Below are 69,612 nucleotides of genomic sequence, written 5' to 3' on the forward strand. Positions count from 1 at the left end.
AAATTTGATGACCTAACTTTCCCACTTATATTTTGTCTTTCAGTAAAACTATACCTTAATTTGGATGTTTATAGAACTTGTGGTAGTGGAAATCATGGGTGTACTTCCACCAATACCAATGGCAATTGGACTTTGATTGGCAATAATTGTCTATTTAAAATGCGCTGCACTCAATAATACATGCTCCTTTATTTTTACTATTAGAAGGTACTATTTTCCTTCAAAATAACAGTTAAATTAACACGATAAATTTATGGTAATCATCACAGCTCAAAGGTCAGATACGACAAACTCATAAGAGATGGCTCTCACCTCACCCATCCAAACTGATAATATCTAGATAACAAATTTGACTAGTCGATCGCAATAGACTAGCAAACATTAAGGATTCATAGTACTTTATAACAAATTTAAAACTTGAGCACAATAAGCAGCATCTAACCATCGATGGTGGGAAACATCGTACTCGATGCAACTCGAAACTGTAAGAAAGATTTTCGATTCATGCTCTTAACTCTCAAGCTATGTTTGGTTAATTCTCAGAATCTCAACAAATACAGACACTGCTACCAGTTGCCTAGGGCCAGCTTGAGAATGATTACCAAGAGACTTTACACATTGCCAAAACCGGGAATCTTGTCATTCTTGGAAGACCAGCAGAATCAATCCCCACTTGCACAGCCCTTACAACCACAATGGACACATTCAATAACCTTCTCCTCTCTCAGATGCTGTGGCACCCGGCACACACAAGTGGTAGCAAAATTGTGATCCCGTGGTTGGATGCACCTCAAGCAGCAGAGACGTTCATAACCCGGCTGCAATTTAAACAGAATATTGAAGTTCATAAGGGAAATTAATGTAGAAACTTGCGAGGAACCAATCATATCAATTGTAGTAATTCCATAGATAAATAGACAGGAAAATATTCATGCTTTCATGGCATATTCCTCGGTTTTCCAAAGAAGTTGTATACAGTGACGTTTCACGTTAAACCATTTCCCCAATTATGACACACTAATCTGAATGAATCACGTATTTTTGCCTTGTACACTAAACACTAACATCAGGATTTACAATATACTTTTGAACATCTTGCTTGTCTTTTTTTCCCAAAATCAAGTTCATGCTTATACTCTTCTACTATGTGAATTACATGTTTATGAACTAAGCTTGAGAATTAGAGAATTAGAGACAAGCCTTTTTCCATTTCGCAATTAGAGCCTGATCAGCATAGCCTTGATCCAAACAGAACTCGTACAATTCCTTGGATATTTCCTTCCTCCGGTGGTAAAGGTCAAATAAGTAGCGACTCTTCTGGTGTGCTATTTTAAAAATAGGCCATAACGTTTCACATTTTCTCTTACCGTCATGTGGATCATTCTCAGCTGATCAAAGAATAATGACTGTTAGTTTCACCGAGTTCAGTGAACTATGTGAGAATGAATAAAATAAAATAAAAGTTGTGCCAACTATGCACTAGATGGGAAGACATTAACCTTCTCTCATCTTTGCTTGCAGTTCACGAAGAGTAGGCTCAATTAATTCCCAGCCCTCTGGGTATTTAACACGGTTTGTTTTCACCTTTGGCATTCTTCTACCTGCCAAAGTGCAGGACCGCGATTAATACCTAAATTGATACAAACTGTCCGACCTTCCCCCATTAATTCCTTAAATACATTAATCATTTTAACATGAATTCACAAGGAATAAAGTAAAATATATCCAACAAGAACGCAATACTATTATATACACAAGTATGAGCATATGTTTGAATGTCCAACACAAACTCAAACCCAATAATGGGTAATGCTTCATCTCCACAAAAAATAGGTCGAGTATTTTGTATATTATTATACATTTTTTTTAAAATCATACTCAATGATAAATGTACTCAAGTAGCATTACTAGTTTACTACATCTACGTGTAGCAATCACAACAAGAGGGTGTCCAAAATACAACGTAGTACAGCAAACTAAATTTCTATGACATGAAGCAGATAAAGCCCTTGTCCAGTGCCCACCACCAAATTACCTTAACTATCCTCAGAGCATTTCATAATCAAAGTTGGTAGATGTAAAATTAATTGAATGTAAGACTTTGCCATCTCATGTATATTTTCCAAGCATATTGTTAGGAAGACAAACACCCGAGGCCTTGATACTTCAACCCAAAAGTCAAAAGAATATCAATCGCTCACTCTTGTTTTTTTTTTTTATTATTAAGTATCAACCACTCACTCTTGTTACTACCACATGATGTACCTGATCATTCAAAACTCGTAGTTACGCTCACACGACAATCTCACCGCCATCAAATACTATCTAATATTTATCACCTTTGTGGACGGAGATGGGCAAAGTAGGAGCATATACAGTGAAGTAGATCTGTCCCTAATCCAGCGACACCCAGAATAGGATTTTTCATATAATTCTTAACTGCTTTGCTTCGGCACAGAAGCGAAACATACAACAACTCAAAAGCCATATTAAAGGCATGTCCTTCATACTTCATAGTCACAACGTAAAAGAATTAACACGCGCGTGCGCGCACATACACAAACACACGAGAAATTCCCCATTAAGAATTAAAAGCCATCAACCAAAACTAAGAAAAATTTCCTGAAATTGCACGATATCTTAAAATACACCTAATTTTCTGACTCCCAGTGCCTGAATCATGAATCCCACACCAACCATACCCCTAAAACCCCGCTTTCAATGGTATTCAGAAGAAATTAAAGAGACCATAATGAGCTCAAAACTTCAGAGTTCCAGCAGTACTATTCTTACAATGGAAAACAAAGTGAACACCCAAAAGCCAAAACTCAACATACCTCCGAGTCTTTAATCAGTAAGAAATTTTGAGATGCGAGGTTCAGAAGCTTAACTCTGCTGCAAAACTGCAAGAATTAGCAGGACCTAGGGTGCGAAACTTTAAAGAACGATAATATATAGACATATAAATAAACATATACCAGGAGAGAGACGAATTCCCGGCGAGAGTGCGAAAAAGGCCCCCACAGGGATATGAATGTTTGTGTTTTTCACTTGCTGCAACAAAACCTTGATAAAGCTCTAGCAGACGACGCCCTCGTATATGCCATATGGTACAGTAGAGAGGTGGGCAGCTGGACCTGATCGGCTTAGATCCGTGCCAACATTAGGAACAAATATTCAGCTTCGGCCCATGAATAGAATATCAAGAATAAAAATAAAGAAAAACAGATCGGGCCCATCAGGAATCATATCTCTCACCCGTTAAAAGGATTGGACTCCGACTCTTTTAACTCTGAAATTCTGAATAAGTCGAAGTTGGAACAAGATTTAATATATACAATTACTGTTTAAATATTTGGAATAAACATTAATTTTATATAATATTAGAATAAGTATCTTAAATTTGAATCCTTCCTCTATACCCTATCGATCAACAAATGTTCATACTACTCTTTTAGTATGTGAGCTATGATCTAAAATAATAGGCAAGTGTAAATTTAGATTTGATTTTAACAAGTGTAATTTTTTTTTTTTAAACTTTTTTTACATGTATTTAAAAAAAAAAAAACTCTTAAAAAAATATTTACTTAATTACTAAGTAAAAAATAAAAAATTCATCTATCGGGAGAAATACTCGGAACCCATTCTCAAGATCCCAAGCATTTCTCATAAAATAAACCGAAAAATTAAGTTAAGATCGAGGCCACCTAAAAAGCTCTGGAGTGTAGCCTCTAATGGCAAGGACAAAAACTAGCCATCTCTTTCGAAGAAGGTGGACACTCCATGCGAAGCTTGAACGTGATGGTTCCATAATTCCGTTGTCTTAATCCTAATAATGTTGACTATTTTACACACCTCATAGTTTTGCTTCAAAGGACCGGCATTTTCCCCCCTCCTATATATATCATGGAATTAAACAGTGAGATCTGTAAAAGGTTCAAACGCCAACATGTGGAGACCTTTTCTGTTAATATTTTGGCCGTTTTTCTCTTCGTCTTCATCATAATCAATCATGTCAATGTTATCTCTATATTTATGTGGTACTTAATAACTATTGGAAAGTTCTTAAAGGCTAGAGCGCCATAATTAGGTCATATTCATGAAAAAAAAATAAAAATTTTTTTTTATTCAAATAACAAGAGTTTTTTAGAAAGTGGTGTCTTCCCAATTTCCTCCCATCCCAACTTGTGAAGCAGAACATTTTTTACCCTTTATTTACTCTTCCAAAACCCATTAATCATGCATGGAAAGCACGTGGATAGCACCCCTTGTGCAATGTGTTTTGTCCCCGTTCCTTGGCATCAACCACCATGCCATGCGAAGAAATCTACAGCAGTGTCTGTACGCACGTGCAGCGGCAGGTCTTATACCTATTTAAAAATAACAGCGTGAGTGTCGTTTATCCAAATATCAGATGTGAATAATTATCCGGTTGATCCCAGTTGCAGGAAAGAGAAATAAATTAACATGTTAAAAAACGGAACATTTTGTGTCGTTTTTTCCCCTCGAAAGGGATGGTTGTCGTTTGTCTTCTTCCGTTGTCACACGTCCACGTCACAAAACAATCAAATTACCATTAAAAAAAACCCAAAAAATGGTTGCTTTTTTTTGAAGTTTATAAACATTATAGTAAAGTGAGGGCCAGGTGGCCCTATATACTCAACATTAGACATGGACTTCACAATATCCCATCAGTCACATCTGCATTGGATTCTCTAACAACCAAGTCGGATCTACTTATTTAGATATACTTAACGTGAGAATCGATGAAATTAGCCAATGAATTAAGGCGGACAAGAGGAAGCAACAAGCATGGATTAAAACTGCTGCAGTACGTAGACCTCAGGCTAGCTGCTGTCCTCCATGAAAACGCTTTCAAATAATTAATTATTGGCTGTTTAGCCTGTCATGGAACCCTCAAAGTATATTTGATTATCAGTACTAATGTGGGATCCATATTTAGAACAATCCATTATTATTTCCTGCTACATTTTCAGAAAGAAATATAAATGGTTACCCCAAAGTTAGGTCAATCTGTGACCCTTTTCAATGGTTCATCCTCTCTATTTAAAGCAATATTTATTGGTTTTAATTATATTTAATTTTTATAATTAGTAAATTTATATATATATTTTTATCTTTTTTAATAACAAATAAATAAATTATTTATATTAACTTTCACATTTAATAGATTCATCCAACATTGTCTACTAAAAAATTGAAAAAAAAAAGGGCGCATTTTGTCTGGTAGGCAAAAGATAAATATTGAGTTGGGCAGAATTAATGGGGATGTCATCATGTCAGTGATGACAGGAGACCAGTGATGAATAGAAGTAGTTGGCATAATGTGATATTTGATGTAGTCAAGTACGTCCTTTCTTGCTCGTTTGGGGTGCTTTCACAGGTGGTGTTCTGAAGTCCCAACCATATATTCATCACAATTAATCGAGAATATTATATATATATATATATATTTACAGTAATAAAGCCATTTCTTTTTTGATATAATAGTTAGATTATCCATTTATACGATTCACTGTTTAGTTAATTGATTTAGCTGATTTGTACAATAAGTTGATATGAAATAAAAATAAAAATTAAATAAAATATTATTTTAATTTTAATTTTTAATATTTTATTTGTTTTGAGATTTGAAATTTTTTATTATATTTTATTTAAAAATTTAAAAAAATTATAATAATTAAATAAATTGAGATGATTTTATTATTCAAATCAAGCTGTCACCATTCACCAACATAGACATAACCGACATTTACAACATTCTGTTAATTAAATTAAGGGTCATAGAAAAGAAGACAATATAAACATATCCCGTTAGGATTGTCAATGCAAATAATGTTCATTCGTAATATTGTATTTATTGTATTATATCACAAGAATGTCGGTCCATTTTAGATCTACTTATTCATTGCTTATAATCCCAAATTATAAATGAAATTGCATAAACATATCTCATTCTCTAGTATGTTAGATTTACTAATTCGTGATATTTATAATTATTTTACAATAATTTTTTTTTATAATTTAACATATTTTATTAAAATATATCAATTTGTGAGTATATTTTTATACAATTTATTTATACCTACAAAATTTTTCATTATAAACTATACATGAATTTGTGAATTAAAATATAAATAATTAAGAATAACACAGGATAATAAGATCTAAATAAAATATATTTTGAAATTATTGAAAAGTTAAGGCCTTATTTAATTACATAAATTATCTCAACTTATCTAATTATTATAATTTTTCTAAACTTTCACACTAAATATAATAAATAATTTAATTTTTAATTTTAAAATAAAAATATTATTAAAAAATATATTTTGATAATATTTTATTTAATTTTAAAATTTTATATTATCTCCACTCATTTCATTATCCAAATTAGACTTAAAAAAGAACGATAGTTTTTGAAAAATAATATTTGTAAAATAGTTCTTTAATTTTTTTTAAAAAATAATGAATTTATTAAGCAAAAAAAATTAATGAAATTTAATAAGTATATTTTATTTTATTTTATTTTATTTAAAAAATTGTCTTCCCTCTTCCTCGATACGCCCCCAACAGCTTTACGGGTGGGCCTCATCTTCAAAATAATCAGAGCCGGTCTGAAAGAGAAACAGTAACATTGTACTTAGCTCCTCTCTCTCTCTCTCTCTCTCTCTCTCTCTCTCTCATTGCGCCTACCGCTTCAACCCCACTAGTCACTTCTACCTTTAGGGTTTTTAATTCCTTACTGGGATCCTGATTCCTTCCTCAATCCTCAGGTTTCATGAATAAAGTTCTACCGCAATGTATAAGCTCGACCGGAGTTGATTCTGGTACTGTTACTCTTCCGATCTCACTCTTCTTGCAATGCTTTGATTCATTTCATTACATATATGCATATATGTGTGTGCATTTGTGGAGGCAAGTACTTAACAAATACATATACACCTCTCTGTGTTAGGACTTGTTTGAGGTTCCTTTGTCGAGATTTTGGTTTCTGCAGATATTTTCAGAGTGTTTGTCTTTTCCTGGGCATGGATTAGCTTTGAATTTTCATTATCTGTCTAACCCATTTCTCCTTGACTTGGTTGAACTTAATATCGATTAGTTTGCTGAGCGTTTCTGCTTTGATTTGACTCGTTAGGTTAGTGAATCCCGGATGTGATTCATTTTAATCAAGCCTAACTGGCAAAAGCTAAAAGTTTAGCTGGTTTTTTGCTTCACGCTATTTCTGATCTGTTTATTCGAGCGACTAATTGAATACATCATCGGAAAATTTTGTACGCTTCTTAAGTGCAAACACTCTACTGGCTTCTTCTTTTTCGTTGTTTTGCTTTTCTTTTCATTTTGTTGGCATTTATTTATGATTTGTTATTTTCGGAGCAGACTGCACGCCATATAAATCTTTGATTCGTGATTAGATCACTGGACCGACCAGAGATTATTACTAAAATAATCCTACTTCGTAAAAACCAAGATTGTATTTTCATTTAACATTTTGGTTGAAGACAAGTTATAGACGCTGCCTGTTTAAATTCAAGCGTCTCGGATCTGGTACTAGAACGAGGGTTCTGTAAATTTGTTGGCCGCTTTTACATGCCATCTCAACATTTGTTTTGTTGTGTAGCAGTGAAGGTTCTAAAAATGTGAGCAAACGGGTAATTCGTTTATTGATGGTGTATTGGAATTTCATGGTTGAATTCGCAATTAAACTACTTGAAAATGCTCGTGAAAGAGATGCTAATGTATGCCATCGGTAAATTAACCTTCTGTTATGGACATCAACCAATCATACCTCTGTTTTTTTGTTTTACCATGTAGACTTTTTGTTAACGAAGTTATCCAAAATTCGGTTGTCATTTCAGGGTTTGGATGCTACTGTTGGAGCCAGTGAAAGAAGTGGACAGAATGGACCTGCTTTCTTTTGTGAAAAAAGGATTTACATGCAATGTGATTTTAGGCAGCTGGCAATTTGTGTCTAAAATGCTTCAGGGACGAATATAATAAACTTAGAGAACTAAAATTACACGTTATTTGGCACCACATCCAAACAGCTTGAGCAGAGTAACCCAGTAATGGGTTCATTTTCTGGTACTTGTGAAATTGTTGAAGCAGGGGAAGAGCTGAATTTCAGTCAACATTCTAGGGAATCTTATGACAAAGATCAGAAGCTTCATAAGCTAAAACTCGGATATAAAAATTCTCTTGAAGATGATATTAATCATCTTTTTGAGGCAATTAATCTTAAAGCTTCAACTAAGAGTGTAGTTCTTTCACAACACGAGGGATCGAGTCCGTTAAGGAAAAGTCTCTTGAAACGACCAATTACGGTTGGCACGCCCCGTTCACCAGGAATGGGGAATTCAGAACCTGTGACTTTGAAGCAGGCATTAAGGGAGCTATGCCTTTATAAGGCATCAGAAACTGCTGCTATGAAACGGCTGTCAAAGTCAACCAGTTCTCCTGGAGTCTCGGAAGCAGGAAGGATAAAAACACTGTATGATGCTGTTGTAGTGGAAGCTAGTGGATCTGGTCAGTCCTTAGATGATAGTAAAGGGAGCGGGGTTGAAATATCAATCATGCCTAAAGAAACGAAATCCAGTTCTTCTGGGAAGATGCCTGAGAATCTTCAAACGCTGACAATGAATTCATCAAGCCAAGGTTCTCAGAATTCTCCTCGTTTTGCTGGTATTACGACACAGAATAGTACTGGGAACATAGCAGTGCATAGTGGGATTATTTCTTCATTATGTAAATATGTGGGTCATACACAAAAGATAGAGCTTGCAAAGAAAGAGAAGCATACATCTGCACCTTCCCCACCTTCTCCTAGTGCCAGTGGCCACCTATCAGAGCCGCCTGAAAAATATCCTGCCCCGTCCAATATAACAAATAAAGCATTGGCACCAGATCTTGTACAGAAAGACAGGTTGAAAGTAGCACCTTCTTCTAGTTCACTTGTTGGCAATAGGGTAAGCAAGTTATCCAGGAATAACTCCCGCTCAGTCAAATCAGTTGTTAGAAACAAGAGTTCTGTTAAGAAGAAAATAAAGCAGAATCCAGGTTCTGCTCCCTGCACTTCTAGTTCATATAACAGTGTTAATAATGACTCGAATCCTAGTAAAATTCCAGTGGTTTGTGACAGGTGCCAGTGCACTTTGAAGACTGGAATTAAAGAGTTCATACCAGATTCTCTTATTTCTCTCTCAACCAAATCTAATGATGAAGCAAACCCCAGTAATGGGAATTCTATAGCAAGTAAGCCATGCATCGCTTCAAACAGCTGTAATAAAAGCAGGGCTGTTGTTATGAAAGTAAAGAAAAACACAAAATCAAAAGAGAAGGGAGAATTTTCCCAAAGTTCAAAAAGTAGTCAAGGTGAGTATAGTAGTAGTACAAGTATTAGTGATGAGAGCAATGCGAGTGGGTCTAGTTGTGGCAACAGACCTCACATGTCAAAGGATGTGAGATGGGAAGCCATTCGTCACATACAAATGCAGCATGGAGTCCTGGGTTTGAGGCACCTAAATCTTTTAAAAAAGCTTGGTTGTGGAGACATTGGAACAGTATATCTTGCTGAGCTGATTGGTACGAGTTGCCTATTTGCTATAAAGGTCATGGACAATGAGTTTTTGGCTAGAAGGAAGAAGATGCCAAGGGCTCAAACTGAGAGAGAAATATTGAGGATGCTGGATCATCCGTTCCTTCCAACACTTTATGCCCAATTCACATCAGATAATCTATCATGCTTGGTTATGGAGTATTGTCCAGGTGGAGATCTTCACGTCCTTCGGCAGAAACAGCTTGGCAGGAGCTTTCTTGAACCAGCTGCAAGGTAAAATACTTGAATGATGGGTCCACTTAAACCTTTGTTTGCTTCTATTTTATTTCCTCCTGACATCACACACAATCAAGCTCTGAATTTAAAATGAGATATATCCAAGAAACAATAATTAAGGTAACATATTCTAACTCATTATGCATAGGCTAGTTGATATGTGTATTTACTGCATTATGAGCCCTTTTCAGTTTACAATTTGGTAACTTTTGGAATATATGTGTAATGCCCCAATGGAAGGCCCAAATCACATGGTGTATACTCTAAAAGGGTTAGTCAATAATACAATTGGAGTCCCATTGAAACTATTATAAAGAGTGAGAACTTCTCATTCCTAATAAATGTGGGATCCCATACACCATCTACCGTTATACATCATATGGGGCATCACAATTTCCCCCCCTTAAATTCCTGACGTTCTTGTTTGGCTAGTCTATCTAAGGTGGCATGACTCAAGTCCTACATTTTTGGTTGGGATAGGCTTTGTTACCATTTATAACGTTCTAATGAAAGGCCCAAGTCACATGACCTATACTCCATAATGACTAGTCAATAATTCAATTGGAGTTCAATTGAAACTATTATAAAAAGTAAGAACTTCTCCTTGCCAAGCAATGTGGGATCCCATATACCACCTACCCTTACACATCATATGAGATATCACAATATGATATGTGAATTAGTCATTGAGTACATTATTTTGTGCTAGGTGGATTCTCTTACATGCTTAAAGTTATTCATATCCTTATTTTTCAGTTAATTTGAAGTTAATGAAGCAACAATGATACTCATTTGGTGATCAATATTCACCTGTCTATTATCACTCAGTCATTCCATGCACATTTGTTGACTCAGCATGGTAAAAATATTTAAACGGTTGCTGCTTCCTGTGCGCAGCTTTATTTTAGTGTTTCTCTAGCCAATCCAACATGTATGCATCTCTCTCTCTCTCTCTCTCTCTCTCTCTCTCTCCACCTTCGGCTGATAATATGTGCCTCTGCCATATTGCATCTTGCTGACTTGCTTCTTCGCTGCCACGTTGAAATTAAGTAACACCATTGCTAGTGCTCTGAGATACTAAGATGCTCAATGCCACCAAGAGCACCTGCATCTACATTAACTCAGCACCTTCTGACCCATCTATGAAACCACTTAATTCTGCATTCTCCACCTTTAGCCATACTTGGCAGGATCTAATGGCCACTAATTCAGTAAGAATGTTTTGCTTATCAATGTCCACTGTTCACCAAATTATGTCTTTACCTATGATATGACTGCTTTCATGAATTGCTTCGACATCTGCTTCATCTAAAAATAGAAAGAAGCCCTAAATTCTAGTGACACATTAATTTGTGTTAGATGCTAACTTCTGTCCCGCATCCTTATCATGAATGCTTGGCATGCAAAGTAGCTCTGAAGAGTTCCAATAGCTGATGCAAATCATTTGGGCTCCTGCATGTCAGGTTTGGGTCCTCTGAGGCTATATTTTTTAAGTATATTTGCATCTGTTTTGTTCATTAGCATTGATGCTAGGATTTTATCTTAGCAAAATTAGGCCAATTGGAGACTTTCTAACAACTTTTCTTCTTAATCTATTTGCGTTGGCCATCCACACCCTTGAAAACTAATTTGAACTTCCTCTGTAATTTCAGGTTTTATGTTGCTGAAGTTCTGCTTGCTTTGGAGTACTTGCACATGCTTGGCATTGTGTACCGTGATTTGAAACCAGAGAACATTCTTGTTAGGGAAGATGGCCACATTATGCTCACGGACTTTGACCTCTCACTCAGATGTACTGTGAGCCCTACTCTCCTGAAATCATCTTCAGCAAATGCAGATCCTGTAAGGATGTCCGGTCCATGTACAGGTTCTAGTTGTGTCGAGCCTTTATGCATCGAACCACCCTGTCAAGTCCCATGCTTCAGTCCTAGTTTTTTACCTGCTGCTGCAAAAGAAAGGAAGTTAAAAGTTGATCTTGCTGCCCGGATCAGATCATTGCCACAGCTTGTGGCTGAGCCTACCGATGCACGATCCAATTCCTTTGTTGGCACCCACGAATACTTGGCCCCTGAAATCATCAAAGGAGAGGGTCATGGAGCTGCAGTTGATTGGTGGACATTTGGTATCTTTCTTTACGAGCTTCTTTATGGTAAAACACCTTTTAAAGGTTGTAATAATGAAGAGACATTAGCCAATATAGTGTTGGAGAGTCTCAAGTTTCCCGACAGCCCACTCGTCAGTTCCCATGCAAGAGATCTTATTAGAGGGCTGTTGGTAAAGGAGCCTGAGAATCGGCTGGGATTTGAGAAAGGTGCTGCTGAGATTAAGCAGCACCCGTTCTTTGAAGGCCTGAGCTGGGCATTGATACGATGCACCATTCCACCAGAGCTACCCGAGTCTTGCGAATTTGGATTTCCAAACACTTCTCCCCACGAAACAAAGAACAAGTATTTGGACTCCAAAGCTACAGAAGAGCGCCTGGAGTTTGACTTGTTCTAGAGAAAAGAACCTGCTTTGGGGAAGAGAGGCTATGTGGGTTAGGTCAGTTCTTTATTCTCAACTCTCCTTCCTGTTGTAACTCATCTGTAGCGTAAATGTAAATGTGCTGGTATATACTTGGGTAAAAGCTTGTCGATTAAGGTAGAGAAAGTTGTAGCTGAGGATTTGATATACGTACGGTGTCGTTCTCCGTCCAAGCTCACGGAATGTCGACAACATTAGACACTCTAATATCAACCGAATGTCAACATTGAATACACATTCATATTCGCAGCGAATACCATCAGATGTCAATTTAGTTGCGTGAATTTCATGGATCTGAGATGATGCTTAACATTCGTTATAGTGAAATGTTGGGAGACATGCTTGGCAAGTAAGGGAAGATTTGAGTTTTTCTTAGAATTAGTTAAAGAGTAAAATCCGGACAGCCATGACGTGTAACTCTTATATTGTTTAACGTCCTCTTATGAATTTTCTAGAGAATATTTAGGATCACCTAGATTTTTAAACCCCAAATTCTAGGATGAAATTCTGAAAAGAGCAGAAAAATGCGGATGACCTCAAATTTCAGCCTAAAATTTAGGCAGATGAGGACAACAATAGAAACAAGGGTGTAATGATGATGTGGAAATGGTTACATGAAAAACTTTTATGAAGTGTTTGCAGTTGACTCATCCAAAAACATATGCACATTTACCGGTTTTTAATTGTTCTGGCCGACCAAACTATTGTCGGTTGGACGCGATAAGAACCATATAGGTGTAAAAGGAATATTAGTCATAATTATTAATCACAACTCTTATCATCATCGATGACGTCAAATTTTCCATTGAAATTGACCATCATGTTCAAATTGGTAGTGCCTATGCCTTTACCAAATCCTCTTGATTTCTTGAAATTTCGACACTTTGAACCAAGACTCACTCTTGGGCATTGTCCACTTTTCAAATAAAACCATATCTGAAATTCAGATATTATTATAGTTATAAAAGTATTGTAGTTTTTATAAAATAATATTGTTGTTTATATATATATATATTATTCGAAGATTTCTAACATCAATTAAACAAATATTTTAATGTTTTAACTTGTGAAAGGTGTTCTAACAAATTTCAGACCACGACGGCCGAGATAACATTAATTCATTACAATATTTAATGTTTTTCATTACAATAGAGCACCGACTGCTTAATCAAAGCAGTCCTGCAACGTTTCTTCAACGTTCAACTTCTCGCCACGTGGTTTTATTCCGTTTATACACGACGTTTCCTACGAAACCTTCTTTTTTATTCTTCAAATCCAAGCCGATGAATATAAAAACCAGTCGTCCTATAAATATCTGGCGGCCACTCACATTTCTGATACATATCAAATTCCCTCTATTTCTCATCAATGGCGGAGAAGAGCTTCCAGTACGTGATTCTTGGTGGCGGAGTCGCAGCCGTGAGTTTCTCGATCATCGACTCGTTTTTCATTTTCGTACTCATTGTCAGATACTCTTGCTCGTCCTTCATACGGTTTCCACAGTGCAAATTCCAGCGTTTTATATGAATTTTGGATCGCTTATTATTATTATTTATTTTCTGTTTGTGTTCTCAAGCCTGCGGTTTTGGATTATGACTAATTTAACCTAACCTCGTGTTTGGTTTTGTACTTCATACATATATGAATGAATTTTTTCCAATTTTATTGTATTTTTCTTAACTTTTTGGGTCAACACTATGCGTTCTGGTGGTTCGTAGGAGAGATGTATTTTTAAGAAAGAGAGGTTAAATTAATAACGCTACCATTGATGGAATATGAAGTAAAAAGGAAGATTTGGTCTTCGTTGTCTGTCGGTTGGTAATCTACAAATTGAAAAATTGGAGTCTAAATAGAGGTGTTGGTTGTAATAATTTAGGCATCCATGAATTTTTGTTTTCTTATTCTGAATTATATATTGTTGATATAATAGGGATATGCAGCTAGGGAGTTTGCTAAACATGGGGTTAAGTCAGGCGAGCTGGCGATCATTTCCAAAGAGGCGGTACGCATTCCTATACCTTTGTATACTCAAGTATCTGGTTATGCTATGGTTTTGTATGTGAACGTTTAAATATGTGTAAAGTCTCGTGTTTCTTCTCTGTTTTGGATGGACCTTGAGGTGTCGATAATTTTTGGAATTTAGATATAGATGCATTACTTTATGCCATTCTACTTCGATTGCTATTGAGAAGAGTTATGTAGTTGGTGTGAGTACTGCATGTTGTGTCATTCGTGCAATTTGTAGTAAAATCAGAAAAATATTATGTATTCTGTAATCAAGTAGTGAGTATTTAGGCAGAATGATTAACGAGTATTATTTTGGGCACGAGGCGCATTGTCATAGAGTCTAAGCTAAACTCATGAAGCTACACGAGACATTGAGTGAAGTGAAGCACGTGTATAGATGGGGAAAATGAAAGTAGCTTTAAAAACTGGACAAAAAGGAAATCGTAGAAATAACACGATCAACTAATAAATATATTTGACCAGTTAAATATACTCAAAATCAGAATGGGTGAGCAGGACGACTAATAACTTCGGGCTACTTGCATAATGTCTGAAACTATTTTGCTACTGGTGGCTGTTATGGTAGTCATTAGATTATGGCTTTAAATCTTCTTGCAATAAACTTGTGGTTGGATGTTTCCTGATTTATGCTTGCTTATGTTTCCAGGTGGCTCCTTATGAGCGTCCAACACTCAGCAAGGGTTATCTTTTTCCCGAGTGTAAGTAGCATTGTCTGTGTGCTTAATTTGTTTAAGCTGAATCAAAGTTTGAGTATTGCACTTATGAGCATCCAGCACTTAGCAAGGTAAATTTCCAATTTTGCAGCTCCACCAAGACTCCCGGGGTTCCATGTGTGTGTTGGGAGTGGAGGAGAGAGACTGCTTCCCGAGTGGTACAAGGAGAAAGGTTTTGGCTCACCCGTTGTTTAAGAATTTTAATATATTAATTCATGTGTTAAATGGAGAATGGCCTAGGTAACATGTTCTCATGGAAACTCTACTGATGGTTGCAGGAATAGAATTGATTCTAAGTACAGAAATAGTTAAAGCAGATCTTGCTGCAAAAACCCTGATAAGCTCTTCCGGAAAAACTTTCAAGTATCAGATTCTAGTTATCGCAACTGGTTCAACTGTAAATGCTCCTGACGTTTCCCGAGAACCCCTTTTTCGCTTGCCTTCTCTACCTGCCAGAGTAATGGTTTTTGCTTCTTTGCAGGTTGTCAGGCTGACAGATTTTCGCGTACCAGGAGCTGATGCCAAAAATATCTTCTACTTGAGAGAAATTGATGATGCCAATAAGCTTGTAGAAGTTATTAAATCAAAGAAGAATGCAAAGGTCGTGGTTGTTGGAGGAGGATACATTGGCATTGAGCTTAGTGCAGCTTTGAGAATCAACAATTTTGATGTCAGCATGCTTGTTCCTGAAAGTTGGTGCAGTATGTAGTGTTTAAAGCACTATTGTGTATAATTAATTGGACAATTCAATTGATTCATTGTTGGAATTCTTTTGCAGAGCATGTTTTCCTAATTCAAGCTGTGTTTTTTGCAGTGTTTCGACTTTTCACTTCTGACATAGCTGGTTTCTATGAGAGTTATTATGAAAAGAAAGGAGTCAAAATTATTAAGGGATCAGTTGCTGCTGGGTTTACTGCTGGTTCAAATGGAGAGGTGAGTACTCAATCATATACAGTCTAAATGTAGATCTCATTATCTATGAGACAAAGGTTCATTGGCAATGTTTTCCCTATCATTCAGGTAAAAGAAGTCAAACTTAAAGATGGCAGGGTGGTAGAAGCTGATATTGTTGTTGTTGGCGTTGGTGCAAGGCCCCTTACAGGGTTATTCAAAGGTCAGGTTGCGGAGGAGAAAGGTGGGATCAAGGTTAGTGTGACTTCTGAGAGCCCATGTTTTGGTAATCCTAGAATGGAATTTCCGATTAGAATATGCATCTCAACATATAATGATTGCTATAAGATGTTTCGTATAGCTGTTTAAATTTTAGCTTATTAATACTACCGTTTACTTATAAAAAAAAAAAATTAGCTTCTCTCACAAGTAATTTTTTGCAGACTGATGGATTCTTTAAAACAAGCGTTCCGGATGTCTATGCTATTGGCGATGTGGCGACTTTTCCTTTGAAAATGTACAATGAGTTGAGAAGAGTTGAACATGTTGACCATGCACGCAAATCTGCTGAGCAGGCTGTGAAGGTGTGTATCTTCCAAATACTGTGCCGTTTCCATTTGAGCCCATTTCATCATCAAGTTGGGTTCCCATGCTCTTTACCCACACACTCCCCGTTTTGCATGAAGAAATGCATGCCACTAAGATCATAAAAAAAATTACCAAACACTGGGGATGACTTCCAACTCTGTATCGTATTCCTTCTGATAAATCTTCTCTCTGTCTTCAACTCTCGGTAATGCTGCACTTATGTGCATATGGTTATATAAAAGGGATATGTTGTCGTATTCTTTCTGCAGGCCATCAAGGCAAGTGAGGAGGGGAAGGCCATTGAGGAGTATGACTACCTTCCATACTTCTATTCTCGAGAGTTCGATCTGTCATGGCAATTCTATGGTGACAATGTTGGTGAGACAGTGCTATTTGGGGACAACAATCCAGCATCACCAAATCCAAAGTTTGGAACGTACTGGATCAAAGATGGGAAGATTTTTGGAGCTTTCCTGGAGGGTGGGAGTCCTGAAGAAAACAAGGCTATTGCCAAAGTTGCAAGGGTTCAACCTTCTATTGAGAGTCGTGATCTGCTAGCAGAAGAAGGCATTGCCTTCGCCTCTAAGATTTAATTATCAATGGTCTGATCTTTTTGGCATTGGTTTTCATTGATTTATTATGTTAATTACTAATGGTTTGGCTATGTAAGTTATTGGGATAGATGTGGCCGTTACGTATTGCAGATGTTCCTTCTTGTTGTTTCGACTTGACTGCTGATGTATTTGTCCAAATTTGCAGTGGTAGTTGGTTTCTATAAATTTCCTATTGTCGAAGGAGGAGGCCCAAATTAGTCCTCTAATGCTCGATAGGATTCTAATTTCTATAGATAACTTTTCTGGAAGCCGATGGTCGACGCTCAGTATCATAGACTTTAGGGTTGAGTCTTGGTGAATCTTTTATGGAACAGTAAGCCCGAACGTCCAAGCAGAAACAAAAACAAAAACAAAAACAGGCTGAATAAATTAAATAATAATAGGCCATGGGCCACGATCAGGCCTGTTCATCCGGGTTCCGACCCGGGAATCCGGGTAGATCCAAACCGGAACCCGGATTTCAAATCCGGACCGGAACTCGGACCGGGTTAATCCGGGTCATAAACGGGCCGGAACCCGGATGAATCCGAATTTTTCAAAACCCGGATTCCGGATTAAACCCGGTTTTTTTTTTTTTTAACCATCACCCTGAACTTCTTCCATCGCCACATCTGAAACTTCTTTCTACAGCATCAAAATTTTTAGATATTTCAGTTAAAATGAAAACTTGCAGGAATAAGATTACCATAAAATTTACAGATTGATCAATACAATAGTACCTTGAACACATAAAATTCTCTATATTTACATCATGATCCAACTTCTTGAAGGTTTTCTTTAGAACCTATATTGCCAAACAGAACATCGACATGAATAAAGGAATAAACATTGAGGGATAAATGCTGTTTGTGACATTGATCTGTGAAAGGAAAACAAAAATAAAATCCTGAACCAAACGTAAGGGAAAATACATCCACAAAGATCTTCACAGGTAATCTGGAGTTTAGTTTCCAGACGTCGACTGGGTTGGATCATCTCAAAGTTTCGAGGCTTCTACCAAAATCCTTTTGCTTTTACTACTGTGCCGCCCAGCGTTGGGCGTCTCTAACGCAAATTACATTCTCATCAAAATATTCAAACATTCAAACAACAAAACCCTAAAATACATTCAAACATTCTCATCAAAACAGACCCAAATCAACAAAGAAATAAAAGGAAAAAACCCTAGGGTTTCGGGGCTCAAAACAGAGAGAGAGAGAGAGAGAGAGAGAGAGAGAGAGAGAGAGAGAGAGAGAGAGAGAGAGAGAGAGAGAGAGAGAGGTCAGTTAGGGACGAAGACCTTCGAGCGAAGCACTTCCATCTTCTTCCCATATCTGCTCTCTCCCCATCAACTAACCCTGAGACGAAGCGGCGGCTAGGTTTCGCGTGAGCAAACCCTGAGACGAAGCGGCGGCTAGGTTTCGCGTGAGAGAAGGGAGGCAGGGGGGAAGGATCGGGGCCCGGGGAGGGGAAAGTAAATTTTTTTTCCTTTTATACAAACCTGGTTACACCGGGTTACTAATACGGAACCCGGGTTTCTTACCCGGGTCCGGACCAGATAAATCCGGTTTGTCTAATGCGGGTTTCGGCCCGGATCAAATCCGGGCCGAAACCCATAACTGGAATTCCGGTTATCTGGTTTCCGGGCCGGACCGGGCCAAATCCGGCCCGCATGAACAGTCCTAGCCACGATTTGCTTCCCTTGTTTTATTTTATTTTATTTTTATTTTTTATGGGCAGACAATTGAGATAATAGGGTGGGGCTACTCTGCCGCCCCACCCTTATCGTCTAGTGTAAATTTTTTTTATAATTTTTTAATCACTTTTTTAATCAGTAAAAAAAAAATACATTAATATACTTAAAATTTATTTCTTAATTATTAAGTAAAAAAAAAATTATTTTTTTTCGAGTGGTACACTTGTGCAGTACCGTCCGAGCGACAAAATGGCTTTATCCAAGATAATAATATTTACAAAATGGCACGATTAGCGCACAATCCTATAATAAAATATTGTTTTTTGACTTTGCGGACTAATTTTTTATTTTGGTGCATTGGAGTTTTAAAAAAATTCATAATTTATTATGAATTTGTAAAATGATTGTGTCCTGATTATTACTTTGTTATTTATATCAAACAGTATTTATCGTGTGAACGAGTATTTTTTAAGGAATCAGGGAGCTGTAGATCAAAAAAAGAAGAGGACCCTTGTGTCAAGCTGCTTAATTTCTAGCTACATGCGTCAGTACAGCATGCAAGCATGTCATGCACCATGCGTACGTATATATAATATTCTGGTCAATTACATTTGTTATAATATCAAAAAACACTACAAGAATTATAGGCTTTTCCGGCGAAATAATATAGTCGGAAAAAGATAATAAATAGCCGGAAATAAATAATTCCGGCTTAATTTTTATCGCCGAACGGTAGCCGCTATTGACTAGCGCCAGAAAGAAAATTCCAGCTTGTTTTTACTGTTATCGACAATGCCTTTTACCGGCGGCCAAATCTCGCCGCAATAGGTACACAAAGTAGCCGGAAATAATATGCACTTTATCGCCAGTATAATTGATATTTTACGGCGATAATATGTTGCCGCAGGAAAACTTTATTGGTTACATGATTAATATCTGAAATTGAATTGTTGTGGCTGTTTTGTGTCGCCAGTAAATGTCACTCTCAAAAGGAATCAGAAATCTTTCACGGCTACAATACGCACCGCCGTAATAAAATATTTCACCATTAGAATTAGCTTTTAGGCAGCAATAATCATGGCTACTTTTAACGCCAGAATTAATTTATGGTGGCAGGCATGCAGTGTAAAAGTGAATTTTGCTTTTTTATTAGAAATGGGTAGCCGGAAAAAATTATCTTCTTGCTGTACCCTATATAATATCATAAAATAAACGCCTGCTGATTACTTATAATTAGGGATCGATACAATCAGGAAATAAAGCATAATATCATCACATTCATTCAAATTGATAATTTCATCGTGCATTGATAATTCTATAATCAATATCCAATACAATATTCACTCCCCATCAACACAATAACACTCTTGATGATCAACTATCTATATATCCAAAATACATCCAGGTTCTTCTAATTAACTTATACACATGCCAACATTATAGGTCTGCTGATCATATATATATATATATAAATTAATGCCATAACTCATCTTTCTAACCAGTGTTCCTAAGAGCAAGCCTTCAAACATTGGCATGCTGATGTAGTGTCAATCTGGGAAGCTATGTCCATCCACTTTTGAAATTCACAGCTCTTTACAAACCAGTTTTCCTCTTTACAGCTTGGCAAACAATCAAGCTCTTTACAGGTCCACTGTATCAGAAATTATGGCATCACAAATTCCTACGTACAGATGATATATAAACAGTTGATGAGTGATATTAACAATCAGTATATATAACTAACAATCTGTAATTAAAAAGGAAGCTATAGAAGGTGATATCTATTGCAATTACAAGATGTAAACAGTTGTAATTAATCAGCATCTTACGTACATACCAATCACCATAACCAGACAACTAATAGAAATGTAGATATTTTCAAACTAAATACTAATATAGACAATCAATGACTACTTTTATTATTTGGTAAATGGATAGTGGGTACATATAGATGGGCCAACCTAACTAATACTATATACTCATTCATGCATAACCAGATATACATACATATATATATATATATATATATATATGCATTAACAAAAAACACATTTTAAGTCCTAGGTCCAATGCCAAAATTTGCATTCAAATAACTTACCTTTAAACATGCATCCTGGCCTACCAATTCAGTGCTCCTCATTCAGGACATCTGTATATACAAATCTAGCTGATCTATCATGTTGTCTAATCTATTGTCATCAAAGTCCTTTGTACCAACGAGTGTCATCATGAAAATTAGCTCAACCAATGATAAGTTTCAACAAGGGAATATGAATATTCCAATATGTATATATATATATTTATATATATCTATATAAAAGAGGCTAAGGATTGTTCACATGATTGATGCAACTCATATGCAGGGTCTGATCTCATTTCCAGGGCCTCATTTCTTCCTGCTGCCAACATCTCCAAAAAACTCTTACAAAAAATCATTCCAACCTCATTTCTTCTTGCTGCCCACAGCTCCAAAAAACCATTACAAAAGATCATTCCATGTCCCACAATCTGACAAGCATCAACAAAATGTTAGCATATATTCCTATGATTGTTTTATATTATATTACACTGAATGTAATCTTCTTACCCAAAATCACAAAAAACTTATCTTTAATAAAAAAGCTAGCCATGCAGGTTCCTAAGTCTCTCTATGAGACTCGCCTTGGTTCTGCCTCTCTGACATATATGTATTCATAAACTTGTCGTATTCTTGTTGCCGCTCCAAAATTACTTCAACATTCCCCCTTAATTCATCAAGCTGCCTCTTATAGTACTCAGCATCTTTCTCATGCCTCGCGGCAGTTGCTGATAATTCAGCAACTCGTTCATTTGTGCGTTGTCTAGAAGACTCGGGAATGACCATCTCGCTCAGTCCCCTTGCATATCCTGACCTATGGCCTAGGACCTCCCTAAATACTTCTGCAGCTGCCTCCTTAGTCCGCTTCTCAGGCTCAAGTTCAGACATCTTGACTGCCATCTTGTTCTAATCAACACCATTAAATCACACTTTGGGTTAAAGAACTTTGTACAATACAATTTGATACATTTCATAGCAAAATAGGAAACACACTCACATGCATTTCTTCCATCATGGGAGTCACAAATGTCCCCTTCTTCTTTGACCACCTCACCTCTTTGAAAAAATCAACCAAATTATCACCATCATTCTCTGACTACAACCAGAACCAGCTTGCATTAATTAAACTAATCAATAACAAATGCAACGTTTATACCAACTTTTAATTTTACAAACCACTATCTAATTCTTACCCTCATTTCCAGTAGCCGCACAAATGAGGTTCTTCCAGTTGTGTGGTTAGTTTGTTGCTTTTCCCTATTACATTTATTTCGCTCAGATATCATCTGCAACTCATAAAATAATTTTGAATAATGAGGAAGACACACATCCAGAAGCAGGATATAAAACTATAACTAATCCATTAATCATCACATTATGACCAATATTAACTTTATTCTTTAGGGGACTTACCTTAAACCCCTCACTTGACCATCTACTGCATAACTTCACCCAATTTTCTGGGCTCACCAAATGGGGGCCATTGGCTAGCGCTTCTTCATTAGTCCCATACTGCTTGTATCTTTTATGCAGATCATACCGAATGTGATTGAACCTCTTCCTCAAAGCCTTCATTACTGTGTCGCAATGATTTTTCTTTGTCCAATCTAGGAAAAAGTCAGCCTAGAGACAAACAACTTTTATCTATTAATGTTCATTACTAGAAATTAACATTTAAATTAACAACCTCAAATCCAGAAATTAAATTGGAACATGCATGTAGTTGGTGTTGTATTACCCGAACACGACTAATCAACTCTTGCTGTTCATTTTCTGGTACATCATGCCAACTAGGATGACTCAAGTCGCCATGGTGCTTCAATATCCAAGTAACCCTCGTTGTAAACACAACATAGTTTTCACAGCAAGGTGAAGTCTCACCATCATTTATCTTCAATGTTATCTTCCCATGCTTGCGAAGCTTCTCAAACTCCGTACTCTTAGCTGGTCCACGCCCACGTTTTCGAGTAGGCGGTCCTAACATATATATAATAAGCCACTATATTAATTGACACCTTTGCCCAGTCAAATATCTCACCAACTTATTTGAACCAAATTAACAAATGTGTATAGGCAAAAAATTAAATAAACCATCACCATTCGTGTTTCCAGGTGAATCAACATCTGGTGGGGAATAGGGTTCTATACTCGGGACGTCATCCGGTTGTTGGGTTGAGTTGTCCGAGCTTAAATTTCCATCATCTCTAAGATTGAGGGCAGCAATAGGTGTTGTATTTCTTGCTTCAGTTGTGCCTTCTAATCTACGTCGTGTTCTGCCTCTACCAATTAGTGGCATGTTCTACAAGTTGATATAAATATTTGTTATTAACTACTAAGCTATCAATTTGTAGAAATACTGCAAATTTAGAGCATTTAGGGCACCATCTAAGGTGCAAGGCACAACAATAGGAGGTAAGAATTAAAGTCGCTATACTCAAAGCCTGAAACAACATGGAGTCAAGATTTAACCTTTATAGCAAAATTAAAATTTAATGACAAGTAGAAGCATTTAAAAATGTTATATATTTTTGGTATATATGTACGTATATGGACTTAGTGAGGAGCAACTATATAAGTCTATCGGTGATGATCATTATGTAAACACAAATTATCTACAAGTATTTATAAAACAGGATCTTTAGTGCTGCACAGAATGATATAGAATACAACATCAAATTCATGAAAATCTGAATATGGAGTTACCATATACTAATATTTCTAATATATATAAGAACCACACGCCACATCATAGCACTTTTTATGACAAATTAACTACAAATATTTATAAAACAGCATCTAAAAAGTTGTATGGCACACAAACTGCTCAATCCTAATGTGAGAATGATGGTGAAGTACTCAGATCCCAACCTAACACTTTGTTAGAAATAGTTTTAAATATCTCAGAAAATCACTACCTCAAATTTGCCCAACAAATCACTATAAACTAACAAATAAGTTGAAAGAGAAAATACAATAACTATTTCAAACAAAAAATGAAGAGACAATAACCCCCTATAGACTAACCTGACGTGAAAGAGACCCAGGAAATTACCCTATCATAAAGCAATATAAATTAACCTCCTCGTCTGGGAAAAACCCTCACTCGACAACAAGGATCAGGACTTCAGCTTCAAATTTGCAGCTTAAGCCTGGGCTTTTGTATTGAACCTACCAGGCTCTAATTGATCAGCTCCTGCATAGCAAAGTGACCAAAAATTATCGCTCCAAAGATTTAGGTCATCTCATGTTTGGGAACTAAAAGTTTGGAGAGATATGGAGCTGTGAACTAAGTACACGGCCTGCTGAAAGGAAGCAAAATATCCCTCTCCTGCTGTCTCGATCTCCTACATGCATTGGGACTTTAAATCTGAAAAGTGGAAAAATTACCCACTTGTCCCCCAATCTTGTTACTTCCCGCCCAACTAAATAAAGCCCATCCCGCCAGATTTTTGTCCTCAACACTTAAAAGGAATATCTTCTTTTCTTTTATGCCATTTTATTTACTTTTCTACTTGTTATAAATTTATGTCCAAGTTCAATCCATGGGTATTCGAACCATGCATGTGCTATACAGATAACTTCCAAAATCCAAAATTGGCATATGATCACTGCAATAATATCCGTTTATATATTCTTATCAAAAAATAATAATAATATCCATTTATATATATAACCTTTAATCATTCATTTTGCACCAGATTTTGTATCCATCATGAAATATAAAAATTATTATTATGTAGGCAGCAAAGGGTTATCTTTTTCAAAAATGCTGGATTATAAAATTGGCCATGATTATGACTATTTCAGACCATTTCAAGAATTTGACCTGTGCATGTCATGTTCAAATTATTTTTTATTCCATCAATATCTCCTCTTCATTTAGCTAATAAGTTAAATACAGATAGCAACCCTGCCTTTTTATGCCATTTGACAAATATCATCTGAATGATTTTTTTTTAGAATTTATGATAGCTAAGCAGTAGCTATAGCTTCTCTCATTTGCTTAACACACCTAAAACTTGTATGGAAGAATTTATCCATCATGATTGATGAGCCGCTGGTGACTCCATCAAGCTATGTGGATTTGAGTCTTGAACAGACTCTATCTAGTCATAACCTGAAAAAAAAAATTAGAAATCACTAACTATATTTAATACTCAATAAAATAAGTCAAGAGAAGGAAGAACACCCTATAGCAGTAGCTAAAACAGTGTTTGTTGCTTACCTCAATAATTACAACAAACACTATGTCCACATGAAAATCGCCCAGGATGTATTCAGCTCCAACATTCAAGTATATAGGATCAGCAGCATGTCCCCTTTATAGTTCATTTGAAAATTTACTCAAAGTAACACCCTATCTTTACCATAGAATGGAATGTTAATAATCCTGCTATTTAGGTAGGTACAAGAATAAACAAACCAGGGTAGAATATATTTACCTTGTCAATTTCCATCATTAGAAACAGTAGATATTTGCTGCTATTTTAAACTTGTTTCAAGAGCTGAACAATGCTTTCTTTGGCATAGCACTAAACCATATCTACCACTGGGCTAGTTTGTATCTTCATCTATTGAGAGATTATCATCATCTGTCGAGGGATTATCTCCTTCCGTGCTTCCCTCGTGGTCGGCACTGTAAGCCGAACTGGTATCGTTGTTATCATCATTGATAAAAGTATGATCATCATTGTTGCGATTAGCATCCCCCATGATTGACGCATCAATCTGAGTAGCCTCAACATCGAGCCTGTGCATTGGAGTAACAATACCACCGTCATCGAATTGGACCGAGACATATGCAGCAGATGAATTATCCTCTTGGTATGCATCAACATCACTAGCCTCGGATGCATCATCATCAGAATCAGGTGCTTGTGGAATGTCATATACATTTCTATTTGTAACCTTTTGCACGACATACCAATTACCAGTGAGGCTACTATTTTTTAGGTAAAATACTTGTAAAGCTTGACACGCCAAAACAAATGGCTCATCCTTATAAAACGTTCGGGACATATTCACACTCGTTAGATGATCGCCCACACGAATCCCTCGTCTGGGATCAGAGATGTCAAACCATTCACATCTAAATACATACACACGACGCCATCCCATGTAACGAAATTCCAGAATGTCTATTAGTACACCATAGAACTCGACACTTTGGGTGCCTAGTTCACCCATAACTAGGACACCTGAATTTTGGGTTCGTCGATGTTCTTCACGTTGCCTCGTGTGAAACCGTATGCCATTTATGATGCAACCAGAATAGGATGCAACCCAAGGATCAGGACCACACGCTAGAGCATATAAATCCTCCGAGACTTCACCAGGATTGGAAACACACAGATTTTGAATCTACCACATGTTGCAACAAGGAACATCATCAAACAACAACTTTTGACTATTGATAAAACAAAATACATGCATGAAAAATGTTTGGATTGGTATTATAAACTTGCATGACATACACGTGTCTTGAACCAACTTGGAAATTGCGCAGCATGCATACAGTCAACATTATCTGAATAATCTTCACTAATTTGCATATAATGCTCACTGTAGAAAAGTTGAGGTACAGTTAATAAGATAGACAAAAATAATGGTACAATTGAAATAATATACATGGGTTAGTAGTTGAAGTAACTTACTTGAGGTATTGCCCAATCTCTTCGCAATTGTTAAGCACATACCAATTGGCTTTTACGAAAAGCTGCTTGTCAAGTTGGTGACGTGATGCGCCACCCATGGGTCGTACCTTCTGTCTAAAAATCCGTAAGCCATCTTGTACACCATGTTCTCCGCCATCAAAGTTCCGTTCTTGTGGATTTAGCCTAGTTTCAACATCGTGGAGATACATGGAGCAAAAATTTAAGCATTCTACATGGATATACGCCTCTGCTATTGACCCTTCTGGGCGAGCCTTATTCTTAACATACTTCTTAAATTTGCCCAAATACCTCTCGAATGGGTACATCCACCTATATTGAACTGGTCCCGCAAGCAAGGCCTCACGTGGCAAATGGTAGGCTAAGTGGACCATTACATCAAAGAAGCTAGGTGGAAATATCATCTCAAGCTTGCACAAAATGATAGCGATATCAGCCTGAAGCCTTTCTAAGACATCAACTTTACACGTTCTAGCACACAACTCTTTGAAAAAAGTGCTGAATTCAGTCAGTGCCAATCGTATATCTTGTCATAGGTATCCAGAAATTGCAACAGGAAGTAATCTTTGCATGAAGATATGGCAATCATGACTTTTCATACCAGAGATTTTACAATCAACAACACTAACACATCTCGCAATATTAGAAGCAAAGCCATCAGGAAATTTAACATCATGCAACCAATTACAGAAACCTGTCCGCTCAACTCCATACAAGGTAAAACATGCATGTGGCATAGTGATGCGCTGTCCATCTTGATTTAGTTGTAATTCCTTCCTTATATTAAGATTGGAAAGGTCACGGCGTGCGTTGACATGATCTTTAGTTTTTCCGGTTATGTTCATCAATGTTCCCAAAATGTTGTCACATATGTTCTTTTCAATGTGCATAACATCTAGATTATGTCTAATCTTTAGCCGAGACCAATATGGCAATTGAAAAAATATATTTTTTTTCGTCCAATTCAACTCCTCAGTGGTACGTTTTCTTTTTTTATTTGCTTTTCCAAAATCAGCATTGAAGGGAATATTTTGTATCTCATTGATGATATCTTCAGCTGCCAAGTGTGCAGGTGGTTCACGATGTTCTACACTGCCATTAAAAATACTCTTCTTTTTTCTCCAATTGTGACCCGATGGCAGGAATCGACGATGACCCATATAACAATGCTTTCGGCTATATGTCAACCACATCGAATCTGTTTCTTGCCTACACGATGGACATGCCATTTTTCCCTTAGTGCTCCAACCAGAAAGGTTACCGTATGCAGGAAAATCGTTAATTGTCCAAAATAAAGTTGCATGTAATCGGAACGTCTGAGCTGTCATAGCATCGTAAGTATCAACACCATTTTCCCATAAATCAATTAGTTCATCTATTAGAGGTTGCAAGTAAACATCGATCTCATTGCCTGGTGACCTCGGTCCGGGAATCAGGAGTGAAGTCATGAAAAATTGATCTTTCATGCATAACCACGGGGGCAAGTTGTAAGGGACAAGTATAACTGGCCATATACTATATGGTTTACTCAAATTATTAAATGGGTTGAAACCGTCACTAGCTAGACCAAGCCTAACATTGCGGCTATCTTGAGCAAACCAAGAATATTGTTGATCAAATGCCTTCCAGACCTCAGAGTCAGCAGGATGTCTTAGAACACCATGCTCATTCATGCGCTGGTCTCTATGCCATCTCATTTCAGCTGCTATTTTTTGGGACATAAACAGTCTTTGTAATCTTGGCTTCAGTGGGAAATGTCGCAGGACCTTCTGAGGAATATTTTTTTGCTTACTTTTGCTGAATATCCACCTTGACACCTTACATTTTGGGCACTCTTCTTTATCTGCATTTTCTTTCCAATAAAGAATGCAATCATTCAGACAAGCATGGATTTTGGTGTAAGTAAAGCCCAACCCTCGTAACAAGCTACGTGACTCTTGATATGAGTTAGGCAAAAGGGCATTGGGAAAAGCTGATTTCAATAATTGTAGAAGCATGTCGAATGACTTCACACTCCAACCACCCAATGTCTTAATGTGCAACAACTTGACAAGAAATGAAAGTTTTGAATACTTTGTACAACCTTCATAAAGAGGACGATGTGCGTCAACCAACAACTGATCGAAAGATTTGGTTGACTCAGGTTCGACTGAGGTTGTACCCCCACCATTGAATGACTCGTTTGAAGGCACACCACTAAATCTGCCAGCCTGAATGTCTTCTAACATAATATCAATGTCATCAATGTATTGATCATCATGTGGGGAATCGTGAAGATTATCATCATCACTTAAAGATAAATATTCCTCATCGCCGTGAAATATCCACACTGTGTAATTTTTATCAATACCCCTAATGAACAAATGTCTTTCGACCTCACTAAAAGGTAAGAAATAATTATTCGAGCATAGGGTACATGGACAACGAATTTCATCACTACCGTTAGCATGAGATCGGGCCAAAGTAATGAATTCTTTAACGCCATTGGCATATTCGCTAGACCTAAGTCTATCAGTGATTAGCATCCAACTTTTGTCCATCTACAAAAGCCGTACATATATGTCAAAGAAAAGAATAGGCAAAAAATGCAACTCAATGCCAAGTACTCAGAATATATATTTTACCAAAATCTTAGCATTTTAAATTTATTTATACCATCATGCCGCAATTTCAAAATTTTATTTGTTTATTCATTTAATATAATTTAGTTTAATTTAATGTTTCTATTGTGCAAAGAGCATGGACACTTGCAAAAATATAGCCCATCTAAAGACCTCTTGGACATGGCTAGAACTTTACAGTTGTATAAATCAATGCTATGCATGTTTGACAAGATTGGTTTTTCACCAACTAAGCTGCTAAAGAACCAAAAAGAGCAACTTTAGCTAATATGGTTGGAAGAAGAACCCACCTAATCAAGAACAAGCAACATTTACCTTGCATCCCTAAACCAAATCACAAGACAAAGTCAAAACATATATGATAATAGCGAGTGCATCAACATATTTAAGTGGTGATTTGGCCAATAAATCTACAACCTTGATTTACTCACATTATCTTAATCTGAACAATACTTAGTACCATATAGCTTGACACAAAATTGTGCTACATGTGCCATATATTATATTGTTTACTATAATTTTAGATTTGAATTTTAGTATAGATTTCAGGTTATATTTTTTTATAACTCTCAGCTAATCTTATGCAAGGAGGCAAGTGTTAATCCATTAAATAAACTCTTCCTGCTCAGTAGCCTTATGATATGTGATTAACATCTCATGATTTATACAAGGGATTGAATCCTCATACTCCTAAGTCGCTTATCAAATGAATAATACAACCCAACAAGTCCACTTATTTGCCTTTTATTTATGTATGTTAAAGAGATGTCAGGTTATATTTTTTTTATAACTCTCAGCTAATCTTATGCAAGGAGGCAAGTGTTAATCCATTAAATAAACTCTTCCTGCTCAGTAGCCTTATGATATGTGATTAACACCTCATGATTTATACAGGGGATTGAGTCCTCATACTCCTAAGTCGCTTATCAAATGAATAATACAATCCAACAAGTCCACTTATTTGCCTTTTATTTATGTATGTTAAAGAGATGTCATTTATAACCACACTTCACTTCACAGTCCAGGGCAAATATGCAACCAAGTTAAATCATAAAGTGTGGTGTGATAACAAATGGTACCTTATGCTGTATATAATTTTTTTACAACAAAGTTGAGATAATAAATCACATTAAGTCATTATAAGTAGCACAAAATTTATTTTTGTGAGATTATTTTATAGACAAATTAAGCATTTGTCATTATCGCTTTTTTAAATAGTACTCTTCCATTGCTTTGCATATACTATATGACTATAATCGATCCATTCATCTTCCCAAACAATCTAGCATCAAAATATTATAAGGACAAATACAAAAAAAAAAAAAAAAACAAAAAAAATGAAAAAGAAAAAATGAAAACCCAAAAGCAATTGCAAAATTCAAGGCTTGCAATGATTAAATTGCCCAGGTGCGGCTCTTTCTATTTTAAACAAACTGACCCTTGTCGTGATTAACTTGCTAGATTAAAGACATATATATTAATATTTTTTGCAAGAATTTTCTTCTTTAAGAAAAACGTTTGAAGTAATCACCCAATCACATGTCATACCAGGTGCGGCTCTTTTGAGAAAATTCACAAACACCTTCTGGACATAAACACTTTTCATTAAGGGTTTGTTGTAATCGAAATACCCAGTGACTTACTTAGTACAGATCCAAATACACTACGTATCCTAACAATCTTTTATATATTCACAATAATTTAGCAAGAAATATGGCATATGAAAAGCAGAAATAGATACCAGAAGACAAAAGCCTCTCATACGTTTTGCTCAATAGAGAGAGAGAGAGAGAGAGAGAGAGAGAGAGAGAGAGAGAGAGAGAGAGAGAGAGAGAGAGACTAAGATCATGGTAGAGAGAGACTCACCAGGGTTGTGAGGAGGAGAGAAGGCTGCAGCAGGTGGTGGAACGTTGTGGGAGCAAAAAATTGCAAGAAATACTCACGGGACGAGGGACAGAGTAGAGGGGAGGCATCGAGGGTCTTGTGTTCAGGGGTTCTTTTCCCTTCATAATATTACACAGGTTTTTACCTTTTACAGCGCCTAGATATTGCCATAACAGGTCAAAACACTAAATCTAATTACTTACCGGTTACAATAACATGCACCGATTAATATTGTCGCGGTTTAAAATCGCCGTAACAATTTCCATATACGTAAAACCCATTTTTTGCGGCTCTTTTTTTTTACGGCGATAAAATGTAGCCGTAACATGTACTTTTAAATGCTTTTTGTGGCTCGTTTATTTACGGCGGCATTTTCTCGCTGCAACAAGTGGTTTTTCCGGCTCTTTCAAAAACTCGACAGATGTTTTTTCTCCAAACAGTAAATTGGTGTTTTTGCGGCTACTTTTCGGTCGCCAGAAATAAATCTAGCCGCAAAAACAGCTTTTTCTTGTAGTGAAACTAGTTACTTCTGAAATTCCACCGTGATCATAATTTATATATGATTACAATTAATCCCGCTGCTTAATTTCTAGCTACATGAGTCAGTATTGCATGCAAGCATGTCATGCACCATGCGTATGTATACAATATGCTGGTCAATTACATTTGTTATAATATCAAAAAATTAGTTACTTATGAGATTCCACTGCGATCATAATTTATACATGATTACAATTAATCTCTCTCTCTCTCTCTCTCTCTCTCACATGATATTTGTTCATGATACTGTAAAGAAAGAAAAAGGCAGGTTCCGTCATTCTAGCTTCTTGGCTGGAGGGGCTACAGTAGCTGCCGGAAGCCTAGTGGTAGAGCACGGAATTCTTAAGGTATTTGCAGTTCATACGGATTCATACATGGTTATTGGCCGTGCAAAATAAAGGGGTTTCTAAATAATGTATTTCATGTGTTTTGTATGGCATATATCTAAGAGAAATACTTTTTGCAGTCGGCAGATGCAGTCGGCGTGCAGTCGGCTGTAAAAAAGTGAATTAATACAGGACCTATATGAAAAAAAAAATTTATTTTTATAACTTTTTTTTATTCATGTAGGTCCCCCTGAATATAAAAAAATTTTTTTATAATTTTTTTTTATTTATTCCGTACAGCCGATTGCACGCCGACTGTATTTGCCGATTGTATATAGCAAAGCCCTATATCTAATCCCCTTCGATTATTGCTATGATATATTGAAAGAAAGGATGAAGAAATGGTTTGGGATCACACAAACTAGTGTTGTATTCCATTATGTATATATAGCCGTAGGCTATGTACAAAATTAAGAAATAATGTAGATAAGGAAATATACATGTAAGGAAACTATACAAAGTATTACAACATATTGATTCTAATTAAGGATAAATGAAAGTCAACTATCCTATCTTGTTATCTCGAGTCATCTTGCCATTTGGTAGATCCTGTGATTGAGCAATAGACGGTGCAGAAGATGATGCTACAGAAGATTGTGCTGGCTCATGACTGAGTGTATCTTTAACATCTTCCCGCAAGCTAATGAGTGTAGGACACACTTGCAGCTTGTCTCTTAAGAGGAGAAAACTAGCATATGTCAAACCTTTGGTAAAAATGTCGGCAATTTGCTGAGCTGTCGGAAGATAATGAATGACAATGTCCTTCTGCACTACTTTGTCCCGAATGAAGTGGTAATCCACTTCTACATGTTTAGTACGAGCATGAAAACTGAATTTGAAGCAAGTGAGATGGCATCGATATTATCACACCACATAATTGGAGTGTTAGTAATTGGAATATGCAGATCTTGGAAGAGCATTATGAGCCAGAAGAGTTTAGCAGTAGCAAGAGCAAGGGATCTGTATTCAGCTTCTATGCTTGATTTGGACACCACAGGCTGCTTTTGAGCAGTCTAACTAATGAGGTAGGGACCAAGAAAAATAGCATAACCTGTGGTGGATTGTCTATCATCTGGATTCCCTGCCAATCTGAATCAGTGTAGGCATGAAATTGTGGTGAACCTGAGCTAAAGTATAAACCCTGGTGAATGGTGCCTTTAAGGTATCTAAGAACCCTTTTTGCTGCTGCCCAATGAGTAGTGGTTGGATTGTGCAAGAATTGGCATAATTGATTGACTGAAAAAGCAATGTGAGGTCTAGTCAAAACACAATATTGTAAGGCTCCAACCAAGTGTCGATACTCAGTGGCATTGTCCAGAGGATCTCCATCATGTTGTGACAGTTTGGTACTAGCAGAAATTGAAGTTTTGGCTGCTTTGCTCAAGCCCTTTTAGCTTTCTCAAGGAGTTCAGTGATGTACTTAAGCTATGAAAGATGAAGACTTGTTGAGGTGTGATGAACTTGAATACCCAAGAAAAAGTGCAAGTCTCCAAGATCTTTCATAGCAAAGCTCTCCCTTAAGCATGCAACAAGATGTGTGAGGGCAGATGAATTTTTTCCAGTGACAATTATGTCATCAATATAAATAAGTAGAAACAAATGAATGTTGGATTTGTGGAAGATAAAAAGAGAGTAATCAACTGTGGATTCGACAAATCCTAGATCAAGAAGAGTGCTGGCCAGTTTGTTGACCCAGGCTCGAAGGGCTTGCTTTAGCTCATAGATTGCCTTTTGCAGCTTGCATACATGTGTGGGATGTATTTTGTCAACAAAACTCGGGGGTTGTTCCATATACACATTCTCTTCAAGAGATCCATGTAAGAAAGCATTGGGTACATCCAATTGCTTTAGTGGCCAATTATAGTGCACAACAAGAGTAAGTATGGTTCTGATAGTTGATGCCTTTACCACTAGACTAAAGGTTTCTGTAAAGTCAATTCCATCTTGTTGTTCAAATTTGTTAACTACTAGTCTAGCCTTAAACCTTTCAATTGTACTATCAGCCTTTTTTTTAACCTTATAGACCCATTTATTGGAGATAATGTTTTTATCAGGAGGGCGAGGACAAAGAGTCCAAGTCTGGTTGTTCTAAAGGGCTGAAATTCTTCTTGCATGGCTTGGCACCATTGAGAATCTGTGCTGGCTTGTGTAAAACTTTTAAGAGTGACAAAGGCACTTGTGGCATAATAGACCTGCAAAGCATATTTAGTAGAATACATTTTGTAATCTGAAAATTTTTTGACTTTTTTGGAACCATCTTGATATCCAGTCACCATTGGATGTGAAGGTTGAGTATTTGGAGAGAGTGATAAGGACAGGTCAGCTTGTGAGGGATTAGAAGAACTAGGTATTTGACTCTGATCATTAGAAGGTGGTATGATAACATGAGGGGCAATACTAGAAGATGGGTCAATTTGAGGGGCAGTATCAGAAGAGTGGTCATTCAACTCATTTTGAGTGACTGAATCTATAAGGTCATTATTGGAAATAATAGGAGAATTGGAATTAGTGCCTATAGATATGAATGGAGGGGGAGTAAGAGTCATTACCTGAGAAGAACTTGCTGCTGAGGAACCAGAAGCTGTTGCAGAGGGCTGAGTAGAAGATGGTAACCAATCTTGGGCAGGAAAAGATCCTTCATCAAACACAACATGTCTGCTAAGAATGATTCTACAAGTTGTAGGATCAAGGCGTCTATAGCCTATGTAGTTAGAGCAGTAGCCTAAAAATATGCTCTTTTTGGATCTAAACATCAACTTGTGATGGTTGCATGGTCGAAGGAGAGGGAAGCAAGCACAACCAAATACCTTAAGAAATGTATAATCTGGTTTCTAGTGGAGCAGTTTGAAATAAGGTGACTTATGTTTGAAAAGGGCAGTAGACAAGCGATTAATGAGGTAAACAACAGTGTTGAAAGCATCAACCCAGTAGTCTAAAGGTAGCTTAGATTGAGAAATCAAAGCTAGATCAGTTTCTACTATGTGTCTATGCTTTCTTTCTGCTAAACCATTCTGTTGAGTAGTATAAGGGCATGATATTTTACGTGTGATGCCTTGTGTTTCAAGGAATTGATTGAATCTGTTTGAAATGAATTCACCACCACCATCTGAATGAAAAGCTTTGATTTTCTTAGATAAGAGATTTTCAGCCATGCATTTGAACTTAACAAAGCATTCAAATGTTTCAGATTTTGATTGTAAGGGATAGATCCAAGTGAATCTTGAAAAATTATCAATAAAAGTCACATAATACTTGTAACCATGATTTGAAACTATAGGTGAACTCCAAAGATTTGAGTGTATTATTTTAAGAGGTTCAAAGGTTATATTATAGGACTCAGAAAATGGTAAAGCTTTATACTTTGCTAATTTACAAGATTCACGTAAAGAAAACTACTTAGAAGACTTATTAACAGGAAGTTTCACAAGGGATTTGATTTTATCAAAGGTAGTGGAAGCTGAATGACCAAGTCTTCTATGCCAAGTGATGGAATCAGCAGTGACCCCGAGAAAGGCATTGTTCTTCTTGGTGTTATTCATTTGATTGGTGAAGGAAATTGGATATAGTCCATCCTTACTAAGCCCTTGCAAAAGTGTCTGGTCCGTGCATTTGTCCTTCACAAAATAATGAGATTCAGTCAAAACAAAAACACAATGATTATCTGAATAGAACTTCTATATAGAGAGTAAGTTTGCAGCAGCTGATGGACAGTAAAGGATATTATTCAATTTGAAAGGAGTACTGGAATTAAAAAGAATTGCAGAATCTTGATTGGCAATTGTCAAACCTGTTCCATTTCCCACAGCAATTTCCTCATCACATTTGTATTGTTCTTGGGTAGATAAGTTTTCCACGGCTGCTGTCACATGACTGTTTTCACCACTATCAGCATACCAAGCTTGCTCTTTTGAGTGTTCCATTGCAAAATTTGTACTTGTTTCCAGTGCAACCAATTAAGCAGGGGGATGTTTGCCTTGATAAGCATAATACATACGCTTGTAGCAGTCTAAGGCTGAATGCCCCATTTTCCCACATATTTGGCATGGTGCTCTGTTGGAGTCACCTTGAAAGGGGTTTTTGTTGTTGTCTTTTCTCTGATTGGGTTTGTAGCTACCTTTATTCTGTCCAAATATCTTGCTCTTGCCATTGTTATTGGTCCATGTGGGTTTTGGTTTGTGGGAGTAGAGTGCAAAATTTCCTGATTTACCAACAGGTTGATGTTGATTGTCAAGTAAAGTTTCAAAATTTAGAAGTTCAGCTTGAAAATCCTGAAATGTCATGGGAGCAGCACGAGTAGCAAAGTTGTAAGAGGTAAGAAAGAGAGTATATGCAGGATTCAAACTACCTATTATGTAGGAGATGAGATCATCATCTTCTACTAATTTGCCTATAGCCATCAACTAGTCAGCCCATGACTTGGCAAGAACAAGATACTCAGCACAAGTCTGAGATCTCTGCTGTAGAGACTGCAACTGGCGTTTTAGATAAGCTACACGAGATCATGATTGAGAAGCAAATCTTGTTGTCAGGGATGTCCACACTTGTTTAGAGGTATTCAATCCATATATAGAGGATAGAACGGTTTTAGACAGAGTGGTTGTAAACCAGTCAAGAAGATACTGGTGTTTCTTTTGCCACAAAAGGTAATCTGGATTGATTACTGAGGTGGTCTTTCCTATTTCATCAATAAGAAACTGAGGGGGGCATGGTTCTGTACCATCAACAATACCCATCAGTTCATGACTCCTAAGGATAGAAAGAAACTGTGACACCCAATTTAGATAGTTCGAACCATCTAGCTTGGTGGAAATGTGATGTGTAATACTTGGTAAGGTAAAGATGTTGGTATGAGTGGATGAGTCCATGTTTAGAGCAGGATCAAAGGAGTGTTTCCATGGTTGCTCTGATACCATGAAAGAAAGGATGAAGAAATGGTTTGGGATCACACAAACTAATATTGTATTCCATTATGTATATATAGCTGTAGGCTATGTACAGAATTAAGAAATAATGCAGATAAGGAAATATACATGTAAGGAAAGTATACAAAGTATTACAACAGATTGATTCTAATTAAGGATAAATGAAAGTCAACTATCATATCTTGTTATCTCGAGTTATCTTACCATTTGTTAGATCCTATGATTGAGCAGTAGATTGTGTAGAAGATAATGCTGCAGAAGATTGTGCTGGCTCATGACTAAGTGTATCTTTAACATATATATGTTTTAGTCCATATCTGGATATAGTCGACATCATCGACCAACGGCCAACAGCATGTACTGGTTTTTACCCTTTCTTGGAGAACATGGAATGAATATTAATGGAGTTGAGTAACTCGATTGTCAGATGAGATGAGATGAGATATGTTGAAATGATTTGTGAAAAGTATTGAATTGAGATGAGATGAAATGATTTTTGAAAATTGTGTATTTGAATTAAGAAATGAGATGAGATAAGATAATTTTAAATTAAAAAGTGACTTTCAAATAAGTATTTAGATAAAAGAGCATCTCTCCGTATGAATTGAGATGGGATGGTTATCTTTGAAAGCAAACGGCTCGTAAGGTATGATTTGATAGTGAGATGAGAATTTTGAGTTTTAAGATAAAATATTAAAGTATTATATTTTAATATTATTATTGTTTTGAGATTTGAAAAAATTAAGAAAAATTAAATTATTTATTATATTTTATATGCAAATTTGAAAAAGTTGTAATAATTAGATGAAAATTTAAAATTTTAGATGAAAAATTTGAGTGGCCAAACCAAATCCTCACAAATTAACGTGCATTGTCAAAGATCGAACACATGACAGACAATATACTTATCATGCTTTCGTTTTCAAAAGGCCCCTACTCCCCATCTCACGCGTTGTATATAATATAATAACATCATTTTAAGCCCTTCTCGATCTCTATCGATCTTTCTGTGTGGATGAAGAGTCGAAGACAACGACCAAAGCATTAGCTGGTCACTTCCATATACAAGGACTATATAGGTGTTGTTCTATGACCAGTAGTAGTACATCAAAACACAAAGACTACCTACTTAATTTGAAGGAGTCTGCAAGTCAATACTTTTCCAAAAGCTAGGTTGCCTTTTTAAGCTTTTTCTTGGAAGTCAAGTCTTGCTTTCCGTAACTCCGTTCAGTCATCTACATTGTATAACCATTTAATTAGTTGCTTCATTCTCGCAATAAGCAGCATTAATTTACTCACTCAATTTACACGTCTCACACACGGATACGGCCTAAAACTAATTGCTATCACTTTCATTATTCTTTTCATAATTCTTTTTATCTGGCCATGCATACTCTTGATCTTGTTTTTCTGATCTAATAAGGTATTATCAACCAGAAACTTTTTAATTTTTGAAAATTCTTTATTAAAGATGATCACATTAATCCAGCTTCCGCTCCCTGTGTCTCACGTATAGTCGCCGCGTCAATTAAGCGGCAGAACTTGATCATTTACCTGAGAATAAGATCGAAAGTGGAACACGTGAAAATCACAAAGGATCGCATGCATATGAATATTTAGGAAAACGATCAGTATAAATTTAATCCATATACACATGATTTCCCGCTAAAGCAACTACAACTGAATTAAACTCCAATAAACCACAAAGCAGTACTCCCTCTGATCAGTCCTTTCTCTCTGCGCACAGTATCTTACAAAATGGATCATGCTTACGCTGCTGTTAAGTTGCAGAACATGTACCGGAGTTTTCGCCACCGGCGCATGCTAGCTGACACCATTATAATGGAGCTCTGGTACGCACACATATATTATATGTATATATATATGCTCACTCGTAATCTGATCATCTCTACATAATTGGCTAAATATTACATCTTTCTGTTTGTTTATTTATTGAATGCTAACTGAAAAATGAGGATGATAATGAAGGGGGCACGCGATAGACTTTGCGAGACTGAATATCAGTACGACTTTCTTCTTCCAATGCATGAACGAGAGAAGTTCCAATACTCGGTGGACTCGAATTGGCTATAATGCTTCTATGGTAAATCTCATGCATATGACTACATATATATAGTACTATAATGTACGTAGGAGGGCTGAATATATAGTTCAAATTATCATTTCATTGTAACCAAAAAAAAAAAAAACTCCTTATTATAACCGGTGATCACAAGCAACCTAGCTAATTTAAGTTTTTTCATGTGAAAATGGAACTTTTTGGGTAGGTGGGCAGAGGTGTGTCTGAAAATGACGAAGCGCAAATATTGGCTTTTCAGCATTGGATTGAAGCTGTAATAGTTTCTGCCCTAAGCCCTCCTCTTTGCGTATACTAGTTTTGACCATCGATCTCCTTTTTCCTGGTATCAGTACTACTATATATGACTTCATCCATACTCATCATGGTATTTAATTTGAACCGTAGATTGATCCGCGGCATCGTTATGGACATTGCTTACGTTTGTACTACATCCAGTGGTGCAGGTCGAATGCTGGTAATCAGCCCTTTTTTTATTGGTAAGCCATTTCCCTACTTAAAGGAATATATAGTTATGAATTAAGGACGATTGCTATGCTTCAACCATTTACCAGAAAACAGACCATAAGCCAGAATAGGAAGGGAAAAAATTGGAACAAACCTCTTATAAAATATTTCGTAAATTAAAATCAATTCGAGGCCGTCGTTAATTTGTTAGGAAGGCTTATGGTAGTAAGGGATTGCGGCAGTTCGTAGCTTGAAGTTTTGATATTTTTTACTTTGCAGGTTGGATGTAGGAGATGGAAAAGTGATCGATCTCCCAGAATGCTCAAGATCAATGCTTCAACAACAGTGCGTGAAGTATCTTGGACCTGTATGTGTGCATTGATCCGCATAAAGTCAGATCTACTGTGTATTAATTTGCTTGATAAATGAAGTACCTGCAATTGAGGGCCCTACGTAGTGATCTCAGTGTGATTTTTTTTTTTTTAAATTTTAAATTTGGTGGAATTAGCTAGAGAGGAACCAATATGAATACATCGTTTCTGGGGGGAAATTTGTTCATAAACAAAGTGGAGGCGATCTTCATACACAGCTTGAAGGATCACGAGGCCTGGACAAGTGGATATTCGTTGTGAGCACCTCGGGGAGACTCTACGTCGGTAAGGTAAGAAATTATATTATTGCAAACATGGAAAAGGCATATATATATATATATATATATACACACATACGTACGTGCGTGACAAGCTGGTTAATTTCTAGCTGCAAGTATGTCATGCACCATGCGTACGTATATATAATATGCTGGTTAATTACATGATTTGTTATAATATCAAAAAACTAGTTACTTCCGAGATTCCACCGTGATCATAATTTATACATGATGAGTACAATTAATCCCACTCCTCTCTCTCTCTCTCTCTAACACATGATATTTGGTCATACCGTAAAGAAAGAAAAAGGCAGGTTCCATCATTCTAGCTTCTTGGCTGGAGGGGCTACAGTAGCTGCTGGAAGCCTAGTAGTAGAGCACGGAATTCTTAAGGTACTTGCAGTTCATACGGATTCATGCATGGTTATTGGCCGTACAAAATACAGGGGCTTCTAACCAATGTATTTCATGTGTTTTGGTATGGCATATATATCTAATCTCCTTCGATTATTGCTGTGATATATATGTTTCAGTCCATATCTGGAGATAGTGGACATTATCGGCCAACGGCCGACAGCATTTCCCGGTTTCTATCCTTTCTTAAACAACATGGAGCGAATCTTAATGAAATGAAGGACGTACCTCGATCGTCTCTCCCATGACCATGTTGCCTTTGGTTTGGTCGTCACGTTAGAGGTCCACAATTAAAGGCCGGGGAGATTGCTGCATGGAGTTCCATTAATAATATGTACGTACAACATGGTTAATTAACTAATTAAGTTCAAAAGTGTTCAGAGACTCTCCAGATGTGTTATTATTCAGTTTATGAGAGATCATTTGTAATTAACTTAATTATCTTTATATATATAAAGAGGCTATGAAACAGAAATTGTTATTTTAATAGAAGTTGTAAATGAAAGTTTGTATTTTTAACAGAAATGTTTAACGCAGTTAAATTTAATTATAAACGTCTATCCGTATTCTGTGAAAGAAAAAGCTGTACATTAATTATGCATGTCCGTTTATTGCGATCTCCATCTCCGATTTCAAGACGTCGATCTCCATCTCCGATTTCAAGAACAACTCCGTAGTCGCTCCGCCAGCTCTGGCTTCATCGATTCCATGAAGTTTGACCCAAGAGAAGCCAATAAATCCTCATGTGATGCCAAATCAAGGGTCTCATCGCCAATCTCAAACTCACCGTGTGACTTGGGTCCCCAGTGAATGCTTCGACCATTTCATTTTCTCACTAACCAATTAGAGCCTCGGATACTGGGTTTTTCCTTTCATTTTTTCTCCTCCCTTCCGTTGTTTACCTTTCCTCCTATCATTTTGGTATCGAATCAAAATCACTGACAATGACTTGAAAGGCATCTATTTTTACATCCATTCGGCAGGATAGGAATCCAAATCAAGGATCTCATCGCCAATCTCACGAAAGCCGAGATTGATCAGCTGGTAAAAACCAAAACTTCCTCATCCCGTGAATAGCACAACCGATTTGTGGCCGTGTCGTGTGGACGTTTCCAGCGAGAAAGTGGCTGACGATGGAGGTACGTGGGGTCTTGCTTCCTTTGACCGTGCTTTGTTTTGAGCAACAAAAATAGAGGTGTATACGTTTGTTTCTACGTGCAGGTGGTTGCCGTGCGTGGAGTTGGATAGTGGCTATCACACGGTGGCTGAGTAGAGGGGTGTTAAGGTGGTGCACTACTGGTGTAGTGACGCTACGGGACGACAGAGGGCTGGGCTGTGGCCGAGTTGTGGAGGTTGGCTTCACGGCAACTGGGACTTCCAACCAGGGTGGTTCTTGAATTTGGTTCTCCTCCAACCGAGGTTACTGTGTGGTGAATCCAGGCTAAGAAGGTGATGCGGCTTGGAGTGGCGTTGTCGGGCTTGAAGGAATTCGCGTGCAGTAGGCGAGGGAGCCTCAAATTCAAAGGCTTTACTACGACTTGAATCTGGTATGTTATGGAGTACCAATATTTGGCTGAACGACAAAGCAAAGAAATTTCATCAGGACGTAGTGAATCAGAAGCAACGAATCTACAACAAAGTGAGAGAACGATTACCTGGAGGTTGAAACCGGCAAAGGAGGGTGACTGCCAGAGCAAGAGAGGGAACGTAAGGCCACAATAGAATACAGGTCTGCGAGACGATTGGGACAGCAGTGAGGGGTGACATTTGTCAGCCGATGTCTCCAGCTAAAATATTGTATTACCTTCTTTGAGTTAATATTGTCTCCATCAAACTTTTGATATGTTTGGCCATAGGATTAAATTATTAATTACTTGCTAGCTGTTTGCTAAGTGACACGACGACGAGAAAGCAAAACTCCGTTCCCATGAAAAGATACAAACATATCAGAATAGGCCGAACGGGTTAACATCCGTTTGCTTGAATGTCCTAAGTATATTTTTAATATACCAGTGGCCGTTGCAGGCGAGAGATGATGATAACGTACGTGGAAAATTAACATATATACTTACATAGTAACTTTATGCAAATTAATCAAAAAGAGGACGTAGAAATAATTCTACATAATTTACGTATGAGCTTTGATTGGTCAGATTGCTTAGGATTTAAGTTCAAATTCTAGCTGCTATTCTCAATATATTAAAGTTAAATCATTTAATATTTTTTTCGTAGTGGAAGTTTTCAAATAAAAGAAAAAATGAAAGAGGAAATTATATATATATATATCATGTTTTGATCATGTATAACCTATAACTGGAATCTGATTTTTTGGTTTGTTTCTTGCAGAGAATATGCACTTTTTGATAGGGAATATACACTTTTTGATTTGGAGTTGATGGTGCTTTGAGATTTGTATGTCTTTCAAATTTATTTATTTTGGTTTGGATTTATATATTTTCTTATTGATTCTATTTTTTGGATTTGTATATTTTTTTATTAATATATTTAGCTGAGTTTGTATATTGTTGGGTTTCCCTTTCAAATTTTTGAAAAAAATAGATAGCTTTAATTCTTTTTTTTTTTAAATGTTTATGATTGTCATTTTTATTTATTTTGGTTTGCCTTTTAATTTATTTTACACTTCCCATGTTTTAAATTTACATATAATGTCATATTTTGTTTGAGTGTATAATAAAAAAATAAAGTCTATTTCATCACCTCCTTGTTATCACTTTTTCAATAAAAAATGTTATTTTTATCTACAACATATATAAAAGATAGTCGACATAGAAAATAACTCTTATTCTCAAAAGTAAAAATCTCAACAAACTAATTGCATTGCATAATAAAACTTATATTGATTTATAGTATTTCAATTTTCTATATATTAATTTTTTACGTCTTTATTAATCATGTGATGCTATTAAAAATTCATTATGCATGAGCATTTACCATATATTGAGAATATTGCAACACAAGTTTCACAAAAATATTAGATTATTTAACTTGTTGTAGACCCAGAAAAATTCAACCAACAATACAAAAACTTCAACATAGTCTCGATTGGTCCCCTATAACATGGCCCAAAGCTATAATGATGATGAAAACAAAAAACACATTTTAAACTGATATTTTTATTAAACTTGAATCAAGTTTGTCCTAAACTTTATGTTGAATTCTGAACTAATGTTTTTCTATTTTGATACGTGCAAACATGTAATTACTATACTCCACTTAACTATTGTTATAAAAAAAATAGTAGAATTAAGATTTTCTTTCCTATATATTAAAATTTTTATCAGGATTAATTTTTTACGAAAAATATTATTATTTTTTTAAATGACTAATTATTTCAACTAGGCAAACGTGCATTGCACGTTGATCCTTTACTAGTATTAATAAAACACATGTACGTACGTACTTCTTCAAGTGCATGTGTTATAGTCCGATCAAGTCCGACTGCATGCATTTTTTTGCAAAATAGCCTCTAAAGAAAGCTTTTAATTCCCGGTGATATAAAGCGTTAATTCTTGTTTCCTAACTAGCATGCATCATCCAATATCCATCCTTAAGATATCGATTTTTTTTTAATTAAATATTTTCTATAATTTGAAGAGATAAACAGTATGATATGCAAACTCTACTGCAATAAATACAGTCTCCGAATAATTTGAACTCTTAACATTAAACACAACGGAGTACATGAATTCTCAGTATATCTCCGTCTGAACTCTCAACTATAGAAATAGAAAATGTTCAGATAACAAATTATATGAAATCATTACCGGTGCTCAAGTACTTTAGGGCCTAGGCTGCTCTCAAATTAAGAAACTATATTAAGGTAAGCCCACCAAACCCAAAATCCTCAAATGTCAGCCCAATATATGGTTAATAGGAGTCGGACCACTGACTGGCCCAGCCCAAGGCTCAGCCTCTGCGCACGTATCCATCCCGATCCCACTATGAAATGACAAAAACTGAAAAGGCAAAAGGCAGTCTCCAGCCATTTCAAACCAAGTGGACACAGACACAGCTGTCGCAATATGCAAATCTTTAACCAGAGGAGCACTTTTTGAAGTGTGGTCCAGTACGAGATAAGAGAGCAGGGAGGAATACAGACACAACAAGCACCCCCATTACTCTGTATCTGCCATCACTTTATCTGGTATCTGTTATCGTTAATAATCACTTTTTTAATTATTATATAAAAAATAAAATATATAAAAGTGCATTTTTACTAAAATAAAAGCATGAACTGAAACACACTAAAATCAGCAAAATACACGTGGGCGTCATCCAAACAACCACGTATTTCTACTTTCAAACCGACTCTCACTTTGCATTGTCCCCAAAACATGAACTAACTCATTCCGTTTCCCTAAGCCTACGGGCGAGATTTTGCACGTGCAAGGTGGCCTACGTGGCCAAACCCGATACGTGGCGCTCAGGAATACCCGGGCCCGAGTTTGCAAAGATGTCTGGTCATGAGCTGTCGTGACACGTGTCAGTCCGACACAGTCTGTGGGCTAAGCTAACCAATTTCCCGAAACACAAACACGCACAAAATCTCTCTCCCCAATACCTTACTGTTCTTTGAAGGAACAGCCAGTTCTCTCTCTGTCTATCTGTCTGCATTTGAGCCATGGGTTCGGAGAGATGTTATGTTTGGAGCTCGTTGTCATGCTCATCTGCTTCTACGACGTCGTCTTTGACGAGTGCGGCGGATGGTATGGTGAAGATGGAGCTGGAGGCGGCAGAGGCTCTGGCCGATTTGGCCCATTTGGCGGTGCCAGAGAGTGCTGGCAGTGGCTTGTGCAGGAAATGGGGGACCAAAGGGAAACGGGCAGCGAAGCGAGTCAAGAGAGAGTCGCCGCCGGGTGACTCCGCGTTTAGGTTGAACCCGCTGGACTCGGTGCCAAGCTACTCGGATCTGGCTGAGGTAATTAGTTTGAATGAGTTACTACATACCAACTCTGAGTTCTCGTCGCTCTTATTGGTTTTGTCCTGTGTTCATGTTCGTGTTTATCGGCTGCGTTTGATTTCAGTAGTAAAAGAGCTCCGAGCTGTGCGGTTCCAAACTTCCATAGTTCCATGTAGTTATTTCCTTAAATTTGGTAAATTGTAGAAATAAGGGAAGTACAAAAAAGACTTCAATAATCAAATTAATGATTTTCATGATTCAAGGACTAGGGGTAGCTTATTGGCTATATTTAATTTATATTGTATTTAGTTAGAGTTATTCTATTCCAAGCGTACCGTTCACGTGAATTAGATCGTGACATTTTATTTGCAAAATTTAAATTTTAAAATTTATTTTTCAAATCAAATTATGCTACGAGAGTATATTACGGGTGTGCTAGAGCACACTGATTTGAGAATATAATTTTTATTTAGTTTTCATCAAGGGCCTGATAATTTATAGATTCCAAAGATAATATCCACATTTAGAAAAACACTGATATATACTCTTTTCTTTTCTTTTTCTGAATTTGACACTGATGATACTGTTCGGTTTGGTAGTAAGATGAAAATTTTGAGCTTTAAGATAAAATATTATAATTTAATATCATTATTGTTTTGAGATTTGAAAATGTTAAGAAAAAGTTGAATTATTTATTATATTTTATATGGAAATTTGGAAAAGTTGTAATGATGACGTGAGAATTTTGAGTTTGATATGAAAAATGAACAGCCAAACCGAACCCCTTACCCTCTTTTAAGTTAGTAAGAAGCCAAAAAGTAAATAAATAAATAAAAGTTGGTTAGAACCTTTTGCTTAATATGCCTTTAAATGTAACCATAAAAAAAAAAAAAAAAAAAGGAACCCAGATTATTTTGTATTTCTATTAGAATTTCGTAATCGTAGTAGTACAGGTGAGGGATATATCATAAGAACTTGAACTGGCAGCACATTTCGCTGAAAATTATGGAGGAGTATTAATTATTAAATGAAAACCAATAAGATATGACAAAGTGGAAATTGGAATGATAGAGTCTGGCCTTTCCCTTTCATGGAGGTAAATAAATTTCCTTACTATGCGATTCACTAGGGGAGGTATACTGAACACAGACCCGCTAAAGAAAAGGCACATTAACAGATATGTCTCTATCTTAACTCATCTATAGGGATTCCCTGGGAACGAATCTACAGGGCTATCACCTTCTTTGGCCAGATCTTCCAAATCTGAAAAGACAATCAAGCTTAGCCGTTGAAATTTCTTGTTTAAAATTTCTGAATATTGAGCTAGACAGCTAACAAAGATGATACAGAACGTAGAATCAGTCCCAATTTTTTGAACACTTCTCGTCACTTTTGTTTTATCATTTGGTTGGTAGATTTATATCTGTATTTGGTTGGCGAATTAAGTAAAATCTGGATTGATATATCTGTGGCGCTGTCACCAAGTCGCACTATTTTGTGCAGGACTTGAGAAATATTTTTGTTTATAGCAGGATAGAGCAGAAGCAAGTCAGCAACAATGTGAAAAGATACGCCCAATTGTGTTGATAGAACGAGAAAAGGCTAGCAGGTTCCCAGCATTACAGAAGTGAAGGCTGAGCAGGATTCTGAATTGGCTAAACCAACTCCCAACTGCAACGGAAGTTTTGCACCATTTGTTTTGTGTAAAACAAGACGAAAGTTGACTGAGGTAGTAAAATTTTTAAGGTTTTCCTCAGCAGTGCTGTTCTGTTACTGCATCTTATTGAGCCTTTCCCGTTCAGGCTGAAAAGGAAGAACAGAGAATACGCAGGGTATTGGCAAATAGAGAGTCAGCTAGGCAGACAATTCGTCGTAGGCAGGTAAGCAACTAGAAATAGAGATAATGACCTTAGTGAGATCTAGCCTTATCCTTAATATAGGCCAAGAACACTTGAAATGCATTATCTATTGTTATTATTGTTATTATTATTATCATTATTATACTCCAAGTGGCACTTCTTACAGGCATTTACTGTATCTTGCTAAACTAATCCAGCATTAATAATGCACAGCCGTTGTTATTGTTAAGTGTCCTCATTATGTTTTGGTAGTAATCTAGTAATCTAGACATTGATCTTTCTATAAGCCTTATGCTTCAGTTATTTAACATAGACTATTCAAAATGCATGACTTTCTCGAAGATTAGATATACAGTATGAATTATTGATTTCATGCTAATTGAAAAACATTCCTTATGTTCTATTACACCATTGCAATTCTTCCAAAATGAAACACTGAAACACATGTTGCTACAAAGAAAACCTAAGAAGCCCATTTTACATCACAAAATCATGAAAATCAAAATCCGGTTTATAAAAACTGATACTCTTACAACAAAAATAAAAAATAAAAATAGACACTTTGCTTTTAGCCGCCACAAAGCTAAATACATGATTTGACTTGCTTAAAGTAGGTGAAAAAAATGGTTTCTTTGTTAAGTCAAGTGAAAATATGCTAGCCATAATGTAAAAGTATAACGTGTCATCACCATTAAAAAAATTACCAAATAGCTAAGTTAGCTCTATAAGTGGGTTAAACAAAGTATTCCTTCCTTAAGAAGAATAAATAAACCCTTCCCTTCCTTAACAAACTCAAACTTTCTCGTAATTATGTGTGAAAGCATAGGATTGCATTGATACGTTAAATTAATCACATCTTGTATACCGCATCATTGATGAAACAAATGCATTCATTATGTAGTAATGACTAATTTTTTTATTAAAAAATACTGTTTTACTTCAACTAGACCTTAATTACTGAAGTTTGTCTTTTCTGAATTTCATGATATGGGTCCTGTCTGCAATGTTTTCATATTAAAGTTTTAGCGAGAATCATCCTCTTACTTTCTTCCCCTCCCTTGGTGGGCAGGCTCTGTGTGAGGATTTAACCAGGAAAGCTGCTGATCTGGCACGGGAGAATGAAAATTTGAAGAGGGTAGGGAATAGTCCCCCTAATATATTCTTATATATCTTCTTTCACTTCTCTATTTCTCTCTGATCATGGAGCAGGGCAGTTTACACCTTTTTTTTTACTCTCTCTCTCTCTCTCTCTCTCAAACTTGTGTAAGCATAATCCCATTAATTTCATGATGTTTTGTGACATTTATAATGAGAAGGACAAGGAGTTGGCTTTGAAAGAGCATCAGTCCTTGGAGACCACAAATAAACATTTAAAGCAACAGGCAAGTTGTTGATATTTTGGGAATGTTTAATGTTGTAAGAATATCCACATATTTTGACACGCTCTCTGATTTTGCAGATGGCAAAGGTAAGAAAGGCTGTGGTTGAGGAAACTCCAGGTGAGCATTATTCAGCAGATGTGGCAGCCTCTCTGTCTTCATCCAGGAACTGTCCGTGGCACTTGTACGACCACCCTCCATTCCTGCCTGTTCTATGGCCTTCTGTCATTCAATCTTCAAATCGTGTTCAATCACAATATGGGAGGCAAAGTGCCATTGTCATTCCGTCAAACATGCCCATGCCAGCTGCTTGTAGGCCTGATAACTCTCGAGAGCAAGAAAACCGCATAGATGTCGATGGGCAAAAAGCACCATTGTATGTATTGCCATTTCCTTGGTTCTTCCCTCTTCCTGGTCCTGGGAACAGACTCCAACCTCTGCCCTCTACTGGTATGAAATATGAACAAGGCGAAGCTTCTCGTAGTAACCATAATGCCAGTTCATTTTCAAAATTTATTGCACATGTAGAAAATCGCCATTGCTCTTTACCCATTGAAGTAAAGACAGAAGTTTCAGGCTCATCGGAAGTCAGACCTGATAATGACTTGAATGAGACCCCAATAGGGTTCCCTCTGGATGGAGTTAGTCAGCATACAGGAGCTAACTCTGAGGAAATTCTATATACACCTGCATCACTAGATTGTTCCCAACCTGCATCTACCATCAAGCACGAGAACATGTCCCAATCAGCTTATGCTCCCAATATTGAAACAACTTCTACAGCCCGTCCTATTGCAAGTGCTTTGCCAGAAAAGCAAGAATCAGCAGTTTTCCCAGGTAAGAAGCTAATTGATACGGTTGCTGCAGCAGAAGCCAGAAAGAGGAGGAAGGAACTGACAAAGCTAAAGAATCTCCATGGTCGTCCATGTCAGATGCATTGTTGAGATCAAGTCGAGGTGAAGAATAGCAAATAGGCTGTGTATAATTTCTTTGCTTTCACACTGGTTTAGTGCCTATTTACCCTTGGAGCCAGCCTTCAGCACTTACCGATGACAATAGAAGTCCTTTGAAGGGACAGTTGCCAGCATGTAATCTGGTGCCATTTCTGAGACCGCCTCAGGTATTCAAGACTTTCTTAGTCATCTAGCTAGGTTTTCTTTAGGTGGAATGTGATGTGAGCGGAAAATATGTTTGGTCAACATGTCAATCTTCAAAGGAAGAGAAAAGAGTGGTTATTCAAGAATGTGTTTTTTTCCGAGTGGTTGATTTATTTAGGGAAATGCTGCGAGGAAATGAGCATTTTTAAATTGCAACGATGCTGTCGTTTGCGATGGTCCTCCAAAGAAAAAAACATGGTTCTGACGAGTTGTAATTATACTTAATGGCTTGTATTCCTTCTGTAGCCAGATCACGAGAAGAGTTAATTGACAAGGTTGAGTTTATGGTATTTAACCTCTCATTTTGGTTTATCCATATTGTTTCCATGTTCTGCAGGATTCTGGATTTCATTTTGTTAACCAGTAGACCTCTCTTATAATCTATCCTCGAATGCGATTCTTCCCCCCCTCTTTTTTTGTTTTTTTTGTTTTTCAATCCTCACGTTAAGGGCTGATATCCAGCTAGTTGCGCTCTAGTCTGTAATCGGCTGTGAATGTTTCAGGGATGTTGAATGAAGGGAAATATCTCTCATTCGCAGAGGCATCTTTTTACCAATTAAATCATGAGTTACAGAAGAAATTAAATGAACGAATTGGAAAACTAATTTGCAACTTGGTGACAGAAAGTGAAGCGGCTAATAACTAGCTACACGCATGACTACAACTAAACAGACTTAAGCTAATGGCCTATAAATAAGGATGTGGTTCATCACACTGTGCTTGGAGTCATTCCACTCGAGTAACGCCGACAGTATCTGCTCAGTCCCCTTCCGCTTAAAACGGCCCTTCACGACGACCTTGAAGTTCATCTGTTCGTGTAATCTGCTAAACTTCAAAGTTGCTGGGGAAACTCTAATAGAAAGACCTCTTGGTGATGTCACCTTTGCCTTGTACACCGAGTTACCATTACCCATGTTGGTCACAGTCCGGTGGAAGGTGGCAAAAATGTCTGAACTCGCACCCAGTAGCTGTGCATGCATTGTAGGGTAATTAAGGCCGTCAGTGCCTTGTGCAGGTTTAAAGTCTGAGCAGTTATGTTTCCTTTTGCCTCCAAAAATTAGAGCGAGGGATGTGCCGTTGTAGCCTTCCTTGCACAGGAAACTGGCATAGGAGCTGACGGAAATGTTATAGATGAGACCAGGGTGCACTGCCTGGACTGGATTTATCTGTCCTGATCCGGATCCCAATTCGGCATTGTCGTCTTCAATTCTCATAGGGGTGGCTACATGAGAGAGAGAGAGAGAGAGAGAGAGAGAGAGGGGGGGGGGGGGGGGGGGGCTTTAGAGATTGATTTTGACAATATTTTTCAAAGCATAGTGTACTGTCAAAGCCGAGGAGAGATTGATCAAACAAGCTTTTCACATTGTTGAGGCAACAAAATAGACTCAACAAATAGATTTTTGGTTAAAAAAATTTCGTTGCCGATAGATTGAGGCTAATTCTTCCTTTTTGGTGTCTAATCTGATGCTAGAACAATTAATTGGACGTCGGAGAATTTGGCACTTGCACTTTTCTTTTCAAATGGATTACTTGGATTAATATATAAGAAGCAACCAGAATTTGGTTAAGAGAAAAGCAATTAATATTTAATGTACTGATTATAACTTGAAGGAAACCAAAATGAACCGTAGCCGTAGGACTAGAGGTAGATACGAATAGGCCAAACAAGTGAATCAAAGGAGTCCAAAACTTCAGAATATTTAGTTTAGGATCCGAGGTCTTACCAGTAGTCATGAGAGCAGACTTGATTGCAGCAGGAGACCAGTCAGGGTGGAAGGACTTGACATAGGCTGCAGCTGCTGCTGCGTGAGGGCAAGCCATAGATGTTCCTGATATTATGTTGAACACAGCATGCCGCTTATCAGTTGGGTCCCCTGTTACTGATGCCAGTGTTGAATAAGCAGCTAATATGTCTAGTCCTGGTGCAGCGATGTCAGGCTGTCCATTGGCAATTAGTACATGTGAGAGAGAGAGAAGAGAGAGAGAGAGAGAGAGAGAGAGAGAGAGAGAGGGGAAAGAGAGAGAGATCTGTGGGAGAGAGAGTAGTTTACCTTAAGGATGTTGAGGTTGATTGACTGGGGGCCTCTGGAGGAGAAAGAAGCCACAAAAGGAGCACTGATGTTAAGAGTTCTTGTCTTTTGTATTACAGCCTGAGGGTTCCTGCAATCAATTCATCCCGAGGTACTAGAGCTCAGTGGTCAATACTGTGAAGACCCCGTCTTTGGTATTAGTCAGTAGCTAGTCAGGTTGGTTATGCCTTTGAGCATATCTTGTAGGGTCGCGTTGATGGTGATATTTTCAGACAAGGGTGTTGATCATCACTTAGGAGATAATCTGCTGGGGCAGATATTTCGTTTCAAAGAATCCAATGGTCAAATCGAGGACCGCCACATTTTATAGATGTAATGGTGCCCTTCACAACAGGTATCTAATCAACAGATACAACTCTGCTCACAATGACCAGACATCTTCTACAAAAACTCATGGAAAACATACAATTCATTCTCTCAAACTACCACGTACTAAACAAAGTTGTCTGCAACATCTGTCGTGGATCAACAACTTCCATGGCTCACATTCCTTTTTTTCTTTAAAATACGGTTTATTCATATGTTTTTTTAAAATGTTTAGGGGTCGTGACTATATACAATATATAACATGAGCTTTGAGCTTTGCAACTCATCATTCTCATATACTACACTTTTTTTTATTCTTTTTAAACTAATTGAATTCTTCTACTCATTATCTTTATACCACATATTTGGTAAGAAAAAAAAATTAAAAAATTAAAAAAATTATTATATGTGGTGTGTGATGTAAAAGAGGATGATGAGTAGAACTTTTCATATATATATACAGTAGCACAGTTCGAGGGAAGTAAAAGCGATTCTATTACGTGAAGGTGAACAGTACTAAAATTAACGAACATACTTGGCGGAATTAATGTACTGATCAATCTTTTTGCCATCCTTGGGGAGGACAAATGTCCCTGGGACTAGAGTGGTAAAGGCTATATCCGTCTCTTCATCAAGCACCATGATCGTTCCGGCACCACCTAACTCTTTGATGGTGTAATCAGGGCCGATGCTTCCCTGGCAGAACACGATCTTTCCCTTCACCTTATTCTTGTCTAGAGTCCCATAGTCACAGGCACTATCATCATGATGATCATTTCACACTCAAATTATTAATTGGATTCATCATCAACTTATGATTTATAATAGTACTTCTAGAACCATTCAAAAAGTATGTGACTTTTAAATTTCAGCACCATTACAACTCAAATCTAAAATCTCATACCTGGCATTCCCATAGAAATCTCCACTGATATTAACTGAATGGGCTCCACTTGTTAAAGGGTACGTCTTTTTCTTTGGGGTAAACGTATTTATAGCAATTCCCTGCCAACAAACCAATAAAACAATACCCTATAAATGATCTGAAGCTTATTGCAAACACGGATCGATCGATCAAGAGAGAGAGAGAGAGAGAGAGAGTTACAGAAAATTTCTCGCCACTACCCAGATTAACCTCCGTCTTGAATTGCCTATCAATGCCGCTGGCAGCCACGGTCATGATCCAGGGAGCAACATTCTGCACCGTATAACTGTAAGGCCCATCGTTCCCGGCCGAGCACGAAGTCAGAATCCCTTTCTTCATAGCATGAAAAGCTCCAATGGCAATCGGGTCCTCAAAGAATTCCCTGGACGGACCTGCTATAGAGACCGATATCAAGTCGACCCCATCAGCAATGGCTTCGTCAAACCCTGCCAAGAGATCCATGTCGCTGCAACCGATGGACCAGCATACTTTGTACATAGCTATACGCGCTGATGGTACGCCACCACGTGCCGTGCCTTCGGCTATGCCATACAGACTGGCGCCCCTGACATGTACGCCGGCTGCAGTGGAGGAAGTGTGAGTACCATGGCCATCGTTATCCACCGGACTAGGATTCCCCATATCAGGGTCGCTGGCGTCCAGGTTGAAGTATTTTGCACCTATCACCTTTCTGTACGTAAGCCCACGAGAAAACAAAAATTGAGAAAAACTATAATGCACGTACAGAATAAAAAAACTTAATTTTCAAATTCCCTCTTAAGTACGACACGCATGGCGTGCTAAGACAAGCAGAATGACTCAGAACATACCTGTTGCAGCTAGTGAAGTTGGCACCTTTGACACATTTGCCCTTCCATTTAGCTGGGATTGGCCCGTAGCCTTTATCGTTAAAACTTGGAGATTGAACCCAAATTCCTATGAAAATAATAGATCATAAAAAAGCTAAAGTTGGTTAATTTGTCTGAGAGAAACTCCCGTATAGCTATGGTGTCAAGGAGGAAAATATTTTAAATACCAACCTGTATCCAAGATGCCAACAATGATATTGCTTTCTATTATGGAGTTTCTTTTTTTCAATGCTGTGGGCATTCCCAAGAAATCCCATGATCTCGTTGTATGAAGTTGGCGCAACGTGTTTGGAAACACCGATACAACTCTTTCTTCATCTGCAAGTCAATTCAAGCTTAAAGAAAACGATAACATCATCAATCTTGGGACTTTAGATCTCGGGCTTAATTTCTAGTGATACAGACCTGATAATCTCTTTACTTCGTGGGGCAATAACCTGGCTGCGAACCCATTGAAGCTCTTTCCATAGCTATATATTCTGGATTCTCTAGCTACTTTCTCACTGCAAAAATTAAATATCAGTAATATATAGTACTGTAGAATGATTAGAAATTTAGAATTGCTCACTGAAAAGAATTAACAATATTGCAAAAAGTTTGAAGCAAGGTTTCGATCCAGTACTCTCCAATCGCCGTGGAAAGCAGGTTGTGGTGATCGTCCATGGCAGAAGTTTCTGCTCCAGGTCGGAGTTCTCCCATGTACACGATGTACGGCTGTTGTTAATCAAAAGTTAGTTTTCAAATTCATACTGTTTTTTCAACGAAAAAGAGAGAGAGAGAAGGTTTCAGCTACCGTCCAGTTGGTCAACCAGTCACTGGTCCATGCCATTCATGCAGAAGTACTCAAACTCTAAAGATGTACGTACGTACCTTTCTTTCATGGGCATTTGGGCCACGGGCCAACGATATGGTGACGAGATGGAGACTTAACGCAAGCACAAGCATATTTTGCAACATCTTTTGTTGTAATAGCGAAAGTCTCTTAAAAGTGAAGGTGGTAGGTGGTGTTTTCCTCACAGTGATTGGGAGTAAAAGATCAGCTTATATAAAACTGTACATCGTTGCTCCTGCGTTATATATGCTGCTACGTACGTAGTTCTTACCTCACTCTCTGCGAAAAGTATGTTGAGGAACCAGATCATCTTGACTGATGAACGAACATAGGGGCAAGAGAATAATGTCTGTTTCAGATCGAGAATATGGTGGCTTAGATTTTGGATCTTCGGTCCATAAATAGCAAGCTAGATTCATTCCATGTGTGAAAGTGAGAGAGCAACTAAACAAGCAAGAGACTTTTTCACCAGCGCCCTCTTCAACTGCCAATAGTACTACACACAAGATACGCACGTACTTGCATGCAGGTCCCGCCTCGTAACAATCTAAATAATTTTAAAGTTTTGTAATATACAAACACAATCGCGTATTAATTTGTATACCAATACTGATTTATTCATACTTAAAATTTAAATTAACACTGTTTTTAATAAAATTTACTTTTTAATTAATCACATCACATTGGTACACAGATTAGTACACAATTATACTTATAACTATATTTTTCCATAATTTTATATGGTTTTTATCAGGTAATTAAATATCTTTAGTTATAAATTGACCACCATTTTTATAACTAAAGAAATTTATCATGTAATTAATTTATCATGTAATTATTTATCACTGTCTAATATTGTTCACATGTAATAAAAGAGTATGAATTTTTTAATGCTAAATATGTTTTATTCTCCATAAATCATATACATGCAGCCCATTAATAATGAATTCTTTATTTGTTAAAATAACATTGCGATCAATTTACATATTAAATAATTTTATTTTTATTCTACAATCAAACTTAAATTTACTCATGCATACTTATACAAAATTTTTTTAACTAATCTTTGATTTTTTTTTTTTTTATACATACAAATTTTTACAAAGAAAAATTCTAGTACTCATTATCTCCATACACCACAATATACGATACATAATTTTTTAATTTTTTTTTCTCTTATTAAATATACGGTGTATAGATGATAAGTAAAAAAATTTAATTAGTTTAAGAAAATAAATAAAACCAATTTAAAATAAAATAAAATAAATATAGTATGTGATATATGAAGATGATGAATAGTAAAATCCTTTTATATAAACATTTGCATGCCCTCTCTGCATAAATCATGCATATATATATATATATACACAAACAGTAAATAATTAGTAATATTATTACAGTTCACGCTTGACAGTATTAGCGGACAGCTAGCCAACGAGTTTAATATTGTGCAGCAATATCCATGCCGTAAGTTCAGAGCCAAAAGTCCTATATATGAACGGTTTCCACAGATGTAGCACCGCCGGCCAGACGATTCCTCCTTCATCAATTAACGTATGCGTACGTGCAATATATAATTAGTCAAATGGTTACATTCATGAATTATATTGGCAGAAATTAATTTGTATAACGAAAAAAGAAAAGGAAGAAATTAAAAGGGAAATTCTTCAAATGTACCTTAATTAAGAACAGCTGTAGATCAAGAAAATTAATTTATATTTCCTATAAATGCTTCCTCCGTGTGAGCATTAATATTGTTTTTCCAAATTACGCTTGTTCGGATCAAGTTTGTGCTTTAATTAATTTGTGTATCTTTACGCCTTGGTATTCGATTAAGATGAATGGCGCTACTTTGAAAATTTTTAAAGGTGAAAGTGCCATGAGGCAATAGGACCCATTATCGCCTTATTTGTTAATTGTTATGCAAGAAGTTCTATCTCATCTTCTTAGACACTCTTTTGATAATGGTAATATTGGGTAGTTCGCCCAGGCTAGAGGTACCTCGGTTTTTTGTCATCTTATGGGTACCTCGGTTTTTTGTCATCTTATGTATGTTGATGATATAGTTATTTTTGTAAATGGTGGGAAGAGGTCGATGAAAGCCTTAATCCAGGTTCTAAACACTTACGAAGATTGGTCGGGTCAAGTTCTTAATAAGGGGAAAACTGCTATATTTTTCTATAAGCACATCTCTATTCCTAGAAAAAGTTCTATTTTTCGTATTACTGATTTTTCTGAGAGTTCTTTTCCTTTCAAGTACTTGGGTGTCCTTATTTTGATTGGTAGATTAAAGGTTTCAAATTTTGGTGATTTGTTGAGGAAAGTCAAAAAGAAGATTGCGGGCTGGAAGATGAAATTGCACTTTGTAAGTGGGAGAACTATTCTTTTGCTTCATGTTCTCTCGCGTATGACCACTCATCTGCAATCTTACATGTCCCTAAGGTTGTGATCATGAAGTTGAATAGGCTTTTGAGTGCTTTCTTTTAGGGTGAATCAGAAGGAAAAAGTAAACATAAATGGGTGGCTTGGAATAAGATCTATCGGCCTATAGAAAAAAGTGGTCTGGGTATTAGGGATTTTGGAGATATTCAGCAGGCTTTACATGTGAAATTTGCCTGGCCGGTGCTGGATTTTGGGTCATCCTTTGTGGGGGGAGTTTTTTAGAGGCAAGTATGTTAGGGGCAATCATTTATCCCTTTTGCCACTGAAAAAGGGTACTCATTTTTTGAGATTTATTGTCAATAGTATCCCTGATGTTCTTAATAGCTCAAAGTGGCTTGTGAGAGAAGGAAATATCTCCTTCTAGTATGATAACTAGGAGGAGGGTGGTCCTTTTAATGTCTAAGTTCCGGTGGTTGAGCAACGTACCTTTGATTAAGATTAAAGAATTTCACATTGAGAATGGTTGGGATGTTCCTCTCTTGGAAAGGCTTGTGGGTCATAAAAAAACTACTAACTTGTATCATTTCTTGTCTAGGCAAAAAAAGGGCCAGCATGTTTTAATTTGGATGAAAGAGAATGATGGTTCTTTTAGTACTAAAAGTGCTTGGGATTACATTAGGGTTCGGGCACCTCTTTTACCTTGAGGCCATTGGATTTGACATAATAACCTACCAAAGAAAATCTCCATTATGATGTGAAAGGCTACTAATAATTTCTTGAATGTGGATGAAAAAATTAAAATGGTTGGTGTAACAGCCCGCTAGAAATTCAATTGTGAAATTTCTATTAAATTTAAGAATCTCGTGAAAACCCCATAAGTTTTCACGAATCCATTAATCGTATAGGTTTTTGTCTAACTACATAGTTAGTGTTATTATTTACTATGGTATCAGAAGTGTGTTTTTGATTATTGGAGATAGTTAGAAGTGTTAAAATGTATTATAGTTTGTGCCATTAGACTCGGAGGGTTATTTAAAGTCTTATGGCGCAATAACATTTTTTCATATTTTTGGACAAAACGTCTGTTCAAAACTGTAGATATTATTGGATAAAAAGAAATATTTTGAGGTAATTTTCATGAATATTATTGGGTAAAAATATTTTGAGTTGATTTTTATAGATATTATTAGATGAAAATATCTTAAGTTGATTTTTTGTAGATACTATTGGATAGCATATTATGAGATAATCTTTTATAGATATTTTAGGTAGGAGAAAACTACACTCAACTCTCAACTCCAGCCTCATCTCTTCCATATCTCATCCATAAGTATCTCCAGCCACCTCTCCCCACGAAATTATCTTCATTTACACTTTCTATTGAAAGAATATCAAACACTCTCTCTCGGACAGCTTTTAGGAGGTCTTTTGCACACCCATTTCGAAGCTTTTGTAAGTGTTTTATCATAAAGTCTCCTTCATATAAGTTGTTCATTTTTTAGTCTAGTTTACATGAATATCTTATTTGCCCTATTTGAAGATCATTTGGTCAGTAAAATATTATGTAAACTATAGAAAGGTCATTTTGGGAGATAAACTGGAAAATATGTTATAGTTTGGAGTTTTTGACCAAGCTAATGGATAGATATTGGTCCGAAATTTTTATGGAGTATTGTTAACATGTATATGTGACTATTGGTTGAGGAGTTTTGCATGATTAAAGGTTTTGATGAAAGATTTTCTTAGATTTAGAAACTTAGAAACTGGAAGAAGAAAAACAGTTTCTGTTTTGAGAAAGTTTAACTCTTTGGTGGTCTAAACCTATTCTAATGACTTTAATAATTTTATTGGAGTATCCTAAGTATCTTATATACATGTTATATTATTATTTTGAAGATATTTGATGTTAGTTTCAAAGATATGAAATTTTATGCAAATAGATATTCAAATAAGCCAAAGTGTGGATATTCTTGGCTAAATTTATGTTTTGGTTAATTTCTAACCATGTGATCTTGAATTAGAAACTTATATATGTTTTAGGGCATCTTTTTAAACCATGTGATGGTTTGGTTTGAAGATCATATATTTATAAGTCATAGATCAAGAGATTTATCAAAACTAGTTGAGGAAAAAGTTTATATTTTTGGACTAAGTGTAAAACCAAAAACTCCAAATGTTATTTTGTGATTTTGGTGACTTTAGTTTGATGATTTAAAGCATGGTTGATGTTAGGATGATATTATGAATATGTTAGAAGTAAGATTTGATTTTTGAAATTCTTGGAGATGTTTTGATTTAAGGTCAAAACTTGTGATTCAAGTGCTTGGATCTTTTTTACAAAAAAGTTTGGTGTTAATTATTAGCTTTTTCTAAATGGATGTTTCAAGTATGGTTTTGAACTTAGGATTGGAAGATGTTTGTTGTAAAATTTTGGTTTAAGCATGAGTTTTGAAGTTGGAAGGAATTGCAACAAAAATCAAGGGAAATGGCCTATGGATGTTTCGGCCATAGTGTGTTCTTCATAGTTGTGTTTTGTTTTTAATTTTTCTGAGTTGATATTTAAGTTTAGGATAAAATTTACATGAGGAATGTAAATTTTGGAAACTTTTGGAGTTAATATGCAAAATCCTTAAGTTATGGGTAAAACGGTCATTTTCCCACATGTAGAGAGTAAAATGAAAATTTTACTCTTTAAGTTAGTATTTTCCATATTTCAAATTATTAGTGATTTAGTTCTAACTTTTAGAATCACTAATTACAGTTCCTCGTGGTCGCACTTGAAGTTTTATAAGAAACGCAGATATCGAGGTAAATTAGTTTTTAACTTACTAGCAGTCTACTGTATATGTGTGCTAAGTAAAGGAACTACAGTGTATGTATGTGTGTTATCATATATGTCATGCCATGCCAAGTTATCACGTAATTGTCTATTATACAGAATTTATTCTGTCGTCAATTTTTATCTGTTACATAATATATTCTGTCATGTATTACTGTACCATACAAGTACGTCATGCTAAGTATGTCATCTATTACATGTATGTCAAGTCATGCAATATTCACTGTTGCAAGTATGTCATGTTAAATATGTTGTCTATTATATGTTATGCAATGTTACGAAATATTTCTATCTCAAGTTGGTCATGTATTTCAACTTATATTCAAGTCATGTTATGTTACGTCGGGGCTTCAGTCATTTCGTATTCCAGTCACGTTTCATCTTGATTACTTATGTATGGGGTCACAGCAATTGTGACGCATACACTACGTGAGACACAGCAATTGCGACACGTAGAATACATGGGGCCACAACAATTGTGGAGTATGTATTTTTCATGTTAAGTCAAGTTTGTGTAGAATACATGGGGCCACAACAACTGTGGAGTATGTATTTACACGTAGAATACATGGGGCCACAACAACTGTGGAGTATGTATTTTTAATGGTAAGTCAAGTTTCAGATCAAGTTCATGTCAAGTCAAGTTCAGTTCATGTTTCAATTTAAGTTATGTCAATTATGCTATGTTGTACGCCAAGTTATGCTTTAATTACTTATGAATTTGATTATGCATTTATGCTTTTACTGTCATGCATGCATCATTAGCTTGTGTGGAAGTTTTTTGTTAACTTACTGAGATTTGTAATCAAATCTCACTTTGGTAGTCCCAACTACCATTCTCCCCAAATGGTAGATCTTGTTACAGGACCTGAAGGAGAATAGGAGCTGATCAACTAGACACAGATGACTAAGCGACGGTGCGACGTCAATGTTAATATAGTAGTTAACGTAAATTACTACTTGTACAATGGAGTTGCATCTTTAGTACTTTTTGGAGCATAACCATTTTGGACTAGTGCTGTGATCTATTCAATGGGTCTTTATGTATGAAGTATGTTTTAAGCATTTGGGATATTTTCAATTTGGTGCATAGTATTGCTAAAGAAAAAAAAATTATCCGCTGCGAATATTGCATAATGTTATATGCATGTTAGGAACATTGCATCCTATATGTCATGAATGGGGGCAAGTAATCTTGTGTTGCATGTCTCGACGCTTCAAATGTCCGTCCGATCCCAAACTTAATTTGGGGGCGTCACAGTTGGGGTCCCTATGGTTTCTAAATGTAATTGTTGTTCTCTGGGCCAGATTGATGATCTTAATCATGTTCTTTGCACATGTGATTTTGCTGAAGAAAATTGGCATATGGCTTTCGTTCAGTTAGGTGTGCATATGAGTGAGTTCTATACTTGGAAGGAACAAATTAATTTCTAGTTTAGGCGAGTTGGTAATTCAACTCAGGTTTAGATTATCTTTGGTCTCCTTCCTTCCATGGTATCTTGGAAGCTGTGGGAAAGGCGTTGCAAAGCCAGGTATGATGGTAAGGTAGACATGGTTGAGTCTATTTGGCATGTTATTAAGCTTTGGATTCATAGAATTATGCAATTGAATGAGAAAGTTGCAAGGCTTACTAGCTAGGATGAAATGATTCTTAAGAGATTGGATATTTTGATTTCGAGTCCTACTACGAAGAAGGTTTTTGTGGTGAGATGGATCCCACTCTTGCCGAACTGAGTTAAACTTAATATTGATGGGAGTAGTTTGGGCAATACTGGTCCAACTGGTGCTAGGGTGTCATTCGTGATGCTAATGATAAAATGCGTACGACTTTTTCGGTTTCCTTAGGCCAGGGTTCTAATAATTTTGTCAAGTTAAGAAGTCTGTTGGAAGGTGTTAGGAGGTACTGTCAACTGGGTTATTTTCGGGTTCATATTGATTCTCAACTTCTGGTTAATTGGATCGTTAATGGAAAGTGTAATATCTGGTATCTTGAAGATTATTGAGATGAGCTTAATGAATGCCTCAAATGCTTGGATTATATTATGAGTCATATCTTTCGTGAAGGAAATGTTGTGGCTGATTTCCTTGTGAAATAAGGAGTTGTGGATCTAAATATGGTTTGGTCTTCCTTATTTGTGGATATCACTGTGAGGTAATTTTTATTTGTCGTTGCTTTCTTTGTTATTTTATTATCTGCTTGCGTTGACTTTGTTGTAGGTTATCATTTCAAGTTTTATTTTCTTGTCTTTTTGTAACTTGTATGTTGGTTTGGTGTCTAGTATTTTTGAAGCCTGAGTTTGGTCTTTTCTTAATATTTGTAACCTTTAGGTTTCTGATTGAAATCACGGTTTTCTTTCGTCATAAGTGAGGGTTATCAATAAAATTGAGGTATCATCATTTTAAAAAAAAAAAGTTGTTTTGCTCAGTTGGATTTATACAAATTATTGTTGTATATATAGTTAATCATATATTAATCATGTATGCATGCAACCGAGCTGAAAAATTGTGTTCATGGCCCTCAAGTGATTACCTGCACCAATGATCGACAGGGAAACCATAACCTTGGTGCCATTGCAGCAATCCTCAGCACGTGGAGCCTGTTGGATTCTCTGCTACATTCATGGTCCTCATTGAGTCATCATCGTTCATTTGGTATGTTCTTTGATAAAAAATATTATTTCCCCCTTGCCCATGGGGCTTCTCAATATTCTTTCTACTTCTCGGGGGTTTTTTTGGGGGTTTTGCGTTTCAAAGTACCATTCCCCTGGCATGCTGAGGTGTAGCAGCAATGTAATGTGCTAGCTAGCTTACTTAGCTAGGTTAATTAATAACCACAACCAAATTTAGAGCACTCCCAATGGATTTTCTAACTTATCCTTTAAAATACATCATCAAAACCCATTTTTTCTATTTTACATACTCACTTTTACAATATACCATATATCAACTTATCTATTTTTTTCTTCATATCATTTAAATAATATTTTTTTTATTTTTTTAAACATTTCATTTCTACCAATAAATTTGTAATATCCATATTTTTTTTATATATTTACAATATATTATTATATACAATATAATATAATTCAGTCCTATACACACAAAATAAAATTATATAAATTAAATAAAAATTTAAAATAAAATCAAATATGAAAAAATAGATAAATAATATTTCCAAAATATTTTTTAGAGAAAAAAAAAATTGAGGTGTTTTAAATGATAAACAATAAAAAGAATTTGTATTCAAATGTAAAAAAAGTAAAAGGAAATGATGGAGTAAATGAAGTATAAATAATTAAAAAATTATTTGAACGATGAACAATACCTGCTACATGTAGCGGGTTACTGTATCATTTTGTATTTTACAAACTCTTATACATAATCCAATGGAGCTCATTTTATGAATAATTCTCTAAATATTTTACATTTTTTGTAGTAGACATGAGTTATTGTGAGTGCTCTTACTTGATCTCCAATGTATAGAGACTGTTATCAACAATGTTTCAAATACCGTACCATATCGGTCGGTATTTTGGCCTTTAATTAATTAATTAATTATTCATTTTTTCAAATTGTAAGCTCATTTATTGACTCCCAATTCAAACTAGACTATTTATGATTTATATATATATGTATTTATGTATAATTTATTCATATATGGACTATTATTTTGGAATATAATTTATATATATAATTTATTCATATATCGACTATCTCAAAATGGTATACGAAATGGTACCGGTATCGAAATATTTTGTTTCAGTGTCTTGATTGGTACGACACCCGGTACGGTATTAAAAACTTTGGTTATCAATGGAAAAGAAAAGTAATTTTAAAGATATGCCTACGTGTTCAATATCTTTTAAGACTTTAAATTTTGAACACACATGTATAATAATGTATATATTGGAAAAGTGAACAAAATTGGCCATCCACTTTTTTTTTTTTTTTTTCAAAAAAGATAGTACGTCAATTTTATTGATTACTCTTACTTATGGCGAAGAAATATCTTGTATATATAGTGAGACTTGGGGGTTATAAAGAGAAAACTAAAGGTCCAAACCCAAGTTCCATAAAGTTTAATGTCTAATAGTAAGAAGACCTGCATGATCTAGAGAGAATAGGGCAATCATATGCTTAGGGAGTTGAAATAAAGATGAAAAACTTACCATATCATGTCCCATAGCACCATAATTTGCTAGACTGTCTGCTAATGCGTTATTTTCTCTGAATACATGATTAATATTGAAGAGAAAATCATACTTAAAATGTAAAATGTCATCCCAAATAGTTGAGTAATTTCAAGGGAGAAATGAGCTTTAGTGAGTCGATTAACTGCATATAGAGAATCAATCTGACCAATTAGATCAATGATACTCAGCTCATAACACAAAGTTCAATCAACTCTTAAAGCAGATAATCATACAAAAGTGTTAGTACTAATATCTAAAAAGCAAGAGAAACCAGCAATAATTCGGCCACCCACTTTAGCACGAAGGGTATTCTTTATAAATATCTAGTTAGTAGAATGGAGAGTGGTTCACTTTATCTAAATTATATATTGAACATGTTAGTAGAATATTCATGAAGATTCTTTCTTTCTTTATTCTTTTTAGTTTTAATTTGAAGGTGTATGGGATTACGTAGTTCCAAGCTCCTAACAAAATGGTATAATATAGGTGGAAAGAGAAGAAAACTCATGTGCAAACAGTCTCCTGACCTTAGGATCATACGAAAAGATTGGTCCTATAATTGCGAACAAAAGTTCAAATAAAGATAGGAAAAAAGAAGAAGAGTTGATTCACGAGATCAGAGCAGATGCATCCGGCCAGATTAATGGCTTTCTATGCATGATCATCGTGCATGTGCTATTATATTAGCCCAAAGATCATTCATTGAATCCCAAAAGAGCCATACAAGACAGGAGATCATGAGAAGATCATGAGAAGGATCCGGCATTAACTACTTTCTCTATTTTTCTTGAATAAAAAGAATGAACATGCATTTATAAACAAATAATTAATTTCTGTTAAATAAATATGTTCAAATTAACAACGCGTGTTTCACCTTCGGCCATAGGGTCTTTCAGCCATAGTTTGTCTACCGATCTTAAATCGCCGGTCTAATTTCTCTGCGAGAAACACGCGTCGCGAAAAGATATGATCGGCATCTTGTAAATCGTCGAACACGGTGGCCTTAGTCTGCGACGAACGCACGCTAGCAAGAAAGCATAAAGCCTTAGCGGCGCTGGCTCGACTTGAGTTGCTATCAATAGCAGCAGTTACTATGCTCCCCATTCTCGACAAGTAGATCGATAGGAAGATGCCATATTCTTCGGCGGCATCATTGCAGCGAGTATCGGAGCGGATGTCACGCCTAAATCCTGGCGTTTTATTTGCGATGTAAAAATTATTGAAAAGTGATTTTAGCCACAATTTTTGTAGTTGTTACAGCGACTATCGAGCGCGGCAAAAAATAGCATATGTTATTGTGTATATCTCATATAATAAAAATAAGAATATGTAATGTATGTGATCTCACATTATTTATAAAGAAGAAGTTCTTATTTTTTATAAAATTTCAATAACACTCAATTATATCATTAACTAATTATTCTAAAATATAAATTATGTGGTTTCAATCTTCCATTAAAACATTACAAACTTTCACCGGACACACTTCGAACCTAACTGACCATCAATCACAATATGATGTATAGGAGTAACAATTAAAGTATTTTTAACGGTTCTTGATCTCTTACTTAATTTATTAATAATATTATTATATATAAATCTTAAATATACAAATAGCACGTAAATGTTTTACAAAAAAATAGATCCCATTCGAAATAAAAAAGTTTTCTAACAAATTTTGATGTACGTGTACAGATTATTTCTCTTTTATCGATCATTTCACACGTCTTTTCCTACCCAATACTTCTCCCCAAGACTTCATGGGTCCAATGGTTACTTTTAATAAAAGTAGGATCAATTAATGTAGCAAATCCTGATCGATCGCTACATAATCTAAGCTAGTTATGTGGACGTTTGCCGATATTTGTGAAATTATGCATTGTTTTAAAAGTTTAATTTGATAAACAAAAATTTATTTTATATTTTAACACTTTCTTTATATTTGAATCAAACGATGTTTTTTAATATATAATTTAATATGTAAAATATTTAATTAAATAAAATAGAGTGTACGTAAAGTCAAGATTTTATTCAAAATATCTCTTCTGATATCATGTAAAATCATTAATTTTTATTTTTATCTCAAAAATTTAAACTTATAAGAGAAGATAGATTTTATTATTTATTTTATATCTTAGTAATATTTAACAAAAACTTGAAGATTGCTTCTAAATATTATTTAAGAAATTATAACGTTCTAATTAGCTAGGGATCGTTGAAAAATTAAAAAACCAGTGGAAAAATTAAGAAAATTAGAATATCTAGAGACTGATGATCATGTACGTACCTAACCTAAGTAATTATTCTTGAATTATATATATATACATATATATATATTTATTAAAATTATTTCATATCTCGAAAAAGGATTAATGACGACTTGATGATCACGAACCTCTGGTCCGATTAGAACAACAATTCTGAGTTAAAGGCTAAAGTCGCGCATCCCACAAAACAAAGATGTACGTGATCTAATGATCAGTGGGAATATTTCAGGAATACTTGTCCTTTGGAATCAAATGAGGCCGGCACATGACTAGCTAGTACTCTAATTAGCGGCAGGTCTCCCGAAAATGAGAGGCTAGTGATCATAGGAGCTAGTTGTATATATCATGTGTTGCCATCACGTAGTTACAGTATATATCTGTTAATTCCGTGTAGCATCCGATTAATTAAGTACCATTAATTGTTTTGTCTTTTAATTAGATATCCTTTTAATTTCCCCCTTTAATTTTGTTAGTACGTATAAGGAGCCCGAGGTTCCTTATAGCATATATATGAAACATGATCAGGCAATTATATATATATATATATATATATATGTGAATGTGGAACCGCGAAAGGGGATTTTTTATATTTATTTTTAGATATTAGTGCATGGAACCTCAAATTAGTTATCTACCGGACTCACTTTTAACGGCGGAAAATTATAAATATATATATGTAAAAGTTTTGAGGTTACAGAAACAGAAAAATCTAAAACCAATTAAACTCTTAAAAAAAAAAAAAACTATGTCTAGAAGCAAAATTGAACTTTCTAAGAGCTGCCCAGTAGTTTGCTAAGCCAAGCATCAGCAGTCATGAAGGGGAAAGTTACACCGATCTACATTCTTGAACATGTATATGGTTATTCTTTGAAACCGCCCATAGTACTGGTATTAATAATATTTTCGTAATTATTATTATTATTTTTATATAATGTAGTATTAAATAATAAATTTATAAATAAAATATAATATAAATGATAAAGCAACATTACTAAAAAAGAAAAGAAAAGGGAAAACAGAGCGCACGGCTTCCGCCATGGTACGACAAAAAGAGAAACATGTTGCAATGCTTTCCGGGCGCGGATTAGTCCGTACGTAAAAACCCCACCACAACAATAAATACATGATTAATAGGATAGGGAAGAGTGTACGTACATGAGCCCAATGCTAGAACAAAACTTATAAGCTGGATTGTAATCAAACTGTTTTGTTCTGGCCAAGGAATATTAGTACGTACTGACTTCACTTAAGTTTCAATGATAAATTCTAGAGTGACCAAAATTATAATCATTAACGGCCAGCATGCAGAGGCTTCGAATTTTAATTGTTTGGTGAAATGCCAAAAGATGTAACTGGCAGCATGCATGCATGGATCAGTAGTCTCGTTCTGCAATAATTTTGACCAGTTACTTGATCAAGAATATATACTTGTCATGCATATATAACTCCAGATACGTGCGCATATATTCACATATAATAATCTCATTGTACATGTTGAGGTCCACCCATGTACACTGGAAAGTATTTAGTATCTCTAGCATTTTTTTAACTCATATGTGTCCCTCCACTATATTATATTTTATGGAGGGAGAAGCTCAACCTCTTTATAATAGAGAATTTTTGAAGTTAAAATCATCTAAGAAGAGAAATTTTGAGTGTGAATTTGTAGTGCCATTTAAGAGATAGAGAATTGTTTTGAGAGAGTGTTTATAATATGATACAAATACATTAAATATCAAGTTTCCGCTCTAGTACGTGAATGTAGACAAATTATCGCACTTAAATACTATATTATCTACTGTGTGATTGTTTTCGGGGCGACCCAGGCACAACATTACATGTCTTGTTTGTTTTCGTGACTAAAAACTAAAACTTTGAAAACTTCTCAAAGTTTTTGTACCGTCAGAAGTTTTACAAAAACAAACACACATTTTGATCTACTAGTTTTCATCTCAAAAGATCTCAAGTTTCTTCTCAGGTTTTCATCTCAAAAGATCTCAAGTTTCTTCTCAGGTTTTCATCTCAAGTTTTCATCTCAAAAGATCTCAAGTTTCTTCTCAGGTTTTCTTATCAGGTTTTCATCTCAAAATATCTCAAGTTTCTTTTCAGGTTTTCTTATCAGGTTTTCATCTAAAAAAAAAGATCTCAAGTTTTCATCTAAAAAAATTACACCATTGGTAAATAAATAAATAAAGGAAGTAGCCAAAAAAAAAAAGACAAAATGGTTAAAAAAAATTCATCATTGGTGAATAAATAAACAAAATAAGCAGAAAAAAAAAATTGACCAAATGGTTAATAAAAAAGGAAGCAGCAAAAAAAAATCATCATTGGTAAATAAATAAATAAAGGAAGCAGCAAAAAAGAAAGAAGTAGAAAAAAAAAATTGCAGCATTGGTAAATAAATAAAATATTATAAGAAGTACTACAAGTACTTGTGGGTCCCATCATATTACTAACTATAACAAAGTCAAACTAATCTCATCTTATCTCTAAAAGTAAACACATATTTCATCTTATCTCATCTCATCTCAACATATCTCAAATTTTTTTATTTCATCTCATCTCTAAAAACAAACACATATTTCATCTAATCTCATCTTATCTCATCTCATCTCAACATATCTTAAAAGATTTTATCTCATCTTATTTCATCTTTAAAAACAAACGAGACCTTAGGGTTTTCAGTATTCGTAGGGTTTGCAGTACTATACATAATCCAAGACTAAAGTCCCAAACAACATCATTAAGTAATATATATATATATATATATACATGCACACACATACACAAGAATCACGTACACGGGTACACGCTTTATACATTAATTTATATTCATATTCCTCGCAACCTAATAAGTCAAATTTTGGAGCTTTTGAAGAGCACCAAAACTGGCAGAACGTCTAAAGATTCCATGAAGGAATGTCTTATGTTATATTTAGCTGCACAGTCAAGAAACACCAGCTACACAGCCACACGGTACAACAAGATAAAAGTC

General features: G+C 36.0%; 9 protein-coding genes across 14 annotated transcripts in view; 4 read left to right on the plus strand and 5 right to left on the minus strand.

Annotated features, from left to right (window-relative positions):
- Positions 1 to 232: 232 nt before the first annotated feature.
- LOC122280100 (protein BUD31 homolog 2-like) lies at positions 233 to 3,139 on the minus strand. Of its 3 annotated transcripts, none has more exons than XM_043091068.1 (5): positions 2,979 to 3,139; positions 2,838 to 2,892; positions 1,500 to 1,601; positions 1,201 to 1,388; positions 233 to 818 (listed from the first exon to the last, which is right to left on the minus strand). In XM_043091068.1, the coding sequence occupies exons 3-5, from the start codon at positions 1,591 to 1,593 to the stop codon at positions 663 to 665; spliced, it is 438 nt and encodes a 145-aa protein (XP_042947002.1). In that variant the 5' UTR covers positions 1,594 to 1,601; positions 2,838 to 2,892; positions 2,979 to 3,139; the 3' UTR covers positions 233 to 662. The 3 variants fall into 3 exon arrangements, with proteins under 3 accessions (XP_042947002.1, XP_042947001.1, XP_042947004.1); XM_043091067.1 differs by having other exon boundaries at positions 2,838 to 2,895; XM_043091070.1 differs by having other exon boundaries at positions 2,838 to 2,903; positions 2,979 to 3,132.
- A 3,497-nt stretch (positions 3,140 to 6,636) lies between these two features.
- Positions 6,637 to 12,663, plus strand: LOC122279621 (serine/threonine-protein kinase D6PKL1-like). 2 transcript variants are annotated; one of them, XM_043090353.1, is made up of 4 exons: positions 6,637 to 6,851; positions 7,649 to 7,763; positions 7,884 to 9,853; positions 11,509 to 12,663. In XM_043090353.1, the coding sequence occupies exons 3-4, from the start codon at positions 8,094 to 8,096 to the stop codon at positions 12,353 to 12,355; spliced, it is 2,607 nt and encodes an 868-aa protein (XP_042946287.1). In that variant the 5' UTR covers positions 6,637 to 6,851; positions 7,649 to 7,763; positions 7,884 to 8,093; the 3' UTR covers positions 12,356 to 12,663. The 2 variants fall into 2 exon arrangements, with proteins under 2 accessions (XP_042946287.1, XP_042946286.1); XM_043090352.1 differs by lacking the exon at positions 7,649 to 7,763.
- Positions 12,664 to 13,642: 979 nt separating this feature from the next.
- On the plus strand, positions 13,643 to 17,378 carry LOC122279925 (monodehydroascorbate reductase, seedling isozyme-like). Of its 2 annotated transcripts, none has more exons than XM_043090830.1 (10): positions 13,643 to 13,798; positions 14,310 to 14,381; positions 15,054 to 15,105; positions 15,212 to 15,292; positions 15,399 to 15,517; positions 15,602 to 15,821; positions 15,935 to 16,053; positions 16,141 to 16,266; positions 16,455 to 16,595; positions 16,869 to 17,378. In XM_043090830.1, the coding sequence occupies exons 1-10, from the start codon at positions 13,748 to 13,750 to the stop codon at positions 17,190 to 17,192; spliced, it is 1,305 nt and encodes a 434-aa protein (XP_042946764.1). In that variant the 5' UTR covers positions 13,643 to 13,747; the 3' UTR covers positions 17,193 to 17,378. The 2 variants fall into 2 exon arrangements, with proteins under 2 accessions (XP_042946764.1, XP_042946765.1); XM_043090831.1 differs by having other exon boundaries at positions 15,602 to 15,812.
- A 4,491-nt stretch (positions 17,379 to 21,869) lies between these two features.
- Positions 21,870 to 24,282, minus strand: LOC122280042. 2 transcript variants are annotated; one of them, XM_043090997.1, is made up of 6 exons: positions 24,018 to 24,282; positions 23,063 to 23,264; positions 22,704 to 22,942; positions 22,379 to 22,588; positions 22,159 to 22,251; positions 21,870 to 22,061 (listed from the first exon to the last, which is right to left on the minus strand). In XM_043090997.1, exons 2-6 carry the CDS (start codon positions 23,259 to 23,261, stop codon positions 21,936 to 21,938), a joined length of 867 nt encoding a protein of 288 aa, XP_042946931.1. In that variant the 5' UTR covers positions 23,262 to 23,264; positions 24,018 to 24,282; the 3' UTR covers positions 21,870 to 21,935. The 2 variants fall into 2 exon arrangements, with proteins under 2 accessions (XP_042946931.1, XP_042946930.1); XM_043090996.1 differs by having other exon boundaries at positions 23,990 to 24,282.
- A 1,237-nt stretch (positions 24,283 to 25,519) lies between these two features.
- On the minus strand, positions 25,520 to 29,177 carry LOC122279468. The gene is made up of 4 exons (XM_043090148.1): positions 27,239 to 29,177; positions 26,620 to 27,163; positions 26,440 to 26,527; positions 25,520 to 26,326 (listed from the first exon to the last, which is right to left on the minus strand). Exons 1-4 carry the CDS (start codon positions 29,175 to 29,177, stop codon positions 25,520 to 25,522), a joined length of 3,378 nt encoding a protein of 1,125 aa, XP_042946082.1.
- A 9,571-nt stretch (positions 29,178 to 38,748) lies between these two features.
- LOC122279470 (IQ domain-containing protein IQM3-like) lies at positions 38,749 to 40,846 on the plus strand. The gene is made up of 8 exons (XM_043090151.1): positions 38,749 to 38,843; positions 38,980 to 39,094; positions 39,279 to 39,344; positions 39,476 to 39,567; positions 39,815 to 39,902; positions 40,044 to 40,196; positions 40,485 to 40,577; positions 40,718 to 40,846. The coding sequence occupies exons 1-8, from the start codon at positions 38,749 to 38,751 to the stop codon at positions 40,844 to 40,846; spliced, it is 831 nt and encodes a 276-aa protein (XP_042946085.1).
- Positions 40,847 to 45,153: 4,307 nt separating this feature from the next.
- Positions 45,154 to 50,204, plus strand: LOC122279471. Its single transcript, XM_043090152.1, has 6 exons — positions 45,154 to 45,537; positions 47,126 to 47,248; positions 47,322 to 47,399; positions 48,448 to 48,513; positions 48,695 to 48,760; positions 48,838 to 50,204. Exons 1-6 carry the CDS (start codon positions 45,241 to 45,243, stop codon positions 49,699 to 49,701), a joined length of 1,494 nt encoding a protein of 497 aa, XP_042946086.1. The 5' UTR covers positions 45,154 to 45,240; the 3' UTR covers positions 49,702 to 50,204.
- Positions 50,205 to 50,427: 223 nt separating this feature from the next.
- Positions 50,428 to 55,150, minus strand: LOC122279799 (subtilisin-like protease SBT4.15). Its single transcript, XM_043090634.1, has 11 exons — positions 54,975 to 55,150; positions 54,727 to 54,818; positions 54,510 to 54,607; positions 54,276 to 54,422; positions 54,066 to 54,171; positions 53,416 to 53,926; positions 53,215 to 53,315; positions 52,846 to 53,067; positions 51,966 to 52,074; positions 51,639 to 51,852; positions 50,428 to 51,136 (listed from the first exon to the last, which is right to left on the minus strand). The coding sequence occupies exons 1-11, from the start codon at positions 55,059 to 55,061 to the stop codon at positions 50,589 to 50,591; spliced, it is 2,235 nt and encodes a 744-aa protein (XP_042946568.1). The 5' UTR covers positions 55,062 to 55,150; the 3' UTR covers positions 50,428 to 50,588.
- A 14,147-nt stretch (positions 55,151 to 69,297) lies between these two features.
- LOC122278836 (cytochrome P450 94C1-like) overlaps positions 69,298 to 69,612 on the minus strand; it is a 2,246-nt gene continuing 1,931 nt past the window's right edge. Inside the window, exon 1 of the mRNA XM_043089039.1 lies at positions 69,298 to 69,612. This exon is cut by the window's right edge and continues 1,931 nt beyond it. The gene's annotated coding sequence lies outside the window, so the exon portion shown is untranslated.

The sequence above is a fragment of the Carya illinoinensis genome, chromosome 10 (assembly GCF_018687715.1).
Source record: "Carya illinoinensis cultivar Pawnee chromosome 10, C.illinoinensisPawnee_v1, whole genome shotgun sequence".
Lineage (NCBI taxonomy): Eukaryota > Viridiplantae > Streptophyta > Magnoliopsida > Fagales > Juglandaceae > Carya > Carya illinoinensis.

Excerpts from the sequence above, each read along its gene's own strand:
- LOC122279468 (XM_043090148.1), bottom strand. The coding sequence starts at position 29,177 with ATGGACAAAAGTTGGATGCTAATCACTGATAGACTTAGGTCTAGCGAA. Across the intron at positions 27,164-27,238 it reads TGTTGATTGTAAAATCTCTG|ATATACGATTGGCACTGACT; the intron begins GTATGAAAAGTC and ends ACCTATGACAAG. Across the intron at positions 26,528-26,619 it reads GAGATTGGGCAATACCTCAA|TGAGCATTATATGCAAATTA; the intron begins GTAAGTTACTTC and ends ACTTTTCTACAG.
- LOC122279470 (XM_043090151.1), top strand. The coding sequence starts at position 38,749 with ATGGATCATGCTTACGCTGCTGTTAAGTTGCAGAACATGTACCGGAGT. Across the intron at positions 38,844-38,979 it reads ACCATTATAATGGAGCTCTG|GGGGCACGCGATAGACTTTG; the intron begins GTACGCACACAT and ends ATGATAATGAAG. Across the intron at positions 40,197-40,484 it reads GGAGACTCTACGTCGGTAAG|AAAGAAAAAGGCAGGTTCCA; the intron begins GTAAGAAATTAT and ends CATACCGTAAAG.
- LOC122279621 (XM_043090353.1), top strand. The coding sequence starts at position 8,094 with ATGGGTTCATTTTCTGGTACTTGTGAAATTGTTGAAGCAGGGGAAGAG. Across the intron at positions 9,854-11,508 it reads TTTCTTGAACCAGCTGCAAG|GTTTTATGTTGCTGAAGTTC; the intron begins GTAAAATACTTG and ends CTGTAATTTCAG.
- LOC122279799 (XM_043090634.1), bottom strand. The coding sequence starts at position 55,061 with ATGTTGCAAAATATGCTTGTGCTTGCGTTAAGTCTCCATCTCGTCACC. Across the intron at positions 54,819-54,974 it reads CAAATGCCCATGAAAGAAAG|CCGTACATCGTGTACATGGG; the intron begins GTACGTACGTAC and ends GATTAACAACAG. Across the intron at positions 54,423-54,509 it reads CGAAGTAAAGAGATTATCAG|ATGAAGAAAGAGTTGTATCG; the intron begins GTCTGTATCACT and ends ATTGACTTGCAG.
- LOC122279471 (XM_043090152.1), top strand. The coding sequence starts at position 45,241 with ATGGGTTCGGAGAGATGTTATGTTTGGAGCTCGTTGTCATGCTCATCT. Across the intron at positions 47,249-47,321 it reads CAAGACGAAAGTTGACTGAG|GCTGAAAAGGAAGAACAGAG; the intron begins GTAGTAAAATTT and ends TTTCCCGTTCAG. Across the intron at positions 48,514-48,694 it reads AGAATGAAAATTTGAAGAGG|GACAAGGAGTTGGCTTTGAA; the intron begins GTAGGGAATAGT and ends TATAATGAGAAG.
- LOC122280042 (XM_043090997.1), bottom strand. The coding sequence starts at position 23,261 with ATGCCACTAATTGGTAGAGGCAGAACACGACGTAGATTAGAAGGCACA. Across the intron at positions 22,943-23,062 it reads TTCACCTGGAAACACGAATG|GACCGCCTACTCGAAAACGT; the intron begins GTGATGGTTTAT and ends TATATATGTTAG. Across the intron at positions 22,252-22,378 it reads GGTCAAGTGAGGGGTTTAAG|ATGATATCTGAGCGAAATAA; the intron begins GTAAGTCCCCTA and ends TATGAGTTGCAG.
- LOC122279925 (XM_043090830.1), top strand. The coding sequence starts at position 13,748 with ATGGCGGAGAAGAGCTTCCAGTACGTGATTCTTGGTGGCGGAGTCGCA. Across the intron at positions 14,382-15,053 it reads CGATCATTTCCAAAGAGGCG|GTGGCTCCTTATGAGCGTCC; the intron begins GTACGCATTCCT and ends TTATGTTTCCAG. Across the intron at positions 16,054-16,140 it reads CTGCTGGTTCAAATGGAGAG|GTAAAAGAAGTCAAACTTAA; the intron begins GTGAGTACTCAA and ends CCTATCATTCAG.
- LOC122280100 (XM_043091068.1), bottom strand. The coding sequence starts at position 1,593 with ATGCCAAAGGTGAAAACAAACCGTGTTAAATACCCAGAGGGCTGGGAA. Across the intron at positions 1,389-1,499 it reads GCAAGCAAAGATGAGAGAAG|CTGAGAATGATCCACATGAC; the intron begins GTTAATGTCTTC and ends TTCTTTGATCAG. Across the intron at positions 819-1,200 it reads TAATTGCGAAATGGAAAAAG|CCGGGTTATGAACGTCTCTG; the intron begins GCTTGTCTCTAA and ends TTTAAATTGCAG.